At 46.7% G+C, this 66999-nt stretch overlaps 1 protein-coding gene and 1 long non-coding RNA gene across 3 annotated transcripts; one reads left to right on the plus strand and one right to left on the minus strand.

Annotated features, from left to right (window-relative positions):
* Nucleotides 1-48: 48 nt before the first annotated feature.
* On the minus strand, nt 49-20662 carry LOC135376838 (uncharacterized). Of its 2 annotated transcripts, XM_064609289.1 has the most exons (8): nt 20529-20662; nt 19715-19853; nt 15802-15935; nt 15326-15470; nt 14185-14318; nt 11278-11437; nt 3723-3853; nt 49-2291 (listed from the first exon to the last, which is right to left on the minus strand). In XM_064609289.1, the coding sequence occupies exons 1-8, from the start codon at nt 20569-20571 to the stop codon at nt 2158-2160; spliced, it is 1020 nt and encodes a 339-aa protein (XP_064465359.1). In that variant the 5' UTR covers nt 20572-20662; the 3' UTR covers nt 49-2157. The 2 variants fall into 2 exon arrangements, with proteins under 2 accessions (XP_064465359.1, XP_064465360.1); XM_064609290.1 differs by lacking the exon at nt 19715-19853.
* A 44499-nt stretch (nt 20663-65161) lies between these two features.
* LOC135376839 (uncharacterized) lies at nt 65162-66992 on the plus strand. The gene is made up of 4 exons (XR_010417887.1): nt 65162-65554; nt 65947-66502; nt 66623-66791; nt 66898-66992. It is a non-coding gene; the product is annotated as an uncharacterized LOC135376839 (long non-coding RNA).
* The last annotated feature ends 7 nt before the right edge of the window (nt 66993-66999 follow it).

Genomic DNA, 66999 nt, shown 5'->3' on the forward strand with positions numbered 1-66999 from the left:
GCAGTGTTGTGCCGGTTACTCGAAAAATGAAATCCCGATATCGTTACACGCACCTAAAAGTTGCGGAATACCGCTACCGTTACCTGTAAAAAGTAACGCGATACTTCATGTGTACTTTTGAGGAAAGAAACAAACAGTATCGTTGATGGCGTACTTCACACGTCTTAAAATAATAAATAATAAAAAATAATATCCCAAAATAATAAATCGACGTCCAATGGGTGTTACACGTAGGTCGCCTGAGGGCTAAAATTTGGAAAACCGTTTTTTATAGATTTACTAAAGCCTACTCGATATCCTGCATATATTTTCCTCTTCCTCTAAAGCAAATAAAGCACGAAGCAAGTCTACCGATAAAAGGTTCAACAGCTTTGTCACAAAAAGAACTCAGATTGCCCGGAACGCGAAGCTAGTAAACATATCATATTGTGCATTTTCAAATTGGACGTTGACTTCCTTGACGCACAGATAAAGCTTTCCCACCAAGGCGCATAGTAGACATCCAAACATCACGTCTACTGTTTTGGTTGGTTGGTTGGTAGCAGGCCATGGTCCCTCCATTGCAGCGTACAAGAAATGGCAACGGTCAAGCACCTAAGCGTACGTGGTGCAATGTCATGTGGAATGTCATGACTGTCTGACTGTCATGTGAATGTCAGCGAGGACGGTTCCAGAATGCAGTAGGAGTGACGTCAGTTTGAAGAAAACTCCCACAATACACCAAATGTTCAAGAAGGTTAATCCCAAATAGGGAACACGTGGATGACAGTCTCTTTGCAAGATAACGGCCTCTGTGCCCTCCTTTTGGCTATTTGCCCGGTCTTCGCAGAATGAGTTGTGATATCGGGCAGCTTGTTCGAAGGCAGGCACAGTGGAGGCTTAATGATAGGTCGAACATGAGAGAAATGATCGCTTGATGATTGCCGCTTGCGTTGATCCCGTCGTATGAATGTGTGCCCAAATGTAAGAGTGAAAGGAGGATGAGTGAGAGAGTGTGGCTGGTTTGTCCCTGCAGATGACGCTCCCCGAAAGTCGGTGGGGAGGCGTGTTAGCTTCGCTCAATTGGTAGAGCCCTGGACCGGTAATTCAGAAGATGTGGGTTCGAGTCCTACAGCAGACTAACCTTTTCAGCGACTTTCATCTTTCATCGATAGGTCGAACTCGAGTTGTCGCGAACCCCACCTCGGAAAGTAGCGGCAGCGCTCAAAGATCGCGCCACCGCAAATTTGTAAGGCAAGTTTTTCTTTAGTTACCAGTTTAAAAAAGTAGCGCGATCTCTACTCCGCTACCGAAAAAAGTAACAGATACGGTACCGCCGCTACTAGTAGCGGCGCTACGTACAACACTGTTTATCAGTACCAAGACGGATGGTGTTCACCCTTCAGCGGGTACAGCTTGGGAAAGAATTGTGGGAACACAGCGGTGTCGCGTTCGTTCATTCGAGCAACACCGTATATAGTAGCAAACAGGAACGGACACGTGCTGACAGCCGTACCGGGGAATTTGCGTCCTGGGCAGACTTCTGAGGGAAGGGAGGGAACCTTATCTGAGGGAACCTTATTCTCGTCAAAGTGTGCGACCTCGATTACTTTGTCTTTGCCTGTCATTTGTTGTTACGTGAAGAAGGCGCGACCGTCAAGGGGTGACGACCAATGGCAGACGAGACACACAGTAATCGAGGCAGATTACTTTGTCGACAATAAGGCCTCAGGCAGCACCACCAGCACCGGTATTCAAACTCGGTCTCGGCGTGACCTAGACAGCACGTTAACCACACGGCCACGCGAGCTGCCCTCTTCCAAGCAGCACAACATCTTGGCCCAAATATTGGACCAGCATTGATTCACCCTTGGTTCAACTTTGAGCCGACATTGCCAATATTGGTCCAATATTTGGCTCTCCAATGTTGTGCTGCTTGGGTTGTGGGGCTAGAATGCAAAGGAAACCGTGCGCAACCCGCATCCTGTTATTGCAACCCTCTCTCGCTCTCCCACCGTTCCCATGCAGTTTTGCCCTGTGCCATTTCACAGTCGCTTTGTGCGCTGCTACGCGAATCAAGCGATTAGCAATAGAGCTCTGCACATAACAGCTTGCCTTCGAAAGCGCCTCGGTATGATAGTGGTGCTTCGGAGCCCTTATTTCACTGGGAGGTAACACTTACCAGCATCTGGTCGTATCGGGAACCAAATCTGTGGGTTTTCCGGCAGTGAGACCATGTTCTTGTCTGTACCTCGCATCGCAGTCAGCGTCGGCCTCAGAAAATCTCTCAACCATATCTTCTCTTTTGCACTCTGGTGCAATAGAGCGAAATATTATATCGAGATGCATTCGTATACGCTCGAAATCAAAGGCAGTGCTTTGCATTTGCGTAAAAAATAGTATTTTTGTCCATTGAGTCATTGCGTACACCCGATACAGCGCTGGGAACGAAATGCTTTTGATTGAGTAAGGTTCGTTTTCCCCTTTATACTTCGCAAAAGAAGCAAGTTCACTGCATCGCCCTCTACTACATTTCAAACAAACAGGATGTTTCGTATTCGTTTTCTAAACCCGACAGCATTTGGAGTCACGGGATGAGCGGTAAGTTGATTAGCTGCAAATCATATTCGTGGTGGAAGCAATATGCCTACCTATATACCTTAAACATCTTCATTACGCTTTTCGCGTTGCGTGTTCGTGGTTCCATGCCGAATTTTGTGATCCAAGTATGACGTATAAAAAGCCAGGAATCGTGCGAATATACCGTAAGCATACGTAGTGCCGGCATGCAGACACTTTGGCTCTAAGTGACCTTAACAGGAAGTGACCAAAATGGCGAGCGACACCTGTGTTTCTCAACGAGGCGCATGACAGCCTTCTGTAGTTGCGTCTGGCGCGACTCATGTAAAGCTCCAGTCAAATTTAATAGTAACACAGGAGAAAATTCGGTCCCAGTTCCCAGCGCGATAACAGTCACCCTTGGGACACTGGGCGAATGTTGAGTGATCAAAATCCTTGCGTTAAACTAACGAATAATTTTGTTCAATTAAGATTTCCTCATGACCCCAAGGGTAGCTGTAATCGCGATCGGGAACGAGACCACATTTTTTCCAGTGTTATCATTAAGTGTCATACCTCATGCTGTCAAGATTGGGTTAAAAAATGTTGCCAATAAAATCTTACTTAAGTTACTTAAGTTACTATATTGTTTTTGATGGTTGGCAAATTCGTAAAACGAAAAGAATTTTGAAGCTAATAGGCAATTTTAGCAGACCGTTGGTAAGGTTATAGTGTATATCGGAACCCAACACAGTCGCGTGTGACTCAGAATCTATGAACTGGTTGGTCCTCATGATGGACACCTCATGATGTAATATTTCCTTTTCTTGATTGGCGGATGCCGTCACGACGGAAATCACTGGTCGCAATGGGGCAACAACGTGGCTCACACGTGTGAGCACACTCGACTAAGCCACCTTCTGTACTTTGGCTTGACATGATTCCGTTCTGTCTCACGTTGGTTGGCACTTTTCGTCCCTTTTCCTACTCTTTTGCTTACCAGTCACGTTTATATCGTGTGAGTTGCTTCGTGAAAATGAAACTTAGGCTGGTTTGAGTCGCGTGTGCTCTGGTTGTGCCCCGTCTAAAACTGTTTACGTCGCGCAGAGAAAAAAATTACTGTGGTCTCTTCGCTAGGTCCTGTCTGGTTGTTACAGTACGTCGCTTTCCATAATATCGCTTACCTGTACAGTTCCACTTGGATGCTCCACATTCGGTCCGTATATTCTCGAGAAAACTCTCAAGAAAATCTGGATCACTGCATCCGTGTTCTTTTAGATATCCCAGAACGCAATCCCTGCTGTATTCCATTACACTGGAAAAGGTAGCATGTAAATATTACATAAATCAGATTATTATTAACATACTGAGGGCTAATAAATTGTCACGTCGCAGTTGATTGCATCTCATAGAGTAGACAGCAATGTGCGCGCTTCGCAGGAGAGAAAAACAGTTTCTCTCACTCCTTCTCTCTCGTTCTCTTTTCTCTTTCTTTTTTTTTTTTTTGCATTGAAGCCGCTGGCTACATCAAACGTAAATCGTTATACTTCAGCGGGACCAGACAACATCACTTACGACGCACAGGGTAACCTTGACGTCTGGTCACGCCGAGCGCTCCTTCATGTTTACAACACATCTTTGTAACAGGGAGCCCTACCAACTACCTGGAAGGAGGCGTTGTTTGTTGTTCCTGAAATCAGGCAAAGCCCCAAATGCCCTGTCCTCTTTTCGCCCAGTGAGCCCCCAGCTTGCAAGCTGTGTGGTTAAAATTACGGAGAGAATTGTTTTGCGTCATCTCGACTGGTGTCTCGAAAAGCAAGGTGAATTCCCTCACGAAATGGCAGGCTTTCGTCGCCACCGTCACGGATGCAGTGCTCGACGTCCTCTCAACAGTCCAACATGGTAGTGCACATCGGAGGCTCGTTCTATCAGTTTTCCTCGACATCAAGCACGCCTATGATACCGTCTCGCACGTTTGTGGCTGCATGCCTTCGGCTTTTTTTTCTTTTCTGAGTATCTGGTCGACTCTTCAACTGGCTCCACGATTTCTTTACGAACAGAGCTTTCGCTGTCCGCACATCCCTCAGCCAACGCCCCGAACATCTGTTCATCAAGGAGTACCCCAAGGAAGCATTCTGAGCCTTACACTCTTTAACGTGGTAATCACAGTCCTATTAATTCCTCGCAAAGTAACCTTCTCTGTGTATGCCGATGACGTTGTTCTTCTGAGAGTATTAAATCACAACCAGCCATTCAGCGCAGTTTGCAGCTAGCCTTAAATGTACATTTGTACCCCGCGCTACTTGGGATGGACTTTTCGCCGGAAAAGTGCGTCAGGCTCCCTTTCATCCGCAAATTTCCCTCGTTCGGTTGGTGAATAAAAGCTCGAGCCTGTACGTCCCCGTCGCTTCTTTGGTGTGGTCATGGACTCGGACCTGTGGTGGGCTCGCCACATCAAGCACCTTGAAACTAAAGTGCAGCGGCGACATGCAGAGGACATGCCAGGCTGTCAATGGCTTCATAGCTAAGGACGCCACACCACCGGACGCCCCTGGTTTCTGTCTGTGCCACCCACCTTCGAAACTCTTCCGTACCTCCTGGAACGGAGAGATCAGGTTCCTCCTGAAGTACATCCGAGCACATTTTTATGCTGCGTTTTCTATACCCCTGCTGCAGCATACACCGTTGGCGCATCTCGAAATGGGAGGTCCTCTTCGGCATTCGTCATCCCGTCCGAAGGCGTAGTAGAAAGACTTGGCCTTTCACATCAAACCACATCTACAGCTGCGGAACTCTATGCCGTACTTCTATTTCTGCAGCACAATGGGTCGTGTTCACTGACTCCACATTTGCGCTGCAAGCAATTGGACATTATGGCATCTCGTAGGCCATTATCGCCGTTGCTGATGAGTGTGTTGGGGGCTTACAGCCTTGTCTGCGAAGCAAGGCGCGGGCCGGTTCTCCAGTGGGTTCCAGCCCATTGCGGTGGCGAAGGGAATGAACAGGCCGATAGCGCCACTGACGCAGCTCTCTCAAACCCTCGTCCACCTCTCACAAATTGTTTGGTCCCTGGCCAGATCCAACCCACCAACGCTCTGCCCTCAACGGTATCTCACCGTTGGATACCATGGGACTTCGATCTTTATTGTGAAGGAGCTCATTATTTCATACTCCGCATCAGCACCAACAATATGATACAGTATCGCTCTTGGTGATGAAACTCCCCATTCATAATCTCGGAAATTTGTTGTTGTACCTCATTGGAGTGGCTTTAAAAAAAAAAGAATATCGTGCCTGAAAGGAGTTGAAGCGGAAAATAGATAGCCAGTTGAGGCTTGGCAGGGAGAGGACAGTACCCGAGACAGGGAATGAGCACATAGACACACAGAAAAGTTCTCTTAAATACAGCAAAGTTTAATAGACGAGGAATCCATACATGTTGAGAAGCATACTGGGGGAAGTGGGGGAAGGCGAATAAAAGAGGGATTACTTACGCAATTGTCACGTGTGGTTACCTGAACAGTTTACTTGAGCAGTCCCCGCAAGCTGCCTTGCCTTACAGATATGTGCCAATAATGCCACAATACGTGTCCACTACGTTGTTTCTAATGTATCAAACCAGCGCATGGGATTGTTTACTGAAAGTTACTGCAGGAATCATAATGGTCGAAACATTTGGATATAATAATAGACGTGTTCCCCTCCACACTATAACAAAACGGCCCATTCATCTTGGTCGTATCTCAAAGAACACAGTCATCCCGGCGACATACCAAGGCCATAACGCGTTCACAGGAGTGATATAACCAGGAAGGTCAAATCTGATCCTCAAATCTCGTCCTGATCGTGTCAGTATGGCACTCTATAGGGTATATATCTTCCTTAAGGAGGAATTTAGTGCAGTGTGATCAGGCGCGGATGTAGGGAAGTCCAGGGGCCGTACCCCCTAGGGTTCAATGGACCAATCCCACCATGCACATGGCACTTGTCCATAGCGCCCCCCCCCCCCCTCTTTGGTAAAATCCTAGATCCGCCCCTGAGTATGATGACACATGCCAGGCACAAGTGCGAAGACGGCGAGCCCCGCTGGTCGTTGACGGCCGGAGATAACAAAGTGGCGGTCCAGATGGCGTCCGGATTTGGTCAGGATAGACGTTAACGAATAAAGGTACGGGACAGCAGGTGTGTTACCAAAGGCAAGGGAGACGTTTGTTAAGGGTTTAGCTTGATTGCGGGCCTAATTAAAGAGTTTATAAATGTTGATGCGTCGTTGCTGGCCGGAGGACTCCCGCAGCTTCTCTCGCGCCTATCGCTGTTGTGGACAGACGTTGCCACGATGATAAATTCTCAATTTGCAGCGGAATCTATTAAAAGTGACATTGGGGAGAAATTAATCTCCATGAGTGTTTTCGTCGACCTGTCGAAAGCATTCGATCTAATCAATCGTGGTATCCTACGTATTACAAAAGTTTCAAATGTCTCGAATAAGACCTAACCTACCCCGCAGTTATTTAAATGATCGTAGTCAGTACGCAGTAGCAAACAAACATAACTCAAACATCCGTCCTACTGACACAGGATGGCCTCAGGGCTCGCTCTTAGGACCACTTTTATTTCTGATTTACGTAAGCTACTTACCAGACTGCCTCCCAAAGCAGCGCTATCTCTATGCCGATGATACTACGATCTTCTTTAACGCGAACACTCTAACCACGTTATACACTAAGGCTCATCTCGTCCTGGAGAAGCTACACTGCTGGCTGAACATGTTTGCAGGGAATTATAAAAATAAATAATCGTCTCCTGTCAAGGGTTCAAAGCATCAAATTTCTCGGAGTTGTTTTCCGTGAAAATCGTCACTGACACGAACACATCCTGTATGTTCGTGGAAAAATATCGCCTGGCTTATACGCTTTAGCCCGACTTGGCAACCTGGCTTCCATTAACGAGTTTCTTACTGTGTGGTACGGCATAATCTACTCACATATCTCCCATGCCCTTGAACTATATGGTATCACCTATCGGCATAATCTTCACCCGCTTCTTGTGCTACAGAAAAGTGGAATTCGTATCATGCTAGCAATAAGCCCCAGGGATTCAATAACATCTGCATTGAACTTTCTGCGAGTTCGTGATATTCATCTGGCTGGATGGCGCCGTACAGATATAGCAGGCCAAAAGAATGATTTATTGGCACGCGCGTTTAGTCTGCCACGTCGTTCTCCTCACAATATTAATGCACAAAATACTCTACAGCTCTGTAAACATTCCCAGTTTTTTAGCCAGTCGTCATGACACGAATTACGCTTTGAGAAATAACACGCGATTCTTGAGGTCTCTGCACCGAGAACTAATTTGTTTTGTTTTTTTTTTCTCTCTTTCAGATCCTACAGCTGCAAGGTCTGTAATAATTTACCAGCGAACATCAGAGTGCCACTTCTATCCATCTATTTATAAATAAGGCTCGAAAATACTTCCTCTGTCACTAGTTATATCCGTAAATTAGCCCATGTTTATTGTGCAATTAATGTATTGTTGTAATCAATGTATGTAATTAATGTGCGTGATGTAACTATTTTTCAGTGTCCAAAAGTGCCTATTTATGCAGTCTGTGGTATCGAATACATTTGTCCTCTCAGGACTGTAAAACATGTTCCGCCTTAACATTTCCTTATCTAATTATGTATTCTACCAAATCGTCTACCAAATAAATAAATAAAGAGAGAACGATTGGTAGGTGGCAGTGATGCCGCCGCTGCTGTCACACACAAAACTTTTACACCCTGTTGAGTGTAAGGTGGGTGTTCCATAATTCACACCTCTTCGAATGTAGAAGTTCACAGGTGAAATGAAATACTCTTACCTCTCAAGGTGTATTTAACAACACACACACACATACACACACAGCTCTGAAAGGGTGCAACATCTACTTAGCGGATGTTCGGCTTGTTGATCTACACTGGTAATTGAACGATACCCTATAACAAACTGATTCAGTTTTTGGTGTGGCGTAACGTGTGCAGCTTTGGTTCTATGGTAAGTGTATCATGCACATCAACCAAAGTAAATGGATAACATGAACATGTAATGCATTGTCTCCTCCCAATATAGCAATTACGAACTGGTGTCAAAGACCAGTATACGGTCTGATATACGGTGATGATGATGATGATGATTCAGGTTTTCTTGGCGCATAAGCAACGAAGGCCATAATGCGCCAAGACAATGATAGGGAAAGTACTAGTTAAAAGTATAGTGATTCAGCTAAGATAAAACTGTACAGTTAGAGAATAAAAGGACATAAAGCTAAAACTACAATGCGTTTAAAACACTGATATACGGATAAGGATATACGCGCTTAAATTTAGAAATCAATTTGAAGCATCACATACATGGGATGGCCAACTTAGAAAGGCATTTCCTTTCTAAAAGCAAAACAGATTATATATTCATTCCCTGTCTTGTAAGCGTCTGCGAATTCGATTGCCCTGCTCGCATTGCAGTCAAAACGAAGGGTGAGATGTCAAGTTTAATTTGATTACGCACATAAAAAAACACTGAACTGTGGAATTGTATGGTGTATCAACTCACCATCAGGATAACGTTTGTGTTCCTTACTTGTTTTGGCATGAGGGAAAATTAAGACTCAGTATACACGTCATTCATATTGCATGATAATATTAAGCATTTTACAATAGGGCAACGCAGCCTTAAACCACTGCACCCTTATTACACCCTTAGTACACGCTTAACACGTCAATATAGTTGTCCACGCACTTCACACACATCTATGCGAGGATCAGCCTCGAAGGGATGTAATATGAGTGTGATCTGGGTGTATTTTGTAAAATACACCCGTCTTACACTAACGTAGGTGCAAAACAGTAGTGCGCACGACCTCCAGGCTGAAGAATGAACTGTCCTCAATTCAGAAAACATTTTAGGACAAAGCGCGTAGGGCACGGAAATCTAGCGGTCGCGATACAGTCTTGCTGTCTTGACTCGCTGGTGAAGTCAGGTCCCCTTCAACGTTGGCGTTCTTGACTATTCTGGCGGGAGTTACAAGTCACGAGAAGAATTCACATCAAGTCACCATCAAACCCATATCAAATCACAAGAGGAGCGATTGCTCCCTCCAAGAAACGTCAAGTGGCAAAGTACTCCACCGCAACCGCTTACGACTAATGTGGAAATCCAGCCTACGGACCATCTGCTCTCAAAGATATTTTATAAGATATATAGATGTATAACTATAAAGATATATAGACTTCTCTGGAGACAATAGGACCTCGATCCTCATTGTGAAGAGGCTCATTATTTTATTCCCAACATCACCGCCTGCAATGGGGTAGAGTATCGCCTCTGTCGATGAAACTCCTCATTCAACATCTTAAAATCAAGTTGTTTCTCCTGTACATCCAGCCTCAGAACATCGATTGCAATCGTTTCAACAGATACCGCTTGCGTCGCCGTGTCGTATGAATGTGTGTGACAGTGAGAAAACATGTAAGAGTGAAAGTGGGATGAGTGAGAGAGCGGAGCGGATCTGGTTTGTCCCTTCAGATGACGCACCCTTGGGGGTCGTTGGGGGGGGGGTGTCAGCTTAGCTCAGTTGGTAGAGCCCTGGACCGACAATCGAGAAGACGTGGGTTCGAATCCTACAGCTCGCGAACCTTTTCAGTGACGACCTTCTTTCATCCTCAGCGTGTTCTGGGATACACATCGAAAGAAGAGTACACAATGACGCTGTGGGGACATCCTGATGGGAGTGTGTGCGTTCATGGCGTATGTCCCTTTAACTCGTCACCAATGGCCAATTAAAAACCATGTCAATAGTGAGGACGGTGCCGAGCAGATGATTCGCTGTTGGAAATATCGCAGGTCCCGCCATGAGGCATTTCCCTTATACTTCCTTAGAGGTAGATTGGATTTTCTATCCTTCTACATTTGGACATCAGGATTGTGTTCTGCGATGCTTTTAAGTTGAGTTAAGTTGGGTTTTCTTCAGTTTTTCATGTCTGTGCTACAACTGTATTGTCATCTAGCAGACGAGTTACCTACGGAGGTAGTGCTGCAAATCAGCGCAAACAGCGTCTGTTGCAGCTAGTTCGATGTCTATTGTACCCCGTTTAAGCGTTTTTCGGGTTATGAAGTCCAGAATGGACTGAATGAATGATCGTGTTCGTAAACAGCAGTTTTACACTGGAAGAAGCCTAGTGAACTTATCCTGCATCTCCGTGATGTAACAATTGTAAACCCCTTCTCTGTAAAACCAGTATTTTGTACAAAGAAAATACCACTTGGCAGGCAATCCTCGAGGAAACTACAGCGACGACCATACCTGAAATTGCGTAAGCAATCCCTCTGTTCTTCGTCTTCCCCGCTTCGGAAGTTTATGAATCTATAGGGTTTTGTCATGTATTGAACTTTACTGTGTATGAGACTTTTTGTGTCAGTGTGTTGTCTCGTCCCTGTCTCGCGTGTGGTACCTCTCATTATTCTGCCTCCGGAAGTGCAAGGACCGAAAGCTCAGTCACAGTCAAGCTTCCCATTGTCTCCGGTGTTTCTCAGTTACTCGTCCATTCAAACACGTAGTATAGTGCAACGCACGGGAAATACCTGAGGAATATTTCCTGTAGCCAGGGGTAGAACTGGATGAGAACAGTTTTCATCCACATTCATTACCATGATGTCGCAGCGCGACTTAAACGGCCGCTTGCACGCGGAAAATGCGCTTACCAGCAATGTTCTTTGTGCATCTCTTCCAGGCTCTGATCTCTAGGTTGTAGGTCTACACGACGTTTCGGACCTGTTGGTTCGTGTGCTTCTTTATATCTTTGCTCGCAAATGAGCCTGGCGTCTGATAAGGTTTTATCATTGCACTGTGGTGGAGGGACGCCTGAAAACGAAAGATGTGGTATAAGCAGAGCTCCCAAACAAACATGCGTCAAGGATTTAGAAGAGATTGTACTCCATAGGATTGTACCCTGTCCCAAATGTCAGTGGCCCTCTCCGTCTTCCTTTAACTCTCCTCATCGGATATTCGAAGTTTATTTGAGAATCCCTCAAAAACGTTTAGTAGTAGCTTTCGTCAATCTCGGACCAATAGGAGAATATTTCTTGTCAGAAGAAAACGCTGCGTTCAACGTCCGTCTCGAACCTCCCCCTCGAATATTGTCCTGTTTTCGTCCTTTTAATCTCAACCAGGTGTACATTAGTCCTCAATCTTGCTACTTCAGATGTAGAGCATATTGGTACGCGACCTGTATATACAGGGTGTCTTTTTTTTATGCGATACAGATTTTTCATTAAAAACTATAAAGGCTATAGACATGCTGTTTTCACTTCTATCATCTTTGGGCCAGCGGACGTTCTTGGCCAAACGTTGCTCGACCGTCAAATGACTAATTACCTAAAAATCGTTAATTAACTTTCTCATTATAAGAGATTCGAAGTTATCCCAATGAGAACATATGTTCCTTTCAGTTACCTGATATCGAGGCCGTTTTCAGAACAAAAATCCGTTAGGTAGATCGTCCGCAAAAAAATCGTGAAGGAACACCATATTTTTCTTTATTTTGTTCATGGCGCACCTTCGGAGACCCGTCTTTCCTTCACCCCCAACGCGAGAGGGGGAAAGAGCACACTGCAGCATACACTGCCGCCTCTTGCGTCCTAGAAAAAGATTAACAGAAAATGCAGCCCAAGATAAGGGCAGTTCCGACAGCGTCGCCCGATACATGTGTTTTTGTTTTGTTTCCGCAAGTTAAAACTCTTCTTCGACACATGAGGCGGCACCGTGGCGGCATCTTCGACGCATGAGGCTCCTTCACCATCTCACATTGGGAGTGAAGGAAAGACTCGTCTCGGAAGATGCGCAATAAAGAAAATAGAGAAAAAATGGTGTTCCTTCACGAATTTTTTGCGGACGATCTACCGAACGGATTTTTGTTCCGAAAACGGCAACGATATCAGGTCACCGAAAGGAACAGGTGTTCTCATTGGGACAACTTTGGAGCTTTTATAATTAAAAATTTAATTAACGATTTTAGGTAATTAGTGATTTGACGGTTGAGCAACATATGGCCAAGAACGTCCGCCGCCCCAGAGATGATAGAAGTGAAAACAGCATGTCTATAGCTCATAGTTTTTTTATGAAAAATCTGTATCGCCTAAAAAAAGACACCCTGTATTGTCCGCTGGCGGGACAACGCAACCTAAAAGTGTAAATACCGAAGAGGGCAATACAAACAACATAGACAGGCAGCGAATCGAACTTCTTTTTTACCCACGAACGACAGGCTTAGAAAACATGACAAACTACATCTCTCTGCTTCAAAGTCCAAAGGCCAATACGCATGAGACTTTTTTTCCCCTAGCGAGACGACGCACACACGCGAAGGACGCAAGCGTGTGCAGCGTTTGCGACTGCCTGAAACGCATGGAAAGTCTCTAGAACGTGCGATCTCGCGTGCGACGCCGTACCTGATTTTTATTTCTTTACAACCCATGTTGCAGCAATACGGATGTCGCCTGGTCGTCTGAAGAATGAATATTTCATTGCTTCGAGTGTCCTTAGAGTCACTAAATAAGCTTCGCTTCAGAGAATCGACACCGATTTCCAAGGGAGAGCAAGAGCGCCATCTTGTTTCCGCACCACTCCTGTACCATCCCCAGTTGAAGGTCGAAGACGACTAATATAATGCTCACTGTGCGATAGAGAAGCGTGTATGATTATTGTGCGATAATCCATGTATTGTCAAGCAGAACGTCCCGAGGGTGTGAAGGAGAGCTCGAGGCCTACAACCTTGATGAGCTGCTTTAAAGAGAAAGGAACATTTAACCTGTGCACGATAGATAGCATCGTGCACTAAAGTGCGCGTGCGCGTGGCTACCGTGGCGTGGAAACAAGATGGCGCGTGCTAGCTCTTGGAATTCAGTGTCGATAAGTGAAACGAAGGTTATCTAGTGGCTTTAAGTGTCCTAGTGGCATTGCAATTCTTCTGCAATCACTTGACGGGAGTGCGCGCCAGGAATAGCAAAGTAAAACAAAATTGAAGCAGGGAAGTGAGGGAAGGAGGTTGAGTGAGGGACAGCCTCGGGGACGTCATTTCATATGCCAAAGTTGCAGAATGATGATGCTCTGAGGATTAGATTTTGACATCCCAGGGATACCATCCCTGTCCCCATCCGACGACCTTAGAATAACCCTGGGATGATTGTTTTCTGGGGTGCTGTGGGGTTCTTGGTAGTTCCGGGCTCCGAGGCCGAGTGAAGTGAACTGTTGAACTAATGTGTTGCTCGTCGGTGAACTTGTTCGTTCAGTTCACTCGAATGCATCGTTCAGTTGGAAGGGTTCATTGAAGAACGACACATCAGTGCGCCCAAACACTCCCCCCTCCCAAATGTCAGTGACACCCCCTTTCTGACCTCTGTAGCCCCAACAGGATTGTCCTTGCAATTTCTGCTTTAGACACATGAGGGTAATGATATGTTAAGCTCTAATGACGTAACTATAATACTTACCCCAATTTTTTTCAACACCCCTCCATGCTTGGTATTCCGGATAAACCACTGCTCCCAATTGAGCCACGGAGGCCGGTAAAATGGCAAAGTTTTCGGAACCATCCCTTCTGTAATACTCACACTTCGGTTTGGACGATGGACAAGTTGTTTTCATTCTCGTCTCTATCGCCGTACCAGAACGTAGAACAGCGTCGGGGTGGCAACCTTTTTCTTCTAGGAGTTTCGGAACGCAATACTTGTTGTATTTTAACATACTGGAAAAGATAGCATTTACACAGCCCTTAAAGGGACTATCGCATCCGTCCCGGTCGATTCCGAAACTGTAGTGCTTTTTTACTCCGCGTTCATCACTGATAATAACGCCGAAAACCCGACGCGAATTGGCAGCGTTGTTCCTGTGTAGTTTGATATAAAACTTGGCAAGAGCAGACGACGCATTCCTAGATTCCCTCTCTGGAAACGTCACACGGACGAGGCCAATCACTGCGCGCCCTTTGACATGGAGAATACCAATCACGGAGCGGCCGGAGGGACCTTGGTAGCCTTGGCAACCGACCGACAGGCGGGCAGCGAGGCGGAATGCTAGGGGACGGCGTCTTCTCTGTTACCGGCTCGCGGAATGTTGTTTCTGGTTAACGTTGAACGTGTTCGTACAGCCAGGAGCGTAACGCCGTGTTTCACGTAACATGGTTACGTCTGCACTCACACTGGTAAGCGAAAGTCAGCGTATTTACCGAGGACTTTTCACTCAGTATATTGCGATGCGAACGACAAGCAGACGATCTCGGAGACAATCGCCTGCGCTGCGCTCCAATTCGTGCGCCTGGCTTACGTCATCATCGTCGTGGCTGCAGATGGAGTGCGGACCTTTAAAACTCGTTTACTTAATATGTAAGCTTTTTCGGAAGAGAAATTTGGCGAAGTTGACTCTGAAGTTGCGAGGAACATTACCCTTTCGGTATCGTACATACGTTCCCGGATGCGATAGTCCCTTTAAATGACAGAGACCTTCTGATGGGCAACGTAGCCTGACATAGCCTTCGATCGGGTGTATTTAAGGTGACCTACGACCGATGAAGCAACAAACAAGATTATCGGGGTTTCCGTCTAGGGATGCTACATTTACATTAGAGTGGTTTTCTGTTCGCTTATTGTGACCTTCCATTAGCGTGGCCTTCACTTCCTGCGATGGGTAATACTTTTTGTTTCCTTTTGATGGCACCGCTCTAAGACCATGGCCCGAACATGAAACAGCGCTTACCAGCAGAGTAGTTCCACATCCCCACTTGGTTCAAGTGGGTCACTAGGCTTTCGAGTATTGACGCCGTGTTCCTGGTTATATGTTTTGTAGCAATCAGTGTTCGCGTCGGATATTGTTGGGGCGTCGCACTTTGCTTCAAGGAGGCCTGAAAACGAACAATATGATATGCGAACACATAGGATACAAAGCAGACCTCCGCATAGATCTACAGTGGAAAGGTGTAATTGCTAATATTGTCATCATCCATCAAAGCCGTATCGATTTTCTTAATCGAATCTCAGAGCCTAAGGTTTATTCCTCGTCTGAAGTTCGGTTGAACCAGTCGATCTTGTTTTTTTTTTTTTTCATGAAGTAGACTGACACCAGTCATGTACTACACTGATTCTAAAATGTGGATATATTCATCACCGACGTCACGGAGACTCTATGAAGGACAGATTATGCGTCTAGCAGTCTTGTAGCACGGTTGTACTCACAGTTCCAGTTTGATGGTTCACATGCAGCCTCTATTAGCTTGCCCCACATCTTTTTTAAACGCGCAATATTCCGCTGATCGCATCCTTTTTCTGAGAGCCGTAAGGGAATGCAAGCCATGCCGTAAATCAGCATACTGGAAGAGATGTATACAAACGAATTGTATTGTTTACCGTTATTTACTGTTGGGCTGGAGCGCCACGAAGCCGTATACGTTGTGAGTAAGAAGTACTCAATACTTCGAATGAATGTAAACGCAAAGACACGTAAATCCCCAGTGAATAAGTCATCAGTGATGGCCACTAACTACTTCTACAGTAGTTTAACTATAACTACTAACTACTTTGTGATTGAATAGTTTAACTAGTAGTTCAACTACTTTTCAGGGGAGTAGTTAAAACTACTTTTTTAACTACTGCAATGTAGTTTAACTGCATCTATAACTACTTAACGATGTCCACCAACACCAATCCCTTGTAGTGTTCTTGGACACCTAAATATGAATCACAAGCAATAATAAACTTTGGCTCAAGCCATTGCTACGATCGTCAAATACAAAGCTTGCGGCGGGATTCTTTCTGTACCTACGTGATAAACTAAGTTGCAGAATTATTTCGCAGCAAATGAGGCTTCACTAGACAAGCATTAAAAGTGAAGATTTAGTACATATGCACGACACAATTGCTCTGCACCTCCGTTCTCATCAAACAAGTAGCTCAAGGTAAAAGTCGGAAGCACAATCGTGCCGTAAAGCTTACGGCACAATCGGAAGTAGTTGGCGCCTTCAGTAACCTAACTACTGTAGTTAACTACTTAAAATAGTAGTTTAACTAGTAGTTGCCACTAGATTTCTGCAAGTAGTTGATAACTACTTTTTAACAACAATCAGGTAGTTTAACTAGTAGTTTAACTACATGTAGTTTACTACTGGCCATCACTGTAAGTCATACAGTGCGCATCGGTACGATCAAAATTAGACGAGATTTACTAAAGGAAATTAATTCTGCCGACACGAATTAACGTTGATAATTATCACTGTTGAAAGAATGACAAGAAGTCTGGCGTGGGCGTCGCGCTGTGCTGCTTTTTGCGGCAGATGTCCAAAAGAACGCACATAAAACACCAATGATTCTAGAAAAGGATTGCTTCAGCACCTGATTATGCGTCGCGCGAGAGCTGCTTGATCGGTTAAATTCAATCCGGTCACGGCGGGCTCCGGAGGTGTTGCTAACACCCTGTACTCGAACAAGCTCGAAACGGCCGTCCACAACTGGTTTTCTGGACGCTTGACGTGTAACCCTATGTCCTCACGTGCAGCCACGGTCATTCTGTTCATTTCTCTGTTTGTTAACTGTACTTGCTAGCTTTGCACTGCGGCTAATACCTTGGGACGTTGATGTCACCCCGAGAGTCACTGTTGGTATCGAGCCTAAAGTGTGTCACATCCCAACGCTGTGTCGATAAGAGCCAGCAAATACGAAAGAGGAACTGACTGTGATGATCCATGCTTACATAATGCAAGAAATTTACAAGTCATTGCTCATAAGTTTGCACCAACAGTTGCCGATTCCCAAAGTAGTAATGTTTCCTAAAAGGTTTTCAGCTTCCTTTCGCACATTCGCTGCACACCGTATTTTGGAGACGAAGAACTGCAAAAAGGTATCTTCTCAAACTAGATAAGTAAATGTAAAACCCAGCAGCGGTTGCCAATGCTAGTAACAGACGGTTAGGTGGTCTGTGCAAAAGAAAAACAGTGCGAAATTGTGTGTTGAGAATGACAACCCAGGAAGCACACCAATATTAGCCGAATATCGGGCCAACGCGGGCTGCGTAGTTTGCCATATAGTTCCCATATGGGTTGCCAATATTGGTCCCGCGTAAAAAGTGTAACTGCAGGCTCTCGCCATTGGGCCAATATGGGCTGCCCATATTGGCAAATCCATTCTGCCCGTATTGTGCCAATTCTGCCGTGATAATATCGATATGAGCTGGCGTAATAATAATGTTTTTCTTTTTTTCGGTATAATATCCAGAAGTAAAAGTGACGTTACTTAATTCGTCGTTCTTTTATTTGTTTCGTGCTGATCTTCTAACTGAACCACGTTGCATCGCGTTAGAAAATAATGCCTCGTCGTAAGAACGAAGAATAGGCACAGTGCCAGTCTCGCTCAATGAGCCAGGTAATCGAGCAGAAGCAGGGTCATGGAGAACATGCTTCGTCATCATGCAGAACATCCCTCAGAAGCCTGCGTTCTGATCGCAATATCGTGACTAGACTGTGGACTTCCATGCACATGCATGTTTGTCGTTTATATATGCTTTCCTACGTTTACAATGAAAAGCAGTCTTTGTCCAGGTTTCGAACTGATTAGAAGGATGCTATATGCTACATAAGAACGAATATTTTGAACGCATAGTTTGTATCAAAAAACACGAATACTGATTTTTTTTTTTTTTTTTCATAATTCGGTAGAGACAGATGTCAGAGAACCAGCTTATCCAGAGTCTTGCTCTGGTGTCCCATTGTCGTGGAATGTTTTGCTTCCCGACTTCTTTGGCTAAATCGGGTTGGAATCTAGTATTTTCGACGCTTCAGAAATATTGTTGTTTCAGTTGCATTGTCTCCACTGCCCACTTTGCCTTCCCAGTGCCGTGTTCAGTAAACTTTTTCCCCCACCCTATAGGTGTATTTTGTCCCACTGCTTCAAATAGCTTCTTTAGCACGAGTCGCATGTAATGAAGAAGTAGCACGACAGTGGGGAAGCACAACAGATGCTTGTTTATACCCATACTATGGCATGTGTGATTTTGCAGCACGTTCGCTGACAGAATGCTAAAAATGCAGATCGCTATTTCCAAGAGCAAGGAAAAACATCGCGTACTCTGAGCGCTTTCACTACAAGTTCTGGAGATTTTTAGTTTGCAGTTTGATGTACATTTGAGGGTTTTCAGTGCACACTCATCCGTGCTCTAGTGATAACTATTGCTTTGTACTCGTTGAAATGTGCGATGTTACAGACTGCAATGCCTCAGATATTCTCCCCACAATGTTAATACTCTTTAATTCGATGGACGTGCCGTTCCTGCTTTGGTCGACACTGGTGCTTCTCTCTGCTGTATCCGTTGGAGGAGCTATACAAATTGGCAACTCCTTTCACCAGCCGCTAATGAATATTTTCATAGGGGAACCCGTTTTGCAAATCGCAGTGCACACCACCAGGCTTAATACTGAAGTCGTCTACTACCCGGCTAAGTTCCTACTTCTTCCTATGCTTGTCATTACGACGTATTTCTCACTTCAGACTGTCTGTGCAATGACAACGTATTCGTCGACTGTACCCACAGCGAGGTGCGTTCATCTGCTATGCCGAACTACAACGATCTTGCACGACCTGGTGATTTATTTTAGCTCTCTCAAAGGCACTTTGAAAGAGCTCGCCGTTATGGGCCTCAGAGAGATGGACAACATCACAAATAAGGCACCGGGGAATATGCGTCCTAGGCAGACTTCTAAGGAAACGGAATTCTAAGGGAACTGTGCCGACGTATGTCCGACAGCGTCTGAGGAAAACCGTGCAAACAGCTCAGCCAGCACAGCAGGCACCAGGACTGAAACCCTGGTGCCTACATGTCCCGACGTGACATGGACAGCACGTCTACCACTCAGCCCCGTGAACTTGTCGTCTCTTGCGCCACCTCTTGTGGGGCTGAAATACAAACGCAATCGTCCGGTTATTGCGATCGTCCCTCGCTGTCCTGTCGCGCCCAAGAAGTTACGTCCTGTGCTATTTCACAGTCGTTTTGCGCGCTGCTACGCGGGCCAAGCGATTAGCCGTACTGCTCTGCACATAACTGTGGCGCTGTGTATCACAATGCTGCTTCGGAGCCCCTGTCTAAATATGGAACAATACTTGCCAGCATCTTGTGATGTGAAACAAATCTGAGGGTTTTCTAGTACCGAGACCGTGTTCCTGTCTATATCTTGCATCGCACTCAGCCTTGGCTTCAGATAACGACTCCAGCATATCTTTTGCGCACTCTGCTGCAGTGAAATCTGGAAATATTATATCGGGATACATCGGGATACAGAAATAGAAAGCAGTGCTTGGCATTTCCGTACAAGAATTAGTTTTAGGAGTCTGCTAATGCCCTCCTAGGGAGTGCCCTTCAGCATATGCTATATTGCAATTGATTTCATCTAGAGAAAGTAATAGATACATTTTTTAAAAATATGGTCACATTTAGCTGGGACACCCTATATATAATTATTTATATAAATATAGAAGCTGACAACGAAGGTGTAGGAAGTAAGGAAAAGTTATTTATTTAAAGCTGGAAACTGAAGGGGCTACATTAACGTTGCGGCGGAAGCCTCGGCTGGATATATACTAAGGATCTACCTTGGGACATACTAAGGATCTACACGGATCGATAGCACCAGGATCCATTTGGTACGTGGTACATAGTACAACATACACTCTGTACTAGTGCACGCGGTACTTGTTAAGAATTGACACAACGCGGGGTTTCTGCATAAAGGTGCCAATTGGTCATTGAATGTAGGCTGCATCATCAGGCGGCAAGCGCGTTACTCTCATCTCACAAGGACACGCACTCAGACTCTTATCCATTTAAGAGGAACGCTTCATAATCGCCCGAAGTAGGCGAAGATGCAAAACATGTACAGTCAAAAAGCTCCCGGCTATTGAAAGGTTTTTACTGGACTCACCTGAGAAACAGAGTGATACAAGAGCAAGGATAACTAGCTTCATTTTAGAATAACTTGCTTCGTCCAGCACCGACCCAGCATGTGTAGTGTACTGTTCAATCAGCACATGCAATGTTCCATACCCGCACGTGCCTATACGTACAGTCATACGTGCCGACAATCATAACAGTAATGATAATGATGATTGGGCTTTATATAGCTGATAACCAACAGAGAAACTGAGACTATAGTGTGCCAACACTATCATAAGCCATAGTGTGGTTCATAGCGGGTTACTTATAATGCACCATAATCATCATATCTGCCATGGAATTTTGCAGAGGCAAAGTTCCCTTCCAACAGTATCCTGACCTCGCAAATGGCTATGCGATACCCGGTTTTGTGAAGTACGCATGTCCTTCCATACTTCCTCGTTTTACTTGCAGTGCACATTTGCCTCAAAACCACGTCTCCGCATCTCAGCTGTGCTCTGCGGCCGCCGAGTTCGCAGTTTTTCAGAACTGCAACAGGGCAAACACACGCTCAAAGTCGTGTGCGCATACGACAGGCCTGACAGATGAGATATGATTTTACTAAGAGGTTTTCCGAAGGGGACCAGAGAAACACATCTGGCTCCACTCCTAATTACGTGTGACCTCATCGCCCATTACCTACAGTGGCGATGGAGCAAGGGCCAGCGCAGTGAACTCGTTGTGGGCTATTCCTATGACGGTGACCTTCTAGTTGCAAACACTGGAGAACATGCGTAGCAGAATCCGTCCCACACAAATTTTAATTTGAGACACTTGACATTAATTGATTAATTAACATTGATTAATGGCAGACACCTGTGTATCTGGTTGACTCCACGTCGCTTTTCTGATTGACGTTTTCTTTATTGCTTCATTTTATCCGGATGCCGACACTGCTCTTTCTTAATTTTGTTGCCGTTCTGTAGACTTTCTACAAAAAGGTGCATACCGGGTATAGACAAGAAATAGAGTTCATATTGAGTCCTTTTGGACGGCAATCTACCACTTCATTTTGCCTCTGTATGACTGTTTGGTGCAGGTTGTCCATGGAGGTTCCTTTAATGGAAAAGTTGTACACCGTTTGTCCTTTGCGATTCTACATGTAACAGTCCCGTAATCTGTAATCCGATTACTGACCACGTGGCTCACTCCGGGCAGAAACCCATACTCCAAGGAGAAGTTCCAGAATCGTGATACGCGATCTACACGAGCCACTCACAGCGCTAACGAATGGCCAGCGCGGCAAAAATGTCCGGTAAATTGCGCATGCGCAGACCGATCTTTCTTAACCTCCCCTCCGTTTTTGTTCGTGCTCCCCCCCCCCTCCTCCAGCTTCGCATATTCTTTTCGGCTGTTGGTTATCAGTAGACCTGCGGTTAGGAGTACATGTCCCACATGAGTCGACAGCACAGTTGACACTTGAGCCTTCTGTTCTTTTTTTTTTCTTTTGTCTTTTTCAAATAATAACCATGTTCAAGCATTTTGTCCGGCTTTCAAAGCGTATTGTTCTTTGAGACCGCCTATTCTGAGATGCTCCATCATATCCATCTGTGTACAATCCGCAGTAAGTGTCTTATTGAGATTTAAATCATTGAGAGATAGTGTTCTTCCGAAACGCTTCTATTCGGTGTTCCTGATGTCAGCAGCACAGTCGACACGGAGTGCTTCTCAGACGATATGCTTCTTCAAACCCATTGTCCGCGCACTATATCGCTTCATTTTCAGGAGGTCGGCTGCTCTGTGTTGTTCTGTTACGTGAGTTCACAGTACAATGTAGTATGCTAAGGGTGGCTGCTTTTCTGTGACACTATGCTTATTGAAGCATATATGTTTTGCGAGGCGTACCGTTGTGTACTGTTGAAAGCGTTTGACATGTAAACAAAACACGGGATATTGTTTGCAAGCTTACCCAAGCAGCAAGCCAATATTGGTCCAATATTGGACCAATATGGGCTGCCCATATTGCAAAGCCCATTTTGCGCCAACATCGCCAATATTTCTGTGATACCACCAACGGGAAGGCCGTGTAATAATAAAGCATTATCCGAATTAATATCCACCACTGACATTACTTCTCTCTTCTGTTTGCCTTCTGATTTTTGCAGATCTCATTTATCCATGTAGCATACAATTAAAGGAAAACACTGCATCGCCCCAAAGACGAAGAACGGATGGTACGCCCGTATTGCTGACAGACACAAGCAGTCCCACGCTGCGGAGGCAGGCAGCGTTTGAGCGGATGGCGTCAGAAGGTTACGTAACACGTGATTCCTCCCGTCAGGGTGAGCTAACTGACCACTGAGAGCCCAGTGCAACGCCAGTTATGTATACTAGAGAAAAAATAGCCGGAGCTCTTTGGCCGCACGTATAGCACATGTTTGTAACTCAAACGTCGCCATGCCAGTACTGGACAGCTGTTTCGGCCTTCTTGGGCCTCATCAGCAGTACGCAGGCTGGCAGCGTTTGAGCGGATGGCGTCAGAAGGCTACGTAACACGTGATTCCTCCCGGCAGGGTGAGCTAACTGACCACTGAGAGCCCAGTGCAACGCCAGTTATGTATACTAGAGAAAAAATAGCCGGAGCTCTTTGGCCGCACGTATAGCACATGTTTGTAACTCAAACGTCGCCATGCCAGTACTGGACAGCTGTTTCGGCCTTCTTGGGCCTCATCAGCAGTACGCAGGCTGGCAGCGTTTGAGCGGATGGCGTCAGAAGGCTACGTAACACGTGATTCCTCCCGGCAGGGTGAGCTAACTGACCACTGAGAGCCCAGTGCAACGCCAGTTATGTATACTAGAGAAAAAATAGCCGGAGCTCTTTGGCCGCACGTATAGCACATGTTTGTAACTCAAACGTCGCCATGCCAGTACTGGACAGCTGTTTCGGCCTTCTTGGGCCTCATCAGCAGTACGCAGGCAGGCAGCGTTTGTGCGGTTGGTGTCAGAAGGTTACGTAACACGTGATTCCTCCCGTTAGTGTGAGCTAACTCACCACTGAAAGCCCAGTGCAAAGTCAGAGAAGTATACTAGGGAAAAATAGCCGGAGCTCTTTGGCCGCACGTATACCATATGTTTGTAACTCAAACCTCGCCATGCCAGTACTGGACAGCTGTTTCGGCCTTCTTGGGCCTCATCCGCAGTACGCAGGCAGGCAGCGTTTGAGCGGATGGCGCCGGAAGGTTACGTAACACGTGATTCCTCCCGTTAGTGTGAGCTAACTCGCAACTGAAAGCCCAGTGCAAAGTCAGAGAAGTATACAAGAGAAAAATAGGCGGAGCTCTTTGGCCGCACGTATAGCATATGTTCGTAACTCAAATGTCGCCATGCCAGTACCGGGGAGCTGTTTCGGCCTTCTTCGGCCTCATCAGCAGTACGCAGGCAGGCAGCGTTTGAGGGGATGGCTTCAGAAGGTTACGTAACACGTGGTTCCTCCCGTCAGGCTGAGCAAACTCACCACTGAAAGCCCAGTGCAAAGTTAGAGAAGTATACTATGGAAAACAATAGCCGGAACTCTTTGACTGCACGTATATCATATATTCGTAACTCAAACGTTGCCAGTCGTATATGCAGTATATGCAGTATATATATATATATATATATATATATATAAGTGAAAAAAAGAAGCATAGGCTCTTTGGCTGCACGTTGAAGGTATGTTTATAAGTCCCAGACGACGCCACACCAGCATTGGACAGCTGTTTCGGCCTTATAGGCACTTAATCAGCAATGCGTAGGTGGGCGACGTTTGAGCGAGTGGCGTCGGAAGGTCACGTGGAACGTGATGTTCTCCCGTCAGGGTGAGAAACTCACCTCTGAAAGCCCAGTGCGAAGCCAGCAAAGTATTAAGCGAAAAAAAAAAGCATAGGCTCTTTGGATGCAGGCTGAACATATGTTTATAAGTCCCAAACGTCGCCACACCAGCATTGGACAGCTGTTTCGGCCTTATTGGGCCTTCATCAGCGATACGTAGGCGGGAGACGTTTGAGCGAGTGGCGTCGGAAGGTCACGTGGAACGTGATGTCCTCCCGTCAGGGTGAGAAACTGTGAAAGAAGTGAAAAAAAAAAGCATAGGGTTATAAACATATGTTCAACGTGCAGCCAAAGAGCCTATGTTTTTTTTTTACTTAATACTTTACTGGCTTCGCACTGGGCTTTCAGAGGTGAGTTTCTCACCCTGACAGGAGGACATCACGTTCCACGAGACCTTCCGACGCCACTCTCTCAAACGTCGCCCACCTACGCAGTCATTATTTGGGTCTGTGGAGTGCTGTCGCCGCTGGCTTACAGCGACTCGGCGTTCTGATCATGATCAAGGTGAGAGGCATATCAAGTTCTAGTAAGCCCACTAGGACTGTACTGCTCCCCCGTAGCGACTCTTCTGGAGTTTCAGGATTGTCCGCAGGGTGTGGCCCGTACAAAAAGCAATCTCCCTTTTGATCGTTGTTATCTGGTATGTAAGATAGAGTTTGTGTAAAACAGGCTACCTCCATAGGTAGTTATATTGCTTGATGACAATACACACATACATTTAATACCATGCCAATACATATATCTAAATAATCTCCCAAACACGTAATCAAGTCATTCTGTTCTGTGTAGTATAGCCTTCCTCATGTGCTGTTGTTGGTGGGATTGTGGCAGTGTGTAACTCCCACATTACCGAAGCTGTCGGTGACGAGGATGAGAGTATGTTGTGTCCTCAGACTCCGAGCGCTTGGTGATCGATGAGGACCATAAGAGAGCGCAAGAGGGTGATAGGGATATTCGCGCTTTTGTCGCTAAATGGACGGTCCTCAAGTTAAATTCGCTGTATTTTCTTTTCTTTCAATGTCTATGTTCAGTCTTGCAAGCTTAAACATCCGGGGGTTTAGCAGAGAGGCCAAGCAGGTGAGGTTGTCGATTGGGCAAAGTTGGCTGGTATGGAGAATCTCCTTCTTCAAGAGACTGGTTGCCTTTCCGGGCGCGTGATCAAGACCCTTGAAGATTCACATAGGCTAAGAGCTTTCTTCAGTCTTGGCTCGCCACATAGGGCAGGCGCGGGTACTCTAGTGTTCTCGTCGTTCCGGGGTGCGACACAGACACCGAAGGTGAGGTGACGGCTCAATTTTAACTGATCCCGCTAACATTCAGGAAGCAAAGCGTGAGCGGTGCACGGTACTTTATCTGGAATCACCTCGCGACGAAGCTGTTGTCAGCCGAGAGTGTCCATTGCACGCGAAACAAAAGGAGCATATTGACTCAGGGCCGCACACGCAAAATGACGTTTGTGCGTCTGTCTCCTCAATGACGAGGGCAAAGTGTCTCAGCATTGAAGTCCTCCCGGTTGAGTTCTACAAGCGCTTCGTGAGCGTAATTGGTTCTTGCATGCCTCGGGTTTTTAACATCTACTTATCCCAGGGGTTGCTATCCCCTAGTACGCAGAGTGTTGCGGTTGTTCTGTGCTTCGCAACTTGCAAACTTGCTTGCAAACACAAGCTTCGGAAACTGGAGATGCTTATATTTTACAGACCAGCGATTATAAAATAATAGTTAAAACTCTTCTGTTACGCGTTTCAGCTCTGTTGGAGAAGGTGCTATATCCTTACCAAGCATGTTCTGTCCCCGGCAGGTCCTCAGCCCTTCATAGAGTCGCTCTTCGCGATGCCATCCACTGGATTAAAAGTGGTCATCCCCCGCTGTGGTGGCATCCTTCGATCAATCCAAGGCGTTTGATTGTGCGCGACACAAATACCTATTCTCTCTGCTACGGCATACGGGCTCGCCATTGCTTGGGTGAGGTATGTGGAAACGTTGTAATAGGGGCGCTAGGAGCGTTGTCTCTCTCGCTGGCGGCCTGTCGTCCCCCTTTTATGTAACTTGTGGGGTCTGTCATGGATGACCTCTCTCTCCCGCCTTGTACGCCATCGCCATCAACCCTCTACACAAGAGACCGTGCTGGCTTCCTGTTACACTGGCACTGCCCAATGGATGCCCTCTACCTGTTTTTGCGTTCGGGGATGAAATCTGTGTGATCCTTCGCCGCGAGTGTTCCCTAGGGCCTGTTTTGAGGCGTTTGAAGATTACGGAGCTGTTTCAGGCGCAAGACTGAATAGATCAAAAAGTGCAGCACTGTTTTTGAACCTCCAGCCTTCCTGCAGAGCTCCTGTCCTTGTTCCAGTGAGGCAAGACGTCAAAACTCTTGGTGTGACTTTCGATTGCACAGGCATATCTAGCGTAAATTGACCACGTGTGTTTTATCGTTGCAGAGCTGTCCTGCGGCAGCTTAAGGTCGTTGATTTGCCCATCAGTTTTCGCGCTCACCTGCTAGTGACCTGTACTACAGTTGCTTGTGGTTCCTAGGAGTCGTTGCCACGCCGCCACCACTAATCGGTACTGCCGTCACTAGGCACGCGTTCCGTTTTTCTCGCGTCGCGATATTCCGCTTGCACCGTGCACGTGTCCAGGGCGTTTAGCGTTGTCGGTGGTGCTCGCCAAGTACCTTGCACATCAATCGTGCATTTATTTCGAGGCATGGTCTGATGTGGATGACTGCCTGATGATTGCCTGATGTTTATGATTGGTGAGGCAGTCCTGCCTCACCAATACAGTGACTCCGTTGATGTTGTAAGACATTTACGACCCAAGGTTCCTGACGCTGACATCCAGTTATGGGCTATCAGCGATTTTTATACGGCTATAAGGAAGTTGCAGTCCTGTCCCGCAGTCCCTGCGGTGGCGACGAAGCTGCCTTGGCGTCCATTCACTGCGGGCTAGCTAAATGCCCGCCGCGCCGGTCCTCAGTGGAAGATAACCCACGATGTTCTTCGTCTTCGCGAGCGATTGCGCCGTTTTCATATTTCTCGTACTCACAGTTGCCCGTCTTGCGGAATGTGTGAAACGGTCGAGCACTCTTTTAGGCGTTGTCACGTTCCTGTTTTTCCACGACGCACGTTAACGCAAGTAGTTCTGCTCTCGACTGTTCCCTGGGCCACCGTGCGGCTCGTAGAACGGTTGCCGGTTCCGCGCACTCAGCGTAAAGAATTTTCTTTATTAATTAAGGAGATAAAAAGAAACAGATATTAAGAAACAGGAACAAGGGCGGACACAGAAGACACGCTAACTTTCAACCAGGTTTATTACAATAGATGTGGAAGATCTTCATAGGCACATGCATCATCCGGTTATCCAATGGCAGCGTTATCCATACCAGGTTTTTGAGTTGATAAGGCCAAGTTGCTTATCTGTGAGAAGCGCTGTTGATTCGACTACGTGGCGTGTGTGCAGGTCCTTTGGAAATTTGATTGTTTTCGTGTCTTTATACAAGGGCTCACATCCACACACACCAACGTGATGTGCCAATTGGGAGCCAAAACCGGTATGGATAACGCTGCCATTGGATAACCGGACGATACATGTGCCTATGAAGGTCTTCCACGTCAGTTGTAATAAACCTGGTTGAAACTTAGCGCGTCTTCTGTGTCCGTCCTTCTTCCTGTTTCGTTGCATCGAGGGAATAGAATATATTACCTGCCGGGGTCGTCAAGGCAATATCGCTCGTGGTTCTGTTTCGGAAAATTTTCTGAATAGAGGCTGAATACTCTAACATAGTTGACTGCAGAGACCGCTGCACTGTCAAAACCAACTCTCAGGATTTTAACCTGAGGTCTTACAGGGATTCAAACGGTGCACCGTAGGTTGGACAAACGTTTAAAAAAAGAGCGACACTCTTGGATCTGTTCAAGCTTGCTCCGGAACCTGTACCGTAGTCTTCAAATGCTTGCAACACTTGCTCTAGGGAACTCTCCCGCGGAGTCTGATGGAGACATCGTCAACGGTGGACATTTATTTGGCAGCCTTACGATAACTGGGACAGAACGCAGTCTCTCAAGGAGGGGGTTGGTTGCAAGGGCATACAACGCGGGGGAGAGAAGGCATCCTTGTGAGACACTACACGTTACGTCAAACGAAGACTACATACCACCAGCTACGGAAACGACACTTTTTTGCACCTTTGTGTAGTACCTCAACAAAGTGCTCAAAACCATCGGCGATACCCGACGATCCTGACGTCACTTGACTATCTATTAATTGTATGTTTGTGCTCTTATTATCTTCTTTTTGTTTCCTTGCTTTGCAAGCGAGCCAAACGACTGGATGCTACCGACTGGGCGAAACCACCCGGTGGTTTGACAACGATACGGATGGGAGAGTAGCATCTTGGAGCTTGAGCTTGACGACAAATGATTTCGAATTGTACATGTTTACGCGCGGCTACGTCGTATTGAGCGATCGGACTTCTTCCGTCGATTCACTTTGGAACCAATACTTGATACCTGCAGGCATTTTTAATTTGCTCGATCGACCGCCAACACGGTAGGCTGGCGTGCAGAGAACTCGAACGCCTTGTGAACGCCATTGACTTAAAGGGACCGAAAAGTGAAAAATAACCCCCATATTTTTGCCCACTGTCGTGCACAACATCGTTGTTTGATAAGATACAGAAAGCATTACTTCTCAATTCGGCATATTTTTTATGTATAAATATTTTGAAGATTGCCGGAACATGGACGGTGCTGCCAGCGAACGGCGAAAAAGAGCAACTTGGGTTTCAGGTCCAGGGTTCCCAGGGATTGGTCAACCCTTACCACGTGAGAGTTAATTTTGTAAAGAACAAAGCTGACGCACATTATCTTACAGCTAAACGCCATTTTAAAAATGACGCTCACTTCCATAGTCTTTACGTTAATAAAGCATTCAGCTACTTCGCCGCTACGAGCTACGATCCGCCGCGCCATCTGCAAGGCCGTCTGTGTTATCGCGTTTATTGTTTACGTCGTGGGTGGTCGTGTTGGTCGCGCGAAGAGAAGTGAATGACATGTTCGTCGTGGTTGTGTCAATTATTCGAGAGACCTACATATGCCTGGTGTAGTTTTGGTGTTCCGGGATGCAAAAATCATGTTTGTTCACCATCGGCGGCGGGCGTTTTCTACCACAAGATTTAACAGGAGAGTGCGCGAAAGCGAATGTGGTTCGAAACACTCGGTTATTAGATGTAGCAGTCGTGTCGTGTGTGCTGTTCTCATTTTGCTGCCGATGACTACGAAGATGCCGTAGAAGGCGAATTGCGAAGACGTCCGAAGCACACTGATGCTCAGTACCCAGTGATTTTGCTTCACCGAGGTGACGAGTTCAACACAACGTCTTAGGTATGTACCATTCGTCACACATGTATAAATTATAATATAGCGACGACGTATTCCATTTCACTTATGTTATCCTACTTGTCCCGTACTCAACATTGTCAACATCAACAAATTTAATTTTAGGGGCCTTCCAGTGTTGAAGTGGCGCAAGACTGCTTCGTGTGTGTGTGATCCAGGCACTGAAGTTGACATGACAGAAATAGCTGAAAGCAGGTATGCAAAGTCCACAGATGGAAGCACTAGATTTGTTACGTGTTGCAGACTTTGCGACATTTTTTTTAGTCTTTGGACAGGTGCAGAACATTAGTATGACGTCAACAAGGGGAGAAGAAACCGATAAGAACTACTAGCTTGTTTGAAGGGTATAAGAATACTTCCTGTTGAGATGTAGTTATGACTTTATGACTAAGGAACGCTAATTAATTTTCTAGAGATGCATCCTCTACACTTGAATGCCCAGTGAAACAGCAAACGTTCGTTGTCTTTGAAGCCCCACTACTGGAATTGTTCAATGTGTGTCAGAGCTGCAGTGAGCCATGCAAGGTTACCACATCATATTGGTCCTAAATTTGCAGAGTTCCCCTATCTAGGACGCAACTGTCATTTCTCTTTATTGCTTTTCCGATCCTACCTTCTCGGAGATTAATGTGATTCACCATACACTGCATGGCACTGCCTTTCTCTATACTCATGCTTTCGGTTTCTTGTTCTGTTGAATAAATCTTCACTTGAGTTTGCAGCCATCACGCTGTCTACTGTGTTTGCCCCTCGTCAACATTGATGTGCTGTAACGGTATAGCACATCAACATGCCAACAACTTACCAACAATTACCAAACAACCTTGCCTAGTCCTACTTTTGGATGGAAACTACACGATGTGGTAACATCCACATATATAAAGTTTTAGTCGACGGAGATTTGCTGTTTTTGTACAACCTTCATTGTACATTTCTTTTGTCTCACTTAGCATGCCTGAAGAAATGTTCTGATCTTCATCAAGATGACAGGTCATTGTTTGATCTGCAGCATTATTGTTCCTGTAATCTTTTCACCAACAGAGAATACAAAAGTGAACAAATGGTAAAATATAACTAGCTCGTTAAATTCAAAAGGGAAAGACGAAACTGTTTATACTTCTCGTTTATTTTGTTGCAGGTTTTACAACTCTATCAAGTATGTCTAAACATCAGAGGGCAGGAAGTCCTACTCTGTTTCCTAAGTCCCTGGACAATAAAAAAGAAAGATATAGTTTGAGTTGTGACAAAATGTTGCTTCTGCTCTTATATTATATTTCAATTAAATGTTACGATGCATTTGTAGTGTACACTGAAGCCAGTTTCAATTTGCAGGGCTGTCAAAAGTACTTTACAAATGTACATCTGAATTACAGTAACAGAGAACTTATGCAATAAATTATTTAGCCATTTTGGAGCACTATGCACACCAATGGTGCATGGTTAACTTTGAACCCAGATCAAGAGTTAATAATACTTGGAAGTCAGCCCTCAAGTCCTTCTTTACAAATGTTAGTTGGTGACGTGATAATGAATCAGTTACAAGTACTCCGTTTCGCAAAGTTAAGTGTTAAATCCCAATCTTGGTTCAATTATTAGTTGACATTTGGAAACGTGGTCACTAAGAAGTATACTAAAAGGTTATGAACACAGTTCAGCTGAATGACACTGATGAAAATTATCTTACTTACTCCTCACATATACAATTGAGACATGAGTATAACCTACAAATACATCTATGCCCACAGGTTATTTAACCCTCCAGGAACAAACTAGTAATTATAATATGCTGTGACAGCAAACAAAAAGCAATGAGAAAAACTTGCAGCAAACAAGAAATGAAAATCTGCTGATAACGTTTTCTACAGGTCAACGCACTGATGGGAAAGCATCCCTAATAGCATGCATGACGCAGATCGAGATCCAGTGGAGTACTTTCTATTGTATTTTCTCAGAGCACCCCCATATCCTTCTTGTGAATGGCCGACAGGTGGTATAACGGAATTTCCTGCGGAAATAAGGGTTTTCCGTCCAGTTTGCCGTTCAAGTAGCGCGTAAAGACCACACGGCGCTGCCGTGTATGTTGCCATGCTCTTCGGTTTCTCGGATGTATGTAAAAGACACTTGCAGTACTTCGGTGTCAAGGCACAGTATTTCGAAATATTCGTTAGTTCTGATGCAATCGTCTGTCTGCTTTTCACACGCATTCTCTACCTCTCGGTAGCAAAAACCGTAGTATCCATCCGTAGTATCCGTCGGTTTGCATTTCACACATGAACACCTGCACGACGAAAAACCAGCGCTTGTTTCGGCTTGCACAAGTGCTTCTCCCTGATACATGGAATTTTCACAAAGCAGTCCATGTTCACGGCACGGTGAGCTACTGCTGAGGACGAATGTGACTCCGATTGATCTCTGGACGAGGAATCTTCTGCTGCGAAGAACACACTTTCCAGCACGCTAACGCACGAACAACAGTACTGTGTGCGCGACAGTTCTCGAATGTGAAATTCATGCGCACTCATGTTTAAGAGGCTCGACATTCTCGACGTAGAAAGTGGCCACGAATGCCCACTGCCATTTTCGTTTTCGCCGGATAAGCGCCCGGAAGTGCGCGTATTACATGCGTCCTCGACAGATGGCGCGGGGTCATGCAATTGTTGACAGACTGCACGGTTTCCTACTAGGTCCCTGGACATGCAATTATGGAAAATTCGATTACAGAAAAACTACAGCGACTTCAGCGGAGTTCTTTGATATTCGAACTTTTGAAGGTTCAAGCTTTTCGCTGAACATAAAGTTTCGATAGGTTTATATTCACTTTTCGGTCCCTTTAAACTGATGCCAGCTCTCATGTTCATGGCGACAGATACGAATTCACTTCGTTCAACTGCCGTCGCCATCACAGTAGCCTGTCTCGCTTCTATGTGTCTCCTGGAGTGCTGATGGTTTTCACGTTTCTGATTCCTATTCTGATCTTTCTTGCTCAGGTATAAGCACTCAAGTCATATCCACATCAGAAAAGCATCTGCATGGGCAAGCAACTCTGAGCGGTTGAAGGACCTTGATCTTACGACATACCAGATGCCATAAGTCCCTCTGTGACGGGTCAAGAGGCGCCTACGCAAGCAGAAAAGAGATATGGACCTGTTCTCTATCATGCTGCATCTGTCAGTGGGTCCACCTGTGCAGTCAATATACAGTTGCTCTACTGTGAAATCTTACGCTTGAGACATCAGCTATGAGTGAACAGAAAGTTGCTTCGCCATAGCACTCGAACTTCAGAAACGATGTTAATCTCATATGCGTGTGTGGCTGGCCTACAGCAAACTCCATATTTGTAACTTAAAAATGCCTATCCCCCTCCCCCCCCCCAAAAAAAAGAAAGCTTATTGTGTGACAGGAACAAACTTCCTCGTCTTCTTTTTGATTTCACTCGACAGGAACGAAAGACGACACCGGCAAACCAGCGGAGCGCGGAGGGGGAGAGGGCAAGTGAGAAATGGAAAGCCTTGCCAGCGTCACACGTACGTCGCCCAGGGAGACAACATAAAGCAAAGCGAAAAGCTACTCAACCGTCGTCCAACGATTACCACGACGCTAGGGGTCGCGTGAGTTTTTCGCAACAATAGAATTATCCTTCCGTTTTGATCCGGCTGTCAGGGAGTTGCAGTCGGGTCCCGCAGCCCGCGCCAGTACTCAATGGTCCACGAAGGTATTCTTCTCCGCGAGAGAACTACGCCGGTCTCACATCTCTCGCTCTGACGGTTGCCCGCCCTGCGGGACATGTGAAACAGCAGAGTACTGTTTTACGTTCTTTTTTATGCTGTTGCGCCTGTTAACACAAGTATTTCAGCTGTCGACTGTCTGCCTTGTTCTTATCAGTGGGTCGCACTGGAGGTCAGTCAGTTCAATTTCTTAGTCTATTCGGCAGGAACTTATTAACAACTGCTGGTAAGAACGCGCCAAAAATCTCCGTTTCAAGTCCCCTGGACTCTGAGGATCCTCACTCGAATTTCCTTGGGAGGTTACCAAACCTGCGACTCAACTAGACCGTTGCTTTTGGCATTGAAGGCACCATATTACAAATCGACCATGTAGGGTTTGCACGGAACTTTCGGTGGGAATGTACTAGTAATACCAATGCAGTAAAAACCAGACGCAAGGGCAGCTTTAGAGAGTCACCAGTGAAGACGAAGAAAGCAACAGATGGACGGACAGGGAACGTGGAACTTTCAACCAATTTTCATGTGTAAAGATTGGTAATGATCAAAGGTTGAAAGTTTCACATTCGCTGGCTGCGTTTGTGTTACCTTTGTCGTCTTCGCTGCAAATTGTCATGTGCCAACAACCCACCTCCCACCCCGCGGGGTTCCGAAAGCCTCCTTTGTAGAACTTAGGAGTTAGGAACTATATTTATTGAATAAGCGTAGCTGATGAGTCACTCATTGCTTAATACTGGACCGATGTCTCAAGAATGCTCACTGAAGAGAAAACCCTTGAATAGCGCCACCTGTGTACGAACTAGGTAGCCGAGAGTCATTCGTGAGACACCCGGTATGTTTAAGCTCAAAGCGGCATTTCGGAAGTCTCTTTTTCTCCCGATATCGTCAACCAGATTAAAACAGTGCGTTTGAAACCTTGGCACAAAGCTGTACGTATATATTGTTTCGGGTAACAGCTGCATTTCACTAAAGCAAAATGTAACAACACACGCACACATACGTAGGATGATGAGGACGAGGGCGATTCACCGCAGCTGAGGCAGGTACACTGCCCTATTGCACGTCCTGAGCGGATATAACGGAAATGTAACAAGAATATGCTAACTCTCTGCAAAGTCTGCTCCAGATATTCCGTTCTTTCGTTGAATACGACAATAGGTGGAGTTGACAACTGCAAGCTTATTTCCGTCGTGTTCATTCTTATAACCAGTCAATTACGCGAAACTTATTGTCTGCGTTTTTTCATTGAATTTTGTGAGTACTATTTACATCTTCACTGAGACATGGTGGCGAGTATTTTGTCAAAGTGTGTCAGTTTATAGGGCGTCAGCTACCCTATTATCTTGTGGTTTCGCTATTCTGCTCTGTACACATTCAGCCTATATGTCGACTCTTATGCCGCTTAACTCAGAAACTGTTTCAAAATCATCGTCTTACTATACTTCCACGACGATAGTTCATACTATGGCAGACTAGAGATTCAGCGCCCCTCATACCGCTATAATCAACATTGGTATTTCACTTTTCGAAACTCAAGTGTCGTCGTCACTACATACCGCTACGGTGGTGCCAGAGGCGAAGTCCCTGTGCGAGAGTTTGTACTCAGTATGTGTTTGAAACGGAGCGTCGAACCGAAACATTTTTCGGTTTGTTTCGGCTTCGGCTTCGGCCATAAAGGTTCGGTTCCGGTTCAGCTCCGGAGCTGAATCGGAGAGCTCACATATATCGATTCGATTAACCGGCTCAGAGGCTCTAAACCGGTTGGGACCCTGTTCGAGGTTCTCATATGCAACAAAATTATAGGACCCCATTCATCCTTTCCACGAGCAACGGGCAGCCAATCTAAGCAGACAGACTGCTCGAATCCCCCCCCCCCTCCTTCACCCTCCCACACGAAACCGATCCCGTAACCGAAGTTTTTATATCGGTTCGGATCTGGCTCAGCTCCAAGGTGGCGCAGTAATTAAGCTTCGATTCCGGTTGAGTTCCAGCTAAAAATTACGGTTAATTCCGATTTTCGGTTTCGTTCGGCGCTCTGGTTTGAACAACGCTGAGATGGCACAGGAAGCCTGCCCATGAAGTTGGCCATCCTTTTTTTTTAACAAATACACATGTTTTCGGGGTTTCCTTTGGATCTTTCCGGGAAGATTTCTGAAAAACCATTTTCTTGAAAAGTGTCGTTTCGCCAGGCTTAAAATAGGCACATGATTATACCAAATTGCTGTCATTGGTAATTTATGTTATTGGTTATCTTATCCTCCCAACAAGTTTAACGTTTTCGGGGCAAAGGGAGCTTTTTCGCTCGATACAATATTTCACAGAATGCTGCCACCAGAACCATTTAACTCAAGTGTCGTCGTGATCGCGTACCGCGAGGGGAGCGGCAGTGACGAACATTTTTATTCTAAACGCATCCGCCACACCAGCAAAGTTGGATAACTGGCACTGATGGTATGTAGCAGTAGCTAGGCTCGAATTTCGCGTTTGCGGTGATTGCCGCCGTAATTCTACACGATTATGGAAATTTTTAGGGGACTTGATTATTTCATGGTTGGTAACCCGAACCTTGTGATTGCGGGAGACGGTCATGGGAGTGGAAACAGGCCTGTAAACTAGGGCCTGTTGCAATTAGTTGGCGGCCTAGGACTCATAGATGCATTTTCGCACATAAATCCTGGAGTTTACCAGTACACGTGGTGCAATGCTCAGGGTGCACATAGCCGACTTGACCGTTTGTTCGTTTCTCCTTGTTTGGGTAGCCACGTTTTGAAATGTGATGTGCTTCCCCCTGGAGATCTTTCTGACTATGAGGGTGTGCGTCTCTCGCTCACTGGGTTGCGAGGTTCTCGCTGCGGATCCGGCTGTTGGAGGCTTTGTGCCGAGCTACTGCGAGACACAGAACTTCGCAACGACGTCAAAGCGTTCCTTGTTGATCGGAATGGTGGGAAGAGAACAAATTAGGAGCCGCGAGACTTTTTCGTCAATGGAGAGCTAGGCGTGCAAGGGAGTGCCGGGAGGAATTTGTGCACCTCCTGCAAGTGCTGTCTATTTCGCGCCATCCTGGGTAGCGAGGCCCAGGCAATGATCAAGCCATACAGGACGTGCTAGGGAGGCTAGCCTCTCTGAGGTTACGTTTCTGGGACCAGTTTGCGGCAGCACAGACTGTCGAGCGCTGGTCGCGAGAAGCATATTGCTCTCGACTTTTGCTTGGCCGTTACCTCCGTCGGCCTCCCAGAGCCATCGAGCAACTTGTTGCAACCGACGGTTCGGTTCAGGAGCACCCTGATGGAGTTCGATCACTGCTGCGTGATCATTTTATGGCGCTTTTTGACTCCGTGCAGCCTGCCGACGTCGAGGGTCGAGCTTTTTTGCCGGACGCACGACGTATCGAGCTCAGTGCAGCTCCGTTCTCTGTGGACGAATATACTGCCGCCGTCAAAGCTCTTCACACAGGAAAGTCTCCCGATTCCGATGGCCTCCCAGCTGAATTTTATAAATGCTTCTGGTCCACTCTTCGGAGGTCTTTGACAGTTCTGTTGAATCAGTGCTTGGCACGACGTCTCCTCTGTCCGTCCATGCGTGAGAGCATTGTCACCTTGTTGTGCAAGGATGCTTCCAAAAAACAAGACCCAAATGCCTATCAACCTGTTTCACTGCTTAATACTGACTACAAAATTTTATCAAAATCGATTTTGCAACGCATCTCTCCAGTTCTTCGTACAGTCATTCCTCCTTTCCAGGCCTGTGCTGTCCCTGAGCGGTCCATCACGCTTCATACGCAGGCTTTAAGAGACGCCTTGTACTGGGACATAGTCGGCGGCTACCTTGTGTTTTAGTGTCGTTTGACCAAAGGAAGGCCTTTGATCGTGTGCTTCATGAATACATGTACCGTGTGTTGGAGGCGAGTGGGTTTGATCACGAGATCATATCCTGGTTTCGGACACTGTATGCTGGTGCTTCAGCTTTCATTGGTGTCAATGGGGGTACCTCTGCTAACTTCCCCATAAAGGTGGGTGTCCGCCAGGGCTTTCCCCCTCACCGGCACTGTATGCCTTAGTGTTCAGCCCGTTTTTGGAGTCCCTCGCATCCTCGGTTGCATCCCGGATGCTTGCCCTCCCGGGCACATCCGCGTTATCGCTTTTTGCGTATGCAGACGACCTATCTCTCATCCTTACCGACGAGGAAGATATCGGGAATGTTCTCCAGGTAATTGCAAGCTACGCTAGGGTTTCTAATGCACAGATCAATAGAGATAAAAGCGCACTACTTTTCGTCAACCTCATCCCGTCGTGCTCCGCACCCTTTGGTATTCCTGTGAAGAATGCCATACGCGTTCTTGGGTATGATTTCCTGCCTTCAGGAATATCTCCCAGTACCTGGGCACGTGTCCATATGAGTAGTATTCCTGTGCTCCGGGACTTGAAAGAGCTCGTACTCCCCATTACCTGCAGAGCGCGCCTTGCTGCGTCTTGGTTTCTGAGTAAATATTGATATTTAGCCAATATATCCATCCCTCCGCGGACTACTCTTCTAGGCCGCTACACGTGCGGCGTTTCAGTTTATCTGGGGCGGTTCTGCAGAATGGGTATCAAGAGGTCGTATGTATCGGCCTCGTGTAGATGGCGGCCTTTTGGTGCCCGATTTCAAAGTGAAGTGCCTTGCCTTAGGTCTGCGCGCGATCTTTCAGGGTCTCCTAGAGCAGCGGCATCCTGCTCAGGGTCTGCTAACTTTTCTGTTAGGACCCGACATTCGTTTTGTTTTGTTTTTGTCTGAGCTGACACACACTCGCCCGCGCTCAGAGTGCGTGGCTCCCCACCTGAAGGCATACGTTGTGGCAATGCGCAGCCTGCGAGCTCCTTTCCCTTTTGATGACATAACATCATGGCCTGTGCGGCGCCTTTACATGGCACTTCTTGCGCTTAATCGGCCACCCCCGAACTCTGCGCGTATTCAGCACCACATAGCGTGGCGTACGTCCCTCCCTGCCTGGTGCCGTGGATAGTCCTTCCGGAAGCGCTTGGCGACGTATCACGGCTGGCAGGTTGGACGCTCGTCGAGCGAATCTCCAGTGGAAGCTGGCTCATGGTGTCCTCCCGCTACGTCAACGTTTACACCGCTTCCATATTTGTCGCACGGATCAGTGCGCGTCTTGTGGCATTTCGGAGTCACCAGAGCACTGCTTCCTTCAGTGCCAGATTCCGCTGCTCCTGTGGAGCAGAGCGGCTGTTGTTTTTGACCTTCCAAGAGTCGAATGGTCCACTGTAAGATTCGTGGAACCGTTGCCGGTGGCAGCAAGGGATCGGAAACATTTGGGGTGTTTGATTGCAGAAATACATTTCCAAATTTGGATACGCCGGTGCAGGTTGGCCTTCGGTGACCCCGATTGTGGGAGCGTAGGTTTGTTTCAGGCAGTTCGCACTAGACTACGGGCGCTGATCACCAGGGAACAGGCAGTGCTCGGCTCAGTCGAGTGATCCCGTCGCTGGCTCTGCTCCACTCGCATCTTTCGCTATGATCAAGGTGAGTGGCACATTCTGTTCTAGCCAGTTTGCTAGACTTGTACTGTCCTCCGTCGCGACTCTCCCGTATATCATAGATTGTTCGCGTGGCAAGGCCCGTAGAAGCAGCAATATCCCCTAAGAGCGTTATATTCTGCCTTTCAGCATAGCGCGCGTCTAGTGTAAAGGAACCTACCTCCATAGGCAGCTCTCCTGCTTGATGACAATACATGTTCCAGTTGCAGTTCTTCGTTTTGAGGGCGAAAGGGCTAATATTTTTTAAATGTGATGTGGGCAAGCTTTCGCTTGTCCTATCCTACGGTTGCCGATCGATCGTGCAATTAAAATCACCAGCAAATATCAGGTTTTGGCTGCTCTCTAGGCAATCAAAACCTGATACTTGCTGGTGATTCTAGTTTGATGGTCGACCGCCAACACTTGAGGCAGGCGTGCAGAGAACTGCAACGCCTATTAAGCGACATTGGCTTAACTGACGCCTGGTCTCACGTTCATGGTGACAGATACGAATTCACTTGGGTTAACTCCCGTGGCCATCACACTCGGCTGGATTGCTTCTATGTGCTTCCAGGAATGCTGAGTTCTTTCTGTGGGTGGAACACGAATCCGGGCCGGGGACCTCACTGATCATCATGGGGTCGTTTTATCTCTGTCAGGGCCTGAGGAGTTTTCGCTCCAGTCCCTCCATTTGGCGATTGAACGTGTCTTTGCTAGACGACCACGAGATTAAAGAAGGCATGCAACATTGGCTGTCGGAAAAATGTTTCGTACCCGATTTTGGGTCTGATCACTGGGAGGCTTTGAAGCTGGGAGCCGCCGATCGCTTTTGGTGTTGGGGTACACGGCGCGCGCGTGAACACAGGGAATGTAGAGACGCACTCAGGCAGGTCTTAGCTATTCTACGCCACCCTGGCTCTTGCAGCCATGACACTGCATCTGATATCGCGGATGTGCATAGGCGCCTGATGGCTGTGGTGTTATCTGCTTGCACTATCACCGGGCCTACGACCGAGCTATCGCTATCATATCTTTGTGCCCTTGACAGCTGGTGTTCGTATGTTTGGAAGAGCGAAAAAGGCTGCGCACGGGGAAATAAAAATTGATTCTTGGTCTGGCACTCATATGGGCTGTTACCCTGCTTTCCCGTCCTCGAGACGTTAACGCGACATGATGTCAGAAGTGGCTGGGATAGCATTCCACCTAACATACTACAATGACAAAACAGTCGACAGCATCGACAGTTAGTTGTGCACCTTTCGCCGTACGACAGCCGGAAGCATTCAGTTTTGGCAATGCAGTGGAATGGGAAAGTTGGATCCAAGAATTTGACAATTATCGCTACGCCTCGGGACTTAGTGAACGGACGAGTGAAGCACCAGTTCGCACACTTCTCTACACCATGGGACGCCAGGCAAGAAATATTTTCAGTACATTTCAACTGTCGGAAGCTGACGCCAAGGACTACGAAAAGGTCAAAGAGAAATTCGACAAGCATATCCTCCAAGTAGAAAATGTCGTCTACGAAAGCTTTTTGCTTCCATCGCCGTTCCCAAGAGCCGACGGAAACAGTTGACCAGTGCATGACTTGTCTTCATACGATGGCGGACAGATGCAAGTTCGGCGACTTGAAGGAGAGGATGCCAAGAGATAGATTTACTTTGGGCCCATCTCTTCAGATGGACTCGGAAGCGACCGAGTAGGCAGCGCTGGCAAAAGCTCGACTAAGAGAAAGCATCCTTAAGCAGCAGCATGACCTACCCAGCGCATACCCAGCGCAAACACAAGAAATAGGTCTTCAGCCGAGGCAAGACGTCGACAACGTCCACAAAAGGAAGTCTGCACGAGCTTCGCACAGGCGGAATCCGAGTCAAGACAGGAGCTTCAAAACTGCCTGCATATGGTGTGAAGGACCAGCTCATGCTCGAGTATTGTGTCCTGCAAGATCGGCGACACGCTACAGTTGCAGTAAACGTGGGCACTTCGCCAGAGCCTGCAAAAAGAAGTCTTAAAAAAAGTATTCTTAAAGAAAGTCGTAAGCTGACGGTTTCGACAGTTGCAAATAATCCCGACACGTACTTCGTTGGAAGCCTGTCGCAAGTGTCGCAACGTTTGTACAAGTTCTCATCAATGGTGTTGCGATAGAAGCAAAAGTGGACTCTGGCGCCGAAGTATGTGCAGTACCTGCTTCCTTTCAAGGGATTCCACAGCACCTTGTGGTGTCAAGAAAAGTGCTGAAAGGCCCGTCATGCCAGATAGGCAGGTGGTTGGGAAGGCCGGTGATTGGGAAGTTCACGGCCGAGATAGTCTGGAAAGACAAGAAGCCTGAGCAATGTGTGTACGTGATTGACTCCTTGCACGTGCCATGGTTGGGACTACCAGCACAAGAAGCTTTGGGCATCGTCAAGTTTTGTAGAGTCTATAACGCCAGACAACGTGGAAAAGAAATACCCAGAACTATTTCATGGCTTTCGGACCGTAGGAGGGGAGCATACCATTTGCCTCAGCAAGCAGGATGATACACGCAGCAAGGAGGATACCCATACCCTTGAGAGCTAGAGTAAGACGAGAACTGGACAAGATGAAAAAAAATGGAGCCACCCGACCAGTAGAAGGGCCGACTGCTTGGTGTGAAGAGATTGTTCAGGTTGTAAAGCCATCGGGGGACGTCAAATTGGTGTCGAGCTGACAAAGCTCAGCGCTAGTGTTCTACGCGAACGGTACACGCTTCCAATGGTAGAAGAAATCCTAGGGCTACTCGGAAACGCAAGCGTATTTTCTAAGTTGGACGCCAACTCAGGCTTCTACGAGGTCAAGCTGTCGCCAGAAAGTCAGGACCTGACTACGTTTATGACTCCCTTTGGGAGGTACTGTTTCACACGGATGCATTTTCGCATAACGTCGGCTCCAGAATACTTTCAGAAGAAGAGGACCGAAGTACTCAGTGGATTGCCGGGAGTCGTCGAAATGATGGATGACATACTTGTCTACGGTAACGGCGCTGAGAAACATGACAGAAATTTGCACAAGGTACTGCAACGAATCGCAGCAGCGGGAGTGAGAGAAAGAGAGAGAGAGATATTATGGTTTTAATGGCACAAAGGCAACAAGGCCATAGAGCGCCAAAACTACGGTGAGTGTGTGGGAGATGCTTATGGGAGAGTGACCTCAACGAAACAAAATGCAAGTTCAAGACGAAAGAAATCTCGTTTCTTGGATACGTCGTAAACGAAAAGGGCATCGGCCCGGATCAAAGTAAAGTTGAAGCGATACCGAAGCCCCCACCGCCAACAGATGTTTCCGGCGTCCGGAGAGTTCTTGGGATGGTCACATGTACAGGGTGTCCCAGAAAACGTGTCATTGAATTATAATAAAAAAAACTACACCACCTAGAGTCATGCGGTCAACGGCATTTGTTCTTATTGGGTTTTTTCCACCTCCTCATGTGAATGTCGTGATTGACAGGGATATTCATGAGCTATCGCATCGGAAAAAAATAGCCGAACATCATGCTCTACGGAGGTAGCAGAGAATAGCGCACGATGAATTTTTCAGCGCAATCTTTGTCAGTCCGACGAAAGGAGGTTGGAAACCCAGCCCTCCCCGACATCGCAGAAAGAGATAACGCAGGCGTGGCTTATCACGTCCGAATTTCGCTGGGATAATACTTTCCCTCTCCCAATTTTAGGAACTGTTACTTTTTCTACTATCACTCTGTGGGCTGGCTTCGGAACCTCCTTTCGTCGGACTGCGAGCGATTGCGCTCAAAAAGACATCGCGCGTTATGGTCCGGTGCTCCGAAAAGCATGATATTCGGCTATTTTTTCCGATGCGATAGCTCGTGAATATCACTGTCAATTATCATGAATTGGAGTGAATTCGGCACGCTCTTCATATTGGTGGGGTAAAAAAGTGACCTTCCCTTGGCAAATTTCTGAGTTCAGTTCGCAAATGTTTGCATAATTAAACTTGGGGTACATAACATTAACTTTACAAGGCGGCACAAACCTAATAAGAACAAATGCCGTTGACCGCATGATTCTAGGTGGCGTAGTTTTTTTTATTATAATTCAATGACACGTTTTCTGGGACACCCTGTATGAGCAGGTTCCTGCCTCACCTTCCTGAAAGAACTATGCCTTTGAGAGCACTCCTCCCTTACAAAAATGAACTTTTACTTTCTACAGACTTCTTGTGTATGTTTTGTTTCCTAATTTGACAGGCTGTTGACTTTAACTTTTTGTTGAGTAAGGCAACCGACATTCCTGTTAACTGTGAGTGTACAACCTGTTGAATGCATTTCTGTGTACTTACTAGAAATGTAGTCCACAGGTGTCTGTGTTGAAATTTTGTTGACATGCCAAATTCTTTGATTACGTGCAAGATTTTCAACTGGGCTGCTCCGTAGTGGCAATAATGTTCAAATATGTTGTCACCTTGATACTCCAATAGGTTTACAGTATTTGAGATCGAGACAGTAGGAAGCAGAATAATGCAGTAAGAAGCAAAATTTAATGTTGGCATAGTTATATATGTGTTTACGTTGCTTGGCTTTAGCAATAATGCACTCAAAAACTTGTCATGCAAGACATCGCATAAATGGTGAATAGAGCAGCATAATGAAACTTGTGAAAGGTGCATGGTCAGGTAGCCTCAACAACAAGATTATCATGCAACGCACACAAGTATATTGACCCGTCAATGGCCAAGGCAATGCATTTTTCGGCTTGTGACCCATCAGTCACGAGAACTTCTTCAGATTGTTCGACACATGCAAAGCTGTCTATGCAGAAGTCATTGTGCAGAACATGAAGCAAAGTTTGCTTTGTCCGGAAAACTTGCAATTTTAACATTACTGGAGCCGTTCTTGCTTCTACCGGAGGCGCACCTCTTTCCTCACAAACGTATATTTCCAAAATCTGTCCAAACCTCTCTCCAGCTCTGACATAAGAATTCGATCGCCGTTATTTATCCAATCGAGGAACACAAAAGGTGAACGGGCCACGCGTGAACTTTCTATAAAATAGCTTTCCATGCAATGCCTTCCCTTTGCCATAGAGTACAATATTACTAGAAGCACGAATTTTCTTGTGGGGCTTGTATGCCTTCAGTAACTCATCAAGCAGAGGCTTGGCACAACTTGAGTACCGGTGCACTGGGAGGTTCGACAACTTTCTTGATATGTTTTGCATAAACAAATATCTTTGAGCAATTTGTTCCGCGGCGTAGCGTGTTCCATGCACCAGATTAAGCAGCCGGTCGTTCATGTTCTCGAACGTGAATGTGGAGTAGTTCCACAAAGCTCCCAGTCCTTCACACACTGCACTAAATGGATCATTAGGTGTGTGTTGTATTTCATGTGCTTTTTACCATACAACTTTTGGTATTCCGTCAGGAAGGACACCATGTGTTTTTGCAGGTCGGCCAGCTGTCCAAGAGGTACATCCTTTCTAAGTAGATGATGCATGATACACACAAAACGGAGCCAGTTCTTGTAATACTTTCGTGGTAAAATGCCCTTCGGTACCAGTGGTGAAAAGTAAAGCAGAAAACTGCGTCACCCCGACGCTTTCCAATATTTCCACTTCTTGACTGACTGAGGTAGACGCGATAGTTCCCATACAGACTTCAAGCTCTTAAGTCTGCCGTCAATTTCATCTAGTCTTCCACCCAAGTGGTACGGATGTCTTGCTTTGTTGCTGAACCATATGGATGCCGTGCTTCGAACAAAACCAGCACAGACGGCGTGCATGTAATCCACAACACACCCTGTCACAACGTCGAAGAAGGTTAGCAGGAACAGGATGTTGTGCCCCTTGATGCCATGAAAAGCTGCACTTTTGCCTCTCCAATTTCAGCGTTGTGCATGACACTTTCCTGCGTCCTTGGTCGAGGCAGATTATTTGTAATGGGGCAAACCATCGCATAGCCGCTCTGAACCTCTACCACTTCTCCTTTGTGCTCACACCACAAGCAGCCATACTTTCCATTGAACTGGGCCATGTTTAAAATGTGGCACCGTTCCACACTATCGACTGTGCAGGGACCAGGGAAGACTCTTGTCGTGTGTTGACCACCAGATTTGCTGGTCCAAGTGAACCCAGCTGATGAAAGGTTGTTCATTGTGTCAACAAAAGGTCTTAGAAAGCACTGCAGATGCGGTTCGCCACTTCGAAACCAGATGCCCGAAAGTAGCACATTCTGAGTCCGCAGTCTATACGGGAACTCGTTCACTTGCACAAGTAACGGCCATATGGAGTATTGTGATGATTCGAAAACTGGGCCACCATCTGTGTTCCACGTTATGGAAATATCATTTTCTAATATGAGTAGCATGGGTACCATATGAAGTGCTGTTGATGATGTCTCCAACGTCGTGTGGTAAGGAGTTACGTGACAGCAACACAAACTCATTTGTATTCATCTGGTACGCTAGTTGAGCCTCCAGCTCAAAGGTTATGAAGTACTGTCCACTCCGGAGCTTCTCCCGAGAATCACATGGCTCGTTGTATATAGAACAATTAAGTACACGGTCTGGGCCACCGCAGTCCTCTTCCTTCCCCACGTATGCTCCACATGCAGCACACCAAAAACTTGCAGGTATTGAACTTTTTTCCATAATCAAATTCTTTAAAAAACAGATACTTTGTCAACGGCAAGGTGGTACCCATTGGCAGATGCGCTTCTAATACCTCCAGGAGGCTTTCTGTTGCCTCTTTCAATAACTGGTACCGAAGCGAATGTGCCATGATGAGGAGTAGACTTTCACTGCGGGAAATCCGTGCGCCATCATAAAGCAATTCATCCTGCAAGAACAACAATGAAGAAATTAAGCAGTGTTTGCCCAGGGGGGGGGGGGGATATATATTGAATGGAAGGCCCAGGTCATGCTCGTGTACTGCACTTTCCGTGACGCCCTTCGCCCCAAGTAACATTAAATCGCTGAGTGGCTCGCGAGAAGTTGACGTACATGCGTGTTCGAAATTCAGCTAGTTCTTACATTGGCACTTACATTGCTTGGTGTTTCCCTATCAGGCTCTTGTGTTTCGTCGTCACTGTCAGCGAAGTCGGAGCTGTCGACATCGGAATCTGTCTTACTTGAAGTGTTCGAGGTCTGGGCAAAACCTCGACCTTCTCTTTCTTCGCAACTGTCCAAGAAACTTGTTTCCGTAGAGTCACCGCCGCAATTGCTGCTAACACCACCATTACAGAAACGGCCATCATCGTCACTTCTCGGCTCCGTAGTAGCAGCTGCATCCTCCTGCTGACGAAAACTCTGTCTTTCTTCTCGCAACTGTAGTCTATAGTTGGTTGTTCGCGGGAGACTTACGCTGGTGTCGTACAGATACTTGCATCTCTTCGGCTGCGACGCCATGCCGGCGCACTTGTAATATCTTAGTTCGGGACGGGAAGCTCACACAGCACCAGTGCACAAGCTCCTCACATCACCCGAGATCCCGCTGCTGCTAAGTTGATGTCGTCGTTTCGAGATTCGAGCTGCTTGAACTACATAGTATCTGTGTACAATGTTCACTCACACAAGAGAAAGAGACAACAGTGGAAATCGCTAATGGCACAAGCTTGCAGAAACAGGAAACCGAAACTACAACTGCGATGACTGCAACGGAAACCGTAACTACAAAAAACATTCGGAATCACACACAGACTCTATTCATAACCATCATTTCCTCTTAGTTTTAAACGCTTGAATCTTTCATCAAATCTGGCTGATAATGCATAACAACAAAATATTTGTTCTGAATTGTCGTTGCAACAGCAGATCGCTATGCGTCGCTTCGTACGCGCCCCGATTTTCCCGCCGTGAAGCTGTCAGTTGGCGTGGTTGCTATTTTCGGCTATTTTGTTCTCTCGGTTCTGTTCGTTTTTGTCTATAGAGTGAGCTTTCAAGATGATGCACGTGATTGTGATGTGGCCGGACACCACACTGTTTGACGTGTACCCTATCAGCGCACTTTGCGACGCTGAGTTGCAACGAAACCTCAAGAGAATCTCAAAAGCGTTTATGAACTGAAAGGGCAGTTGGTTGAAATCAAGTGGCATGCAAAGAAGCACCCGTCGCCTCGTTACATATTAACTGCAGGTAAGTGCTTACTTCTATCTTGAAAGCTCTCTGCCGACAGCGTTTTTTCTGTCCTGTTTATGACCAAATTCATGTGCGACGCCTCTTTGTCTCACTAATAGACACTGATTATCAACGATTGCGGCGTCATGCTTGTGTAGTCTATGTTTTACTTTAGAAAGGTCGCACTTATTCCATGCAGGTTCACAAATCGAAATGGAAAGAAAACGGGATCGGTATGCGAAGGCACTGCAAGTGGCAAGGGAAATCAGTTCCATGACTGTTAGTTACTCTCAGTTCGAACTAAACAAAACTGCGGTGCCTTCTGTTGACAGGCAGCGAGCCTACTCTCCTACCTCCAAGGTAAGGGGACTATGTACCAAACCCCCCCCCCCCTGCTGATCCTGTATGCGACACACACAGAAGCCTGTGCACACTGCGAAGTGCGGATGAACAAAAAAAAAAGTTGATTTGGACGTTCGCAATACGATTACATGTAAGGCTGCCGTGACCAATGAGGTGGTGTCACGAGATTGGGAATATTTTGAAAAGCTCATACATTGAAAACCATTCAAGAGTGCTGCTAAGCTAGACGACATGATGTGAGAGGACTTTTGCGATCGTCACACTACCCCCCCCCCCCCCCCACCAGTTACGTTTTTCTCGGATTTGCACATTTGCATAGGTCGGTCCGTGGCAGGTTGGTGGGGGGGGGCTCGAGCCCCCCCCCCCCCCTAGCCCTCCCGTGGCTATGCCACTGCGCATATGTGTGATACCATGGCTCTTGGTGCAGATATCGAGATAATGATTACTGTTCGCTCGTGTACTTATCATAGGAACACGTGAAGAGATCAATAACTCATTGAGGCGCATCCACTTTCAGGTTGAGATCGGATATGGAGTGCTTGTGGAGGCAACCACTCTTGCAAGAATCGAGTCTCAATGTGCAAACCCTGCCAACACATATGCACGGGTGCTATTGAGCAATGTATTTGGACGGGAGAACCGTATTGCGAAGTCGCTCTACGGAGTGCAATCGAATGCCAACAAGGGCAGTGATGCGAAGCCGCCATTGGACCGTGAGAAGCTGGATGCTGTTCTTGGTACGTAGACTCACTTCTGTGAGGCCTACAATGGTGAGCCGACTCTGTCATTACCTCCCCCTATGCCCAGTACGTAACCTAGGGTAGTAGACTTCCTCTGACACAAGTTAAGAAACGATAAAAAAGATGGGATAACAAAGTAGCCCATAATGCGACGATCCGAGGTGGTCAGTGTCCAGACTGGTCGGGTTCAGAGTACCTGTGGTTAGGTTAAAATGGGACGTGGTCAAGCGAAGAGTCACGATGTTTAGTAAAGACAACAATTTGCATGTTTATCCAAGACAGGATTCTATTCCAAAGTCAGAATAGTATAGACAAAGCCCAGCAACCTTGCTTAAAAGGGTTCCAAACGGGGGTATCACATGGTCACACAATATCCGCTTACAACATAAGGTGAACAGAATAAGCCACCTATAGTTAAATAAAGCACCCAAACTCACTTTAAAAATGATGAAAGATTAAAGTCACTGAAAAGGTTAATCAGCTGTAGGATTCGAACCCACATCTTCTGGATTACCGGTCCAGGGCACTACCAATTGAGCTAAGCTAACACGCCTTCTCGCGACTTCCAGGGTGCGTCATCTGAAGGGACAAATCAGTCAGTCTCTCTCACTCATCCTCCTTTCACTCTTACATTTTTGCACACTCATACAACAGGGATCGACGCAAGCGGCAAATGTTGAACAAAAATGTAAGAGTGAAAGGAGGATGAGTGAGAGAGAGTGACTGGTTCGTCCCTTCAGGAAGTCGCTGAGAAGGCGTGTTAGCTTAGCTGAATTGGTAGAGCCCTGGACCGATAATCCAGAAGATGTGGGTTGGAATCCTACAGCTGGCTAGCTTTTTCAGTCACTTTCATTTTTCATCGTTAATTTCTTAGGCAACTTGAGGTCTTGTATGTGATTGTCCCTTCAATGTTGTTCCAGCCTCAGAACATCAGTTCTCTCTTGTTCACTTTAAAAAATGATGACAGACAAGCAGACCAATGGCCGTCTTTTTCCCATTTTCCACATGTGGTCATCCAGATCTCAAATAACGGCTAGGGGAAACAAGTGTGACAAAATAGTCTGAGCACAGCTGACCATTCCTGACCGATCCTGACTTACACAAGATACTGAGAAACACCGTCACACCTTGCAAACACTGACAAATGGCTTCGGGGGATTCAACCCACCATTTGTCGAACAGCCATTTCCACGTATCAAAAATAATATATCACAACATGAGAGAAGGGTTGGTGCCTCAACGAGCCACGCTGAGTGCGAGACATAAACAGTCGTAGCTTGGAGCACCTTTAGTGCTAAATGTAATAACTGGGCCATTTTTTCAGCAACTGAATACTTCATTGATGTCATTGAGATTCTAGGCCATTGGGTAGGGTACCAGGGGTAGCCTTGTCTAAATGGAATTGAGCCGGTTAGTAAACTTCTAGAGTTAAAAAAAAAACGCTGTGACCGGTATGCCCAACACGCTGCACAATGACCTGCCTCACCCGGTTCTCCTACCCTGTGTCGTACTGAACCGCATAAAATAGTTGTACCACTTAACAGCAGATACATAGATTACAAGATACACTGTACTGTTTTTATGAACGCCATAAAATAGTTGTACCACTTAACGGCAGATACATAAATTACGAGATACACTGTACTGTTTTCATTTTTGTTGTGTATGTTATAACACTGGCCTCGCACATTAATTGTACCTGTTACATTTGTGCTTCTTTTTGCTAGCACAGCACACATAAGTAGAGAGACAGCTTCCAAATACTTACATGGCTTCGGTGACAGCTAGAGATTCCCTGCACTAATTTTCGGTGCAAGCATTAGGGCTGTCTTCGAATGGAATGCGTACTTCTTGCAACTTCTTTTTGTTTCTTCTTCTTTTTCATGTTTACTTCCACACTTCAACATGATTAAGTGACACATTGCAGTGCTATTGTTGTCATTTAACATTCACTAATGCCTTATTCTTTGCAGGTTACACATGCCAGAAGTTCCGCCAGCCTGTGGGGCCGATGAAGAACAGCCTAGCAGCGATGCTTAGTAAACTGTCGAGGCCACAGAACTGAGAACGGAATGTTTCTCCCACTTCATCTCAAGTCAAGTGCACCAACATCCAACATATGTGTGATAATGCTGTGATAACGCCATCAATATAGTCATTTTGCTCGTTTGGAGTCCACTGTTTTCCTTTTAGCTGCATGCATGATACACAACACAATTGCAGTTGGTTTTATTGAGCAATGCACGTGTGCATGGCAAATGCTATGTGCAGCGGCAGCTGAGTCAACAAGTAGTCAACAGAGAAATTGAAAACATATATTACATGTGAAGGTCACAGGAAATTTGTGGAAAGGGTATGCAAAGTCTACAGAAAAACTTGTTACCTTCCTGGGAAAAATTGTCTACAAGACTTAAAGTTCCATAAGTCAACATAAAATCAATATCTGATGTAAACATGAGGTCAATGGAAAGTCTACTGAATGTTCTCTGTTGACTGAGTTCTGTAGAATGAAAACAAAAAGTTAACAGCCATTTTTGTAAGGGCTACGGAAAAACGCTGTTTGGACCTGAGGTCCGGACCAAGAAACTGCGTTCAACGAGGTTAAAAGCTTAATTTCGTCACCTTGCTGCACCGCGCGGTATCACCCTAGCTTTCCCACTATTCTATCAGCGGATGCATCGTCTTACGACATCGGGGCAGTTCTGGCACAAGTTCAGCCAAGCGGAGGAAAAGGACCAGTAGCGTCTGCACCAAGGTCGCTGACGCCGACGGAAATGCGCTACGCGCAGATAGAAAAAGAAGCATTGGCTCTGACATGGGCAGCTGAAAGGTTTCATGAGTACCTTTGTGGACTGACTGCAACGTTTGAAACAGATCATCAACCCTTGGTCACTCTTCTTGGAAAATCTGCGCTCGACGCACTGCCACCGAGCATACAACGTTTTCGAATGAGACTGATGCGCTTCAACTTTGACATTGTGTACGTGCACGGGAAAGAGTTCATCACACCAGACCCATTGTCCAGGTCGCCAATTACCGCTCTTGACAAGCAGCGGCAGAGCCTCTCGGTGCCACAAATAGAAGAATTCGTCATTGCGTCCATCAGCGGTCTGCGTTCCGATATTCAAGTGGACAGGATAAAGGCAGCGCAACACTCGGACGACATATGTAAGCTGCTCAAACTTTATTGCGACACTCAGTGGCCAACAAAGGTGTTCCTCTCAAGCTATCACGTTACTGGCAGGAACGTGGTTCCGTCACCTGCTGCGACGGACCACTTCTCAAAGGAACGCGTTCGATCATACCAGAAGCGCTGAAGGCTGACATTTTACGTTTTCTTCACGATGGGCACCAAGGCATCGCTAGAACACGAGCCAAAGCGCAAGAATCCGTGTGGTGGCCAGGGCTGAGCAAGCAGCTGTCAACGTTGATAAGCAACTGCCACACGTGTTCGCAATTTCGTTCACAATCCGCCGAGCCGCTGATATCTTCGGAAACTCCCAGTTACCCTTGTAAGGTGCCAACGAGGAGGACGAGAGGGTGGGGTCACGAGGAAGAAAGAAGAGGACACAGTTTGGACTATTGGGTTCCTTCGAGAAGGAACGTTACAACCCCTAGGAGAAAGTGGGAGCAGATCTTTTTGATCTCGGCGGAAGAACTTATCTTCTTGTTGTTGATTATTTGTCGCGCTTCCCGGAGGTAGCACTACTCTCGAACACAACGTCATCGTCTGTGATCCGAGCGATAAAAAGTATTTTCGCCCGCCACGGCATAGCAGGACTTGTTATCCCTAATAACGGACCACAATTTGCGAGCAGGGATTTCGCAAACTTCGCCACGTAATATGATTGTCGTCACCAAACATCAAGCCCACGTTATCCACAAGCGAATGGTGAGGCTGAACGAATGGTACAGACGGTCAAGAAACTATTGCAAAAACCCGAAGATCCACATTTCGTACTCCTAGCTTACAGAGATACCCCGGGACCTGCTGGAACGAGTCTAGCGGAAATTTCCATTGGTAGAAGTCTTCGGACGAGAGTTCCTGTGTATGGAAATCTCCTTGAACCAAGACATCGAGCCTTCGCAAAATTCCGAGAGGAAGACAAAAGAGTTCGTCAGAAACAACGGCAACACTATAACCGGAGGCACGCTGTCAAGGAACTTCGTCTGCTAGAGCCCGGTGAGAAGGTGTGGGTCAAGGACCTGAAGAAAAGTGCAACGGTCGAACAGTATGCAGGGACACCTCGCTCGTACTTGGTTCGAACTGTGAGTGGGTGCTTCAGAAGGAACCGAAGATACCTGGTGCCGCTAGGTTCCACTCCGTCGGACTCTACGAGGACTCTGCTTCACCTTCATGTTCTACCTTGCACAAGTCCGGTCGTCAACGTAGGAGAGCGTCGTACTCCGGGTTTGGAAACCCCCAAGAGTCGAACGTCCCACTCCTGTCAATCAGGGCGACAGAACGCCCGTAGCAGTAACAATATACGGACGTAGAGTGTACCAGCCGGTAATTAATTGAATTGACTCAATTAGCCGGATTAGGAATTGAAAAGTGAACTGTACGTGATGTGCCTACGCCGCCTGTGTTAATTTTGCAGTTAACTTTCCGATGTGCTTTGAACGCTTGGACAGTTCCCCAGGTTGTTTATCGGAATTCGACAGTGCGACAACTTATTCATTTTGTTAGTTTGTTCGCTCTGAAGAAAAGGGAGATGTGGTGTTATCTGCCTGCACTGTCACCGAGCCTACGAGCGAGCTATCGCTATCATATCTTTGTGTCCTTGACAGCTTGTGTTCGTATGTTTGGAAGAGCGTAAAAGGCTGCGCACGGGTAAATAAAGATTGATTCTTGGTCTGGCACTCATGTGGGCTGTTACCCTGCTTTCCCGTCCTCGAGACGTTAACGCGACAATGGCCATGAGAATGCGTTCCTGGCGCAATTTCGCTGCTCAGCGAAACGTCGAACGCTGGTGTCGGGAAGCATACCGCTCCCGCTTACTCCTCCGCCGCTCACGCAAAATGAACTTTTTGCCGCTGTTTCGTCAGTACCGAACGGGAAGTGTCGCTGCATCGATCGCCTTCCAGTCGAGTTCTACAAACGTCTCTGGAGGGTAATGTGCGGTGCTTTAACTCGTATATGTAATCAATGCTTGTCGCCAGGAGCGTTCTGCTCCACAATGCAGAGTGGCATAACTGTCCTCCTCTGCAAGGACGCGCGTCAAGAAAGCAGGACCCGGACGCGTATCGCCCCATGACACTTCGGCTTGCGACTACAAAATTCTACGATGAAAGATGAAAGTCACTGAAAAGGTTAGCCAGCTGTAGGGATCGAACCCACATCTTCTGGATTGCCGGTCCAGGGCTCTACCAATTGAGCTAAGCTAACACGCCTCTCCAGCGACTTTCGGGGTGCGTCATCTGAAGGGACGACAAACCAGCCACTCACTCTCACTCACCCTCCTTTCACTCTTACATTTTTTGCTCACTCATACACACATTCATACGACGGAAATCGACGCAAGCGGCACCTGTTGAACAAGAGATAAACTGATGTTCTGAGGCTGGAACAACATAGAAGGGACAGATACAAACAAAGCCTCAAATTGCCTAAGAAATCAACGATGAAAGATGAAAGTCACTGAAAAGGTTAGCCAGCTGTAGGGATCGAACCCACATCTTCTGGATTGCCGGTCCAGGGCTCTACCAATTGAGCTAAGCTAACACGCCTCTCCAGCGACTTTCGGGGTGCGTCATCAGATGACGTCATCAGATGTGCGTCATCAGATGACGCACCCCGAAAGTCGCTGGAGAGGCGTGTTAGCTTAGCTCAATTGGTAGAGCCCTGGACCGGCAATCCAGAAGATGTGGGTTCGATCCCTACAGCTGGCTAACCTTTTCAGTGACTTTCATCTTTCATCGTTGATTTCTTAGGCAATTTGAGGCTTTGTTTGTATCTGTCCCTTCTATGTTGTTCCAGCCTCAGAACATCAGTTTATCTCTTGTACAAAATTCTAGTCCAGGGACTTCTCCTAAGTGTTTCGCCGCTGTTGGAGAAGGTCTTGCACCCATGCCAAGCCTATTCGGTCCTTGGCAGGTCATCAATCCTCCACAGGATAGCTATTCGTGACGCGATCCAGTGGTTAAACCTGAGACAGCTAACAGGTGTGTTAGCCTCGCTCGACCAGGCACAAGCTTTTGACAGAGTGCGTCATTCGTATCTGTTTTCCATGCTTACAGCTTACGGTTCCCATGAAGCGTGGATTGGCTTTGTGAAAGTGTTGTACCTTGGTGCAAAAAGCCTGGTCTCCGTTGCTGGTGGTCTATCGCGTCCTATTGAGATTACGCGCGATGTACGGCAGGGTTGTCCCCTTTCTCCTGTATTCAACCCGCTCCTGGTACGTTTAAGCTCCCTCTATGTCCTTCTTAGGTTGCCCGGTGGTTGCCCCCCTCCTGTTTTTGCGTATGAAGATGATATATTTGTCATGTTACCAGGGCAAGCTTGCCTTGAACCTGTGGTGAAGGCTTTCGACGATTAAGGTAAAGTGTCTGGCGCACAACTAAACAGGTCTAAGCGCGGTGCCCTCTACATTAATGCGGAACCTTCCCGCGTTGCCCCTACGGCGTACCCTCGAAAACTCTACCCGGCGTCGGGACTTGGCGCCCCCATCGAACGGCAGCAGCCGCAGTAGCCCCCTCCTGCACCCACGGTTGGGTCGCCGCAGGAGGGAGACCCCCACGTATAGCTGTGCGTGGCTGTCCCGTGTCTGGGGAAAGGGGGATCCTGGTGGTTGAGTGGACCCAGAGGTTGTTTTTGGACCCTTCGGGGCCCCTCCGGGAAAGCAACACACCGCTTTGGCCCCTGCTTCCCATAGACGGGTGGTCCTGGAAGGCCCGGCCAGGATTGTTCAGCTAGTCGCCATCTCCCTTTTCATTACTTTTTCTTTCTCTACCCCTTCACTATCATCCTTCTCCTACCTTCACCCTCTTTGGCGGCAAGGGTCAACCTTGGGCAGTCTTTTCACTGTCCAGAAGCTGCACTAGGGTATAGTGCAGAGGCAAGTGTTAACGTGTAGGACACGTTCCCTCGTTGGGCTCGATGGTGGGCGACACACCTGCTGCACCGAACCATTTCTTTCCTTGCATGGATTCTTCACGTTCAAAAAAACAAGATCAGCGCCATAAGCGGCGCTGCACCAAAGCATCAGTGAACTCTTTCAACCTATCTCCAGAGCCATGGTTTCCGAAATTACTGGTACTCCATTCTGAAGACGAGGCAAAACCACTCTCTAAGATATCACCGTTTGTCATTGCCAGGGAAATAGAAAGATCAATTGGAAAGACCTACACTGCAAAAAAACTGTCATCTGGGGACCTTCAAATCGAGGTTCAAACCAGGGAGCAAAGCTCGGCCCTCCAACCGGTCAAGAAAATTGGGGACATACCGGTATCTATCGCAAAACACAGAAACCTCAATATTATCAGGGGCGTGATCTCGGAAATTGAGCTTCTCGAGTGCACCGACTCTGAGATGGAGGAAGGCCTGCGGGAAGAGGGTGTCGTGGCAGCAAAGCGAATAGTGATGCGTCGGGACGGCAAAGAAATCTCAACAAAGCACATTGTTCTATCTTTTCAACTACACAAGCTTCTTACAACCATCAAGGCTGGTTACCTCAACTGCCACGTGCGACCCTATGTCCCTAATCCGCGGCGTTGTTTCAAGTGTCAACGCTTCGGACACGGGTCTCAGGTCTGCCGTGGACAGGAAACATGTCCCAAATGCTCTGGTAGAGACCACACAGCAGAATCCTGCGGAAATGAAGTGCGGTGTGCAAATTGTAAAGGTGACCATCCTGTCTACTCCAGGTCATGCCCCCGATGGAAAGATGAAAAGGAAATCCTTAGAATCAAGGCAGAACAAAATATATTGTACAAAGATGCAAAGGCACAAGCAGAGTTCAGGAAAAAGGGCACTTTCTCCGAAGTGGTGCGCAGGGGAGTGGCACCACAGAGGAGGTCTGTGGAGACCCAAACTGCTGGGCCTCCACCCCACACTCCCCCTCAGAGGGAGGGAGATACGGAAGTGTCTCCTTCTCCTTCTGGTCTCATTACTCCCTCTATGCCTGCAGCGGCCTCAGCTGAGGTTGGTTGCACGGCATCCGTCTGGGATGGATTGCTCAAAGATCCATCCCAGGTACCTGTTGTTAACATGGAGCTCGACGACGAAGACCGTGCTTCACGTCTTCGAGTCTCCCAGGCACTTTCTCGCAATCAAAAGAGAAACGCGAGAGATCGAGTGGTAGAGGCAGAGGCAACAGACCCACGGACCAGCAGAAACAGCCTCCACCAAGGGTGCTGCCTCCTTAAATGCACATAATGGTCAAAGTCTCTTTGTTTTTCTTAACCACAATCCTTTTCATGGGACAGGTCCTTCTACAATGGAACTGTCGAGGCCTCTTCACCAACATAGATGACATACATGACCTTCTTGAAAAGTATAAAGCTGTCATACTTGAACAAGCAAAGTATAAACCCATTTCGAAGATATAATGTTTTCCGAAAAGATCGTACGGGCACCTCACGTTCATCTGGAGGTGTGGCTCTGATTACTCCGCAGTCCATTCCTTCCAATTCCGTTCCAGTTGTTACAGACCTTGAGGCTGTAGCTGTACAAATATGCCTCGACAGGGTCATTACAGTGTGTTCATTGTACCTGCCCCCTTCAGTAGTAATCCACCAAAGAGATTTGAGCATCTTTGCGACCAGCTGCCTCAACCTTCCCTTATTCTTGGGGACCTGAAAGCCCACAACCCCCTGTGGGGCAGCAGAAGGTTAGATGTAAGAGGGAAAATGCTGGAAAGGGTTTTGATGTCAAGGTCAATTTGCTTGCTCAACACGGGGCAAGCTACTTACGTCAACGCAGCGACACAAAGCTTTTCTTCTTTAGATATCTCGCTGTGCAGTCCCTCCCTGTTTAACTGTTTAGACTGGGCAGTTGAACACAATCCTCGAGGGAGTGACCACTTTCCTGTCATCGTGAAATTGTGTGGTGCTACAAATACTCTCACAACACGACCACCCCGATGGAAACTAGCACAGGCTGACTGGAGTTTGTTCCAAAGGGAAGCCAACCTCCAGTCCTCTTCGTTTGAACACATGTCAGTCGAAGAGGCAAACACTTTTGTTACAAGCTAAATCATAGATGCCGTCAAACAATCGGTCCCACAGACATTGGGTCGGCTCCCCAAGCGTCCAAAACCTTGGTGGACTGACGACTGCGCAAAAACTAGAAAGGAACAGAATCGTGCGTGGGGTACCTTTCGTAGATACCCCACATCACAGAATCTTCTTAACTTCAAAAAAGCACGTGCCAAAGCAAGGTGGACGCGAAAGCAAGCAAAAAGGTCTTCTTGGCTCAACTTTGTTTCTTCTTTAACACATGGAACCCCGTCAAAGAAAGTATGGGATAGGCTCCGGAAAATTAAAGGAGACTACCAGAGTTTCTCCATTCCCCTCCTTCAAGTCAATGGTGTTCCATGTCAGAGTTTAGACGAACAGGCGGACCTCCTAGGTGAACATTTTCAAAATGTTTCCAGTTCTGCACATTACAGCAAAACGTTCTTGTCTGTAAAAAACCGTGCAGAAAAACAAGTCATTTCAACTGTGGGTGGTGAAAATTATACATACAACCAGCTGTTCACTATGATAGAGCTCCAGCGAGCATTGTCCTCAGTGAAGGTCAGTGCTCCTGGTCCAGATAGGGTCACCTATTCCATGATCGCCCACTTATCAGGGGAATCCAAAGGGTGTCTTCTAAACTTCTTCAGCAAAGTCTGGGATGACGGGCAGATGCCAACAGCATGGAAGGTAGCAACTGTAATTCCACTTCTGAAACCTGGCAAAGAAGCATCAAATCCCACGAGCTACAGGCCCATTGCCCTCACCAGCTGTTTGGGCAATACATTCGAAAGAATTGTCAACAACCGACTAGTATACTATCTTGAATGCAATAACTGTCTGGATAAGTACCAATGTGGATTCCGAGCTGCACGTTCAACGACAGACCACCTTGTTCGCTTGGAGACTACAATCCGAGAAGCGTTTGTCAGGCGGAATCACTGTGCCTCAGTATTCTTCGATTTAGAAAAGGCGTATGATACCGCGTGGAGGTATGGTATCATCCAGGATCTGTACTTTTTAGGAATACGGGGCCGGCTTTTACGCTGCGTAATCAACTTTCTCCAAGATAGAACTTTCAGGGTCCAACTGGGCAGCACTCTGTCACAACCATTTCTACAGGAGAATGGAGTTCCTCAGGGCTCCGTGCTTAGTGTGACATTATTCATTGTGAAAATGAACTCCATAGCCACTGGAATTCCTCCGTCTATATCGTATTCGCTGTACGTTGATGACATTCAAATCTCTTACTCGTCTGCAATTTTGGCAACTTGTGAGGCAGTTACAACTAGCAATAAACAGAATGGTTAAATAGGCAGACCAGAATGGATTCAAGTTCTCTTCAGAAAAGACTATCTGCGTTCTGTTTACCAGGAAAAAGGGACTACGTCCAAACCCCACACTTTCCATGAATGGTAAGGACATTGCTGTCCGAGAAGAACACAAATTTCTGGGAATGGTTTTTGATAGAAAGCTTACGTTTTTGCCGCACATCAAACAACTAAAAGCGAAATGCATAAAGTCTTTAAATCTAATGAAAGTTATCGCTCACAGATCTTGGGGAGCAGATAAAACAACCCTCCACAAAATATATGCATCACTAATTCGGTCTAAGATGGATTATGGTTGTGTTGTTTACAGTTCTGCTCGTACGTCAGTCCTCAAGTTAATTGACCCAGTACATCACCAGGGCCTGCGGTTAGCTCTTGGAGCTTTCCGCACCTCACCAGTGGAAAGTCTGTACGTCGAGTCGAGTGAGCGGTCTTTGGACAGGCGACGGGCTTACCTCACTATTCTTTATGGTCTTAAAATTAAAAGCCATTGTCAGAATCCAGCTCTGCCTTGTGTCCAGGACACTCGGCTTCAGCGACTGTTTGTACACAGGCCATCAGTGGCATGGCCTCTTAGCATGCGAGCTTTGCAATATCAAGACTTCTATAACTTTTTATATTAGGTGTTCCTGGATCCTAGAACCGGGTGACGAAAGTGCTCCTTGGCAATCACAACCACAGTTCAACTACTCCTTAACTAAATACAATAAAAAGGATACGTCGCCCTTAGTCCTCCAGCAAGAGTTCTTCGAATTAAAGCATTCCTTTGGCGACCACACTGAAATATACACAGATGGGTCACGGACTGCTGACAGCGTTTCCTGCGCCATGGTATCTGCAGCAGTGACACGGTCGCACCGTTTGAATCCAGCAGCATCCATTTTTACTGCTGAAGTATACGCACTGATCTTGGCACTTAATTTTATATTGCAAACAGGTATTAAATCTGGAGTAATTTACACAGACTCTCTTAGCTCTCTGCATGCTATGAGTAGTCTGCAGCGGGCTAAGAACCTTTTAGTTCATAGAGCACGTTCTTTGGCCAATAGGATAATAAACAGAGGTTATAACTTAACATTTTGTTGGGTGCCCAGTCACGTGGGTATTCCAGGAAATGAACTTGCAGACCGAGCCGCAGCAACAGCTCTTTCATCAGAAATTACCCCATTCGACATCCCTTTTCATGACTTCAGACGTGCATTAAAAAAGGCCATTAATGAAAAATGGCAGCAGTTCTGGGATGAACAAACTCAGAACAAGCTTCATCTCACAAAACCATACATAGGGCATAAGGTACATGCAATCCAACAACGCCTCCAGGAGGTGCTGAGACACAGGCTCAGAATTGGGCATACATTTTTGTCGCACGGCCACCTACTTCGTGGAGAGGAGCCACCGCAGTGCACCCATTGTAACGAGCAACTCTCCATTCTTCACATTCTGATCACATGCCCACAACACGAACCCCATCGGCAGCGCTACTTCACTGAATGCTACAAGCATTGTACACCTCTTCACCCAGCACTGCTGTTGGGTGATGAGCCTGTCATTCCTTTTGAGAATGTTCAGAACTTTTTTATGGACATAGGCCTGCTTGGGAGCCTATAGCTTTTTAGTTACTTTCCGCAAGAAAACTTTACACACACTTCTTTTAACTACATCAGTATATTTTTAGGTTGAATTCAGTCACCTTGTTCTGATAACTTGATTCATATGTGTTTATAACCATGTTTGGCGCATTATGACCTTTGTAGTCGCTGCGCCATAAAAACTCTAATCATCATCATCATCATCGAAAACTCTAGTCAAAATCCTCGGTGTTGTCTTCGATGGTAGTGCGGTATCTCCTGTAAACTGCCCTAGAGTGCTTAAACGTTCCTCCGTGTTCTCCGTGAACTCAAATCTGTAGACCTGCCCCTCACTTTCCGTGCCCCCTTACTGGCCTCTAGGTGCTACAGCCGTCGGTGGTTCCTCGCCGCTGTATGTCTGCCATATGCAGTCATTCGAGTCGTCATAACTCGCAACTCATTCTGTTTCCTGTGGCCTGGCCTAGAGCGAAATGAACTTTGCCATTCACATGTGTACTGCGGCTGTGACCTGCTCCCAGCCTCGGAAACAAGTCTGCTTGCGCTGATATCATATGTCGACAAAAACCAGCCTGACTTCTTCGGGACTCCTCATTCGGCGGCGATCGTGGCCCGAACCAACGTCTTGCGTTTACGATTCTAGGCTGTATAAGTCACTCTGCAGACGGCGTAGACAGGAACACACCGGGATCTACAGCGAAAGGAACTTTGCCATTCACGTGTGCACTGTGTCTGCGACCTGCTCGCAGCCTCGGAAATGAGTGTGCTCGCGCTAATATCGTACACCGACAAAAACCAACCTGACTTCTTCGGGACTCCGCAGTCGGCAGCGATCGTGGCCCGAACTAACATCTTGCTGTTACGATTCTAGGTTATATAAGTCACTCTGCTGAGTTCCACTGCAGACAGCGTAGACAGGAACACACCTGGTCCTACAGCGAAAGGAACTTTGCCATTCACGTGTGCACTGGCTCTGTGACCTGCTCCCAGCCTCGGAAACACGTCTTCTTGCGCTGATATCGTACACCGATAAAAACCTACCTGACTTCGTCGGGAGTCTGCAGTCGGCGGCGATCGTGACCCGAACTAACGTTTTGCTATTACGATTCTAGGTTATATATGTCAATTCTGCTGATTTACACTGCAGACAGCGTTGACAGGAACGCATCTGGACCTACAGCGAAATTAACTTTGCGTTGTGAAGTGCGACTGTGATATTTGGAACATGTCCCCCTTTCTTGATCGATTTGTTTGCACGAATTTTCATGCAATCAATCAATCAATCAATCAATATCACGAAAGACTGGGTGGTCTAATGTTCTGTTTTACTTTGTTGCAACCAGTGTTCTTCGTCATCATTACTATTATTATTCAAAGCAGCTTCACGCCTTCAAGCGATTCAGGCTTACTCTGCATTGCTTGGTCTACAGACGGGACCCGCTCGCTGTAATTCCTTCCTTTCCTAGGGACTTGTTTGCCTAAGAATATGTTTAACGCAAGAATTTATGCTTTATGAGGTATACAATGTCGAGCTCGTCGTAAAACTGAACATTTAGCATTAACACGCTCCATGCCTACAGAAAGTCAACTGCAGCGTATTCTAGAAGAGTATTGTCCACATCGTATATATTTCTGATAACTGTTTGTTGTTTAACACATTTACTGTTTAACCATGTTTCGAATACTGTGCAATACATCCATAACCCCGAGACTGACGGACACAATCCAACGACACCTGTTCGCCTTCGTCATTGTCACCTTATATTATTGTGTTACATAAGTCACGAGTTGAGGTAACTGAAAAGAATCAAGAAGCCCCAGTAGTCACGTAGCATGCCCTATATTTTCAATTATCAAAACGACAAGTAATTGATACTATTTCGAATAAACTGCTTTTTGGTCTTCTGGGAGAAACCTGCTTTCTTCGTGAAAGAACTATGCCATTTGCCAGCTGGACAGGCTGTGCAGGCTCCACTAAGGGTGTGGACACTATGCTCGAGCAGCTGAAATGTCCACATTTAGCTCACACAGTACAATAAAACTAAAATACATAAGACCTAACATCTACATACACATATTATATGCTACACATGCATAATTTTTATGCATATGCAAACACAGGATGTATTCTAATACACACTGTCACTCAGCTCAACTAACAACTGTATTGGCACAAGTGTTACCAGCAAATAAGGGCCGAAGTAGCTGCACAAGGTTTACAGGATTCCCAGAACACACTGAACGGGTTGAACACAACAGTACCCCAGTGATATGGGAATGGTTGGTAATGTTCTTTCTTGGTAACGTGAAACAAAGTGCATAATTGTAGCAAGAACAAATCTCACGAGGACGTGCATCATGTGCATCAAACATGTGCATCAAACGTAGGTTCCTTCAATTTAGAGGTGACCTGCAGAGCACTTGCTGGAGTTGTTCTGGCCTTGTTACCCTGGTGAAAGACTTCAGCTGCCATACACATGGGCTTCCCTGGTTTGAGAAAAGGAAATGAATAACACAGAATGCAACTCAAGTTCCGGTGAATACAAATCGATGTAGTCCACCTTAGTAATGATTATAACATAAGGAACAAAAGTCCGCAGCTCTTAAAAGCACCTTAGCTTATTCAGGTATAAACAAGGAAATGTCCCCTTCAATATCATATCATATGTTAAACTGATATGATTGTGCATATGATCAGGTGAACTGAAATAAATCACACAAAAAAACTTGTGACGAATACACAGAGCCTGGATGGGAGGCAAGATAATGCTGCAAAGAGGAATATGGAAGGGGGCTGCATATCATTTGTTCACTCTGAATAGAGGGTTGCAGCTCTTGGCCATGCTGTCTCAACTCAGGGGTTTCCCGCTCTGCTGAGGAAATTACCTCTAAACATGAAAGCACATAAGTGAAGGGAAAAGCACGGTTGCATATGTTCAATATGTTTAAGCATGGTTTCTAAGGTCATGCTAAACGAAGTCTATTTCTATCAACAGTGCATCACCTGAGTTTGGTGACGAGATTCGGTAACTTCCATTTTGTCTTTTTTCTACACTTCCCGCCTCTCTCTTATGTATGCCCCAAGCGACAACAAGGTTCCAACCTCGTTAGCCCCAATAACGAGAAATACTCACACTTTTGCGCCTTTCACCGGTGTGGACAGGTGATGGCACGACACCTTTATTCAAACGACACTGAGCTCGGTATCCAATATGTTGAAGAGCTTAAGCATCTCTTTCGTAATCGCAATCATGGAAATATTCGCTACAAACACGGGCAGTCGATGCCACTGCGCCTTCTTTAATCCCCTGGCGATCCGATTGCTTCCTGGCACCGAAAGCTGTCCGTCTCGTCACTGAGAAGCATATGACGCTGGATGCTCGGCGGATATTGACGTAAATTCGGGCAACCAACTACCCAACATCGTCTCAATATGTCGGCAAAAACCACAGGATGCGACTGCCATAGACTGCGACCATCGCGCGGAAGCTGGCGTCATGTAGAATTCCATTCCCGATGAACGCATAGGCCGGATCCTACGGCGCATGCTGCTGGCGGGACCACGACACGTCACGATGACGTGTCGCGGACCCGATCGTGGTTCGCGTCAAGCAGGTCCCCCAAACTCACCTCGGAAAAGCGTGCAACGAAGAAGGCCGCCACTAGATACCCCACTGTTGCCGTTCCGGATTACTTCAGCGCGCTAAGTTTAGCGGCAAAATGTTTTTGTTGTTTCTGCGAATGAATCTAGTCTTTATATGTCCAAATAAAACGCGTATAACAACTTTCTTTGTCGTGTTTCACTTTTCTTTTTGGTCCCGTTTTTAAACGTGTTGAGCGATCGGAAGGATCTAGTGCACGGCTGCGTGCATCACATAGCGTACCTGTCGTACCAGGCGCCGCAGGCGCTGCAGTCGTCCATTTTTCCTTCGGTGACTTGGCCTGGCTTGGATTGTGCTTCAACTGTATCTTTAGCGCGCTACAATCCACGCAAGCCAACGTCTGGTAACAATGGGGTATCTAAGGGCGGCCTCCGGCATTGCACGCATTGGGATAGGAACAAATACATGGGAAAATGGCGACCTTGGGGGACCTGGCGTCAAGTTACTCTCGGCGTCTTCGTGCGGCAGCTCGACACGGCGTGGCGCCAGCTGTACTGCCTTCGCGGCTCTGTTCAAATTCGCACCCGAAAAAGACTCCTCGCATGACGAAGGTAAAATTCAGGTTCTAGACTCAGAAAATTGTTTTCTTTGTGGTGAAAACGAGAAAACTATCAAAATATCATTTCATAGTTCCTTTAAGAGACTCACGATGGTGGTGGTGGTGGTGGTGAAAGGGCACGCCCTTGTCGGCCTCACAGCGGTGATTCGCCCTGCCACAGCAAACGTGCCACCAGCGAATTACAGCGCTGTCAGCAGAATGTGTTGCACGGGCTTTTAGATTTCCAATACATGGGCCCTATTGAGATATGAACAGGTGAAGCCTGCTTTATGTTTTGCCTGGAATCCTTGCGCATGGTACAACCTGCATCCACCTATTGTTTCCATAGGCACATTGGCCTCCACCATGCGCAAGGACACTAATCTAGGCGACAAACCAAGACTTGATGTGGCGTCCCGCTGTACACTCTCGTTTGTTTAATTATCGCGGCGCCGGTTCAGTAGGGAGGTTAGATGGATTGCGAGGGATCTAGCAGATTGGAACATTTTCACTCCCCGACATTGCTGCCGTCCTCGGCCGGGAGCTTGAGCCACGAGCTTGAGCTCAGCAAGCCAACACATCACCGACTGAACTACCGAGGAGGGCTGTGATCTCCTAGAACCTTCCCGTTAGCAGCTGGCGCTGTGAAAGCAAACATCTGTTGAAAGCGGCCGGTATCTGTCACGAAGAAGAAGCAGAAGGAAGCCGCGCGAGCTCATGCAACAGGACGTGCAGAAGTTCCTACAATCGTCAATGATTCTCAGCCTTAGCGTCATTCAGTGGAACTGCCGTAGCGTGTTATCGTCTCTAGTTGATTTGCACCTCGTCATTCAGGTCGTCATTCCATTCCCTCGCTCATCTTTTAATCAGTCATTTCACTCATCTCATCCTCTCATCGCTTCACGTAACCATCGTCACCATCAACCATCAACTGGGCCCTCATGTCACGATCCGTGGCCAATTGCCCCGTGCTATGCGCCACTGCGGAGAAAGACGAAGAAGAAGAAGAAGAAGTTCCTACAGTCCAGTCGTGCATGGACCTCACCGGATGTGGTTCCTTGGGCTCACATAATCCCGCTTCACGTTGCACCTTCTGGAAGGCGAGTGTTACGTTAAGAGCTTTGTGTGCAAGCACAATATACACCGTTCGCAGTTTCGCGAATGTTGGTAACTCCCAAGCAGAAGCCGAGGCGCACTTTATGCATTCATTTTCCTTTCTTCGAACTATGAGTAAACTAGAGCACCTGGTTAAGGCAGGGGTATCGTTGATATAGATCGAATCTCTGAATGGGAAGACCTAACACTGTAGTAAGTTTTATGCCTGTTACACCAGCACCAACACTTTTTTGACTATTAATGTTGTATGTGTAACAGTGGATGCTATGCCAGATTCATTCTATGGTATACGATGTTGTCGAATGTCTTCTTATATTCAGTGTTGCGACTATAATTTCAATACATTTTTATTTTCAATAGTTTTAATTTTTCGTAGGCTACATCAACCGCGGGGGTCTACAGCTGAACAGCGGCGGCGGACACTGTCGAGCCCTCATAGATGAACAGGTGGAGCTGTGTACCATATCATTGAGAAAATAAAGTAGCTTTTCTGTTCGGTCTGGACATTCCTCATTGGCCCGTAACGCGTGCGTTTTGCGAAGGTCAGGCACTCGGGTCACCTCGCGCCGTGTTATTCTTTCACCGCTGTGGTTTTGAGATCACGTTATCAGTGCTGTTTTCAGGGACTATCGCAAGACGGAATGTTTTAGCGTAACGGAATTCAAGTGAAGCGATTGTGTCGTGGCTACTAATTTTGCTATTCTTAGGAGAAGGCCTAACTCTGACCACGACGGAGGCAACCACTCAGGAAGTTTTCCTTGATACTACGACTGCGATTACTACGACCTTGGTGCCAACTAAGACTACCCACACCACGGCTACTACGACCACAGCGCCAATTGAGACTACTACTACGACTACCACCACCACGACTACCACCACTACGACGACAACGACAACCACGACTACTACTACCACCACCTTGAAACCACGTAAGTGGTTTATATTGTGAATCTTTGATATTGACGATTATCGGTGCAGAAGTGTTATTTGCACGTTGTGAATTCCGTTCACTTCGTCACTGCATTTCCATAATGTCCTTTCTTGCCCAGCTTTGCCTCATAAGTTTCTTGCCTGCGTCAGTTCAGTCGTTCAGGCAATATTTCACCCACTCGATGATGTCTGTTACTTCATGTTCTTCACCGTCCAAGACATCAATCAACTAAAAAACAAGAATCTCGGTCTTGCGAGAAGCAAAGTTGGTATCGACATACCGAGCTCGTAAGTGAAGTAGTTCTATCTCTGAAAACCAGCATGCTTCAAGTTAACCTTTAGTGTGCTGAGAAGTGCGTGCCCTGGTGCATTGGTGGACGTGTTGATGTTTCAGAAAAGCCAACGCTAATCAGGGCAAACTTGAAAATTCCATCGCAGCGTACTGGCCAAAGATCAGAGACTTCGCTGTCCTGGACATGGAAGTCCGTCCAAGTGT

The sequence above is a fragment of the Ornithodoros turicata genome, unplaced genomic scaffold (genome assembly GCF_037126465.1).
Source record: "Ornithodoros turicata isolate Travis unplaced genomic scaffold, ASM3712646v1 ctg00001338.1, whole genome shotgun sequence".
Classification (NCBI taxonomy): Eukaryota; Metazoa; Arthropoda; class Arachnida; order Ixodida; family Argasidae; genus Ornithodoros; species Ornithodoros turicata.

Excerpts from the sequence above, each read along its gene's own strand:
- LOC135376838 (XM_064609289.1), bottom strand. The coding sequence starts at position 20,571 with ATGAAGCTAGTTATCCTTGCTCTTGTATCACTCTGTTTCTCAG. Across the intron at positions 19,854-20,528 it reads TGTATCACTCTGTTTCTCAG|ATTTCACTGCAGCAGAGTGC; the intron begins GTGAGTCCAGTA and ends TAATATTTCCAG. Across the intron at positions 15,936-19,714 it reads TTTCACATCACAAGATGCTG|TATGCTGATTTACGGCATGG; the intron begins GCAAGTATTGTT and ends CATCTCTTCCAG.